Source organism: Manis pentadactyla, chromosome 1 (genome assembly GCF_030020395.1).
Source record: "Manis pentadactyla isolate mManPen7 chromosome 1, mManPen7.hap1, whole genome shotgun sequence".
NCBI lineage: Eukaryota > Metazoa > Chordata > Mammalia > Pholidota > Manidae > Manis > Manis pentadactyla.
The window spans coordinates 51,027,647-51,099,079 of record NC_080019.1 but is presented as its reverse complement, the minus strand read 5'-3'; positions in this window follow the sequence as shown (position 1 = coordinate 51,099,079).

The following is a 71,433-nucleotide window of genomic DNA, read 5'->3' as shown; positions in this document are numbered from 1 at the left end:
ATTCAGTTCCAGGATTACAGTGAGGCAATTGTGGTATCCAAGGTGATTTTGGAGTTTCAGGCCACAGGTCCGCGCTAGGGTTAGTGTTATGTAATCGTAAAAGGGTATGGGGTTTACGTGGATATGGCTCAATTTTGAATCCTCACTCTGATTTGAGGGCGATGGCCAGATTGATCTTGATCATCATGGTGTGACATAGGTGACGTCAATGCTGATGCTGAGTGTCCAGGTTAAGGGACCTTGGTTAGTTGTAGGGTTTTCTGTAAGGTAAAGTCTGTGCAGAAGATATGGTTATGGACATAATTAGGGTGAAATTTTGATGTCAGGGCGAGTGTGAGGTCGAGTCACAGGGTTGAGGGAGTCATAGTTGATATCAATGGTGAAGGTGAAATATCTGGTCCATGGATCGGGTCTAGGGTTAGGTTGAGATGTTTGATACGGAGTATGGGTGAGATAGGGTTACAGTTAGATTCGGATCCGTCTATGATGTGAGTGCGAGTGGAAGATTGAGTTTAAGTTTTAAGGTGAGGTGTGGATGACATTAATGCTTAAGGTGAAGTGTGAGATCCTGACGAAAGGGCTAGGGCTGGCGTTAGTTGTAAGTTAAGGTGTATGGGGCTGATTGAGTGAAAGTTTGAGTTCTGATCTGACTCTGATGTGAGGGCAATGGGCAGAATGAGCTTCAGTTTTATGGGGAGGAAAGACAGACGTCAGTGCTGATGGTGGCAGTTCAGTTAAAGGGGCCTGGGCTAGGGTTAGGGATTCCTCTAAGGGAATGTCTATGCATATGATACGTTTATGGAGAGAATTTTTGTTCAATTCTGATGTGAGTGCGATGGTGCGATTGAGGCTCAGGGTAAAGATGTGTCTCCTAGTTGGCATCAATGTTGAAGGCAAAGAATCTAGTCCAGGGCTCGGTCCTAGGGTTAGGGTTAGGTGGTCAGTAAGATTTACAGTAACATAGAGTTATATTTAGAGTTAGCATCTGACTCTGATGTTAGGGCGATGGCCAGATTGAGCTTCATGTTTACGGTAAGGCATGACAGACATTGAAGCTGATGGTGTCGGCTCAGGTAAAGTGGCCAGGGCTAGAGTTAGGGTATTGTGCTCTGTGAGGTGTACAGGAACGATAGTGGTATGGACAGACTTAGGGCTTGTCTCTGATGTGAGGGCAAGTGCGAGATTGAGGTTCAGGATTACGGTGAATGGTGGGTCATGCCAATGTTTACGGTTAATGGACAGGTCCAAGAGTCATGGCTAGGGTTTGGATTAGTGGGTCGTTCTGTTCTACAGAAAGGATAATTTTAGGATTAAGTGTAGGGTCCAGCTCTGATGTGAGGGCGAGTGTGAAATTGCGATTCAGTGTTGAGGAGGTCCCTGGGTGATGTCAATGGTGTCGTTGTGAGTATAGGCCCAGGACTCAGTGCTAGGGTTAAAATTTTGTGTTCTCTCTGGTTTCCGGATACATTAGCATTATGGAAAGATTTACGTTCTGGGTCTGATATGACGGGGAGTGCAAGATGGTGGATCAGGGTTATGGTGAGGCATGGGTGACGTCAGTGGTCAAGGTGAGGTGTCAGGACCTCGGGCCAGGGCTAGGGTTAGAGTTAGGTTTTGGGGAAGCTGTAGAGGAATGGTATTGTTTCGTTTAGACATAGGTTCCTTCTCTTACGTTAGGGAGACTATGCGATTATTGTTCCAGGATTACAGTGAGGCAAGGGTGATATCCAAGGTGATGGTGGAGTTTCAGGAAACAGGTCCGCACTAGGGTTAGGGTTATGTAATCGTTAAAGGGTATGGGGTTTACGTGGATACGGCTCGATTTTGGATCCTACTCTGATGTGAGGGCGAAGGCCAGATTGATCTTGATCATCATGGTGTGGCATTGGTGACATCAATGCTGACGCTGAGGATCCCGCTTAAGGGATCTTGTTTAGGGGTAGGGAATTCAGTAAGGTAAAGTCTATGCAGAAGATATGGTTATGGACATAATTACGGTTTAATTTTGATGTCAGGGCGAGTGTGAGGTCGAGTCACAGGGTTGAGGGAGTCATAGGTGATATCAATGATGAAGGCAAAATCTCTGGTCCATGGAACGGGTCGAGGGTTAGTTTGAGGTGTTTGTTAAGGAGTACGGGTGATATAGGGTTACCGTTAGATTCGGATCCATCTCTGATGTGAGCGGGAGTCTAAGATTGAGTTTCATTTTAAGGTGATGTTTGGTTGACACTAATGCTAAAGCTGAAGTGTCGGATACTGACGCCAGGGCTAGGGCTGGAATTAGTTGTAAGTTAAGGTGTATGGGGCTGATTGAGTGACAGGGTTCTGATCCGACTCTGATGTGAGGGCAATGGCCAGAATGAGCTTTAGTTTCATGGGGAGGAATGACAGACGCCAATGCTGATGGTGTCGGGTCAGTTAAAGGGGCCTGGGCTAGGGTTAGGGTTTCCTGTGAGGGAAAGCCTATGCATATGATACGGTTATGGAGAGAACTTGGGTTTAATTCTGATTTGAGTGCGAGGGTAAGTTTCAGGCTCTGTGTAAAGATGTGCCTCCCAGTCGGGAGCAATGTTGAAGGCAGAGTATCTAGTCCAGGGCTCGTGTCTAGGGTTAGGTTTAGGTGTTCAGTAAGATTTACTGGAACATAGAGTTGCATTTAGAGTTCGCATCTGACACTGATGTGAGGGAGATGGCCAGACTGAGCTTCATGTTTACTTTGCGGCACGACAGACGTTGAAGCTGATGGCAACTTTTAGGTAAAGTGGCCAGGGTTAGAGATAGGGTATTGTGTTCTGTGAGGTGTACAGGAAGGATAGGGTGAAGGACAGTCTTAGGGCTGGTCTCTGATGTGAGGGCAAGTTCGAGATTGAGGTTCAGGATTACGGTGAAGCATGCCTGATGCCAGTGGTTACGTTGAAAGGACAGGTAAAGAGTCATGTCTAGGGTTGAGATTCGTGGGTCATTCTGTTCTTCAGAAAGGATAAGTTAAGGATTAGGGTTAGGGTCCAGCTCTGATGTGAGTGCGACTCTGAAATTGCGTTTCAGTGTTGAGGAGGGCCCTTGGAGATGTTGATGCTGACGTTTTGTGGATAGGCCCAGGATTCAGTGCTAGGGTTAAAATTTTTTGTTCTCTCTGGTTTCCAGAGACATTACCATTATGGAAAGAGTTAGGTTCTTGGTCTGATGTGACGGGGAGTGCAAGATGTTGGAACAGGGTTATGGTGAGGCATGGGTGAAGTCAATGTTCCAGGTGAGCTGTCAGGACCACTGGCCAGGGTTAGGCTTAGGGTTAGGTTTTTCGTTAGTTGTAGAGAGAGGGTACTGTTACATTTAGACATAGGGTCCTTCTCTTACTTTAGGGCGAATGTGCGATTCAGTTCCAGGATTACAGTGAGGCAATTGTGGTATCCATGGTGATTTTGGAGTTTCAGGCCACAGGTCCGCGCTAGGGTTAGTGTTATGTAATCGTAAAAGGGTATGGGGTTTACGTGGATATGGCTAAATTTTGAATCCTACTCTGATGTGAGGGCGATGGCCAGATTGATCTTGATCATCATGGTGTGACATAGGTGACGTCAATGCTGATGCTGAGTGTCCAGGATAAGGGAACTTGGTTAGTTGTAGGGTTTTCTGTAAGGTAAAGTCTGTGCAGAAGATATGGTTATGGACATAATTAGGGTGAAATTTTGATGTCAGGGCGAGTGTGAGGTCGAGTCACAGGGTTGAGGGAGTCATAGTTGATATCAATGGTGAAGGTGAAATATCTGGTCCATGGATCGGGTCTAGGGTTAGGTTGAGATGTTTGATACGGAGTATGGGTGAGATAGGGTTACAGTTAGATTCGGATCCGTCTATGATGTGAGTGCGAGTGGAAGATTGAGTTTAAGTTTTAAGGTGAGGTGTGGATGACATTAATGCTTAAGGTGAAGTGTGAGATCCTGACGAAAGGGCTAGGGCTGGCGTTAGTTGTAAGTTAAGGTGTATGGGGCTGATTGAGTGAAAGTTAGAGTTCTGATCTGACTCTGATGTGAGGGCAATGGGCAGAATGAGCTTCAGTTTTATGGGGAGGAATGACAGACGTCAATGCTGATGGTGGCAGTTCAGTTAAAGGGGCCTGGGCTAGGGTTAGGGATTCCTCTAAGGGAATGTCTATGCATATGATACGTTTATGGAGAGAATTTCTGTTCAATTCTGATGTGAGTGCGATGGTGCGATTGAGGCTCAGGGTAAAGATGTGTCTCCTAGTTGGCATCAATGTTGAAGGCAAAGAATCTAGTCCAGGGCTCGGTCCTAGGGTTAGGGTTAGGTGGTCAGTAAGATTTACAGTAACATAGAGTTATATTTAGAGTTAGCATCTGACTCTGATGTTAGGGCGATGGCCAGATTGAGCTTCATGTTTACGGTACGGCATGACAGACATTGAAGCTGATGGTGTCGGCTCAGGTAAAGTGGCCAGGGCTAGAGTTAGGGTATTGTGCTCTGTGAGGTGTACAGGAACGATAGGGGTATGGACAGACTTAGGGCTTGTCTCTGATGTGAGGGCAAGTGCGAGATTGAGGTTCAGGATTACGGTGAATGGTGGGTCATGCCAATGTTTACGGTTCATGGACAGGTCCAAGAGTCATGGCTAGGGTTTGGATTAGTGGGTCGTTCTGTTCTACAGAAAGGATAATTTTAGGATTAAGGGTAGGGTCCAGCTCTGATGTGAGTGCGAGTGTGAAATTGCGATTCAGTGTTGAGGAGGTCCCTGGGTGATGTCAATGGTGTCGTTGTGAGTATAGGCCCAGGACTCAGTGCTAGGGTTAAAATTTTGTGTTCTCTCTGGTTTCCGGATACATTAGCATTATGGAAAGATTTACATTCTGGGTCTGATATGACGGGGAGTGCAAGATGGTGGATCAGGGTTATGGTGAGGCATGGGTGACGTTAGTGGAAAGGTGAGGTGTCAGGACCTCGGGCCAGGGCTAGGGTTAGGGTTAGGTTTTGGGGAAGCTGTAGAGGAATGGTATTGTTTCATTTATACATAGGTTCTTTCTCTTACGTTAGGGAGACTATGCGATTATGGTTCCAGGATTACAGTGATGCAAGGGTGATATCCAAGGTGATGGTGGAGTTTCAGGAAACAGGTCCGTTCTAGGGTTAGGTTTATGTAATCGTTAAAGGGTATGGGGTTTATGTGGATACGGCTCGATTTTGGATCCTACTCTGATGTGAGGGCGAAGGCCAAATTGATCTTGATCATCATGGTGTGGCATTGGTGACATCAACGCTAACGCTGAGGATCCAACTTAATGGATCTTGATTAGGGGAAGGGTATTCAGTAAGGTAAAGTCTATGCAGAAGATATGGTTATGGACATAATTAGTGTGTAATTTTGATGTCAGGGCGAGTGTGAGGTCGAGTCACAGGGTTGAGGGAGTCATAGGTGATATCAATGATGAAGGCAAAATCTCTGGTCCATGGATCGGGTCTAGGGTTAGTTTGAGGTGTTTGTTAAGGAGTACGGGTGATATAGGGTTACCGTTAGATTCGGATCCATCTCTGATGTGAGGGCGAGTCTAAGATTGAGTTTCATTTTAAGGTGATGTTTGGTTGACACTAATGCTAAAGCTGAAGTGTCGGATACTGACGCCAGGGCTAGGGCTGGAATTAGTTGTAAGTTAAGGTGTATGGGGCTGATTGAGTGACAGGGTTCTGATCCGAATCTGATGTGAGGGCAATGGCCAGAATGAGCTTTAGTTTTATGGGGAGGAATGACAGACGCCAATGCTGATGGTGTGGGGTCAGTTAAAGGGGCCTGGGCTAGGGTTAGGGTTTCCTGTGAGGGAAAGCCTATGCATATGATACGGTTACGGAGAGAACTCGGGTTTAATTCTGATTTGAGTGCGAGGGTAAGTTTCAGGCTCTGTGTAAAGATGTGCCTCCTAGTCGGCAGCAATGTTGAAGGCAGAGTATCTAGTCCAGGGCTCGTGTCTAGGGTTAGGTTTAGGTGTTCAGTAAGATTTACTGGAACATAGAGTTGCATTTAGAGTTCGCATCTGACACTGATGTGAGGGAGATGGCCAGACTGAGCTTCATGTTTACTTTGCGGCACGACAGACGTTGAAGCTGATGGCAACTTTTAGGTAAAGTGGCCAGGGTTAGAGATAGGGTATTGTGTTCTGTGAGGTGTACAGGAAGGATAGGGTGAAGGACAGTCTTAGGGCTGGTCTCTGATGTGAGGGCAAGTTCGAGATTGAGGTTCAGGATTACGGTGAAGCATGCCTGATGCCAGTGGTAACGTTAAAGGACAGGTAAAGAGTCATGGCTAGGGTTGAGATTCGTGGGTCATTCTGTTCTTCAGAAAGGATAAGTTAAGGATTAGGGTTAGGGTCCAGCTCTGATGTGAGTGCGACTCTGAAATTGCGTTTCAGTGTTGAGGAGGGCCCTTGGAGATGTTGATGCTGACGTTTTGTGGATAGGCCCAGGATTCAGTGCTAGGGTTAAAATTTTTTGTTCTCTCTGGTTTCCAGAGACATTAGCATTACGGAAAGTGTTAGGTTCTTGGTCTGATGTGACGGGGAGTGCAAGATGTTGGAACAGGGTTATGGTGAGGCATGGGTGACGTCAATGTTCCAGGTGAGCTGTCAGGACCACTGGCCAGGGCTCGGCTTAGGGTTAGGTTTTTCGTTAGTTGTAGAGAAAGGGTACTGTTACATTTAGACATAGGGTCCTTCTCTTACTTTAGGGCGAATGTGCGATTCAGTTCCAGGATTACAGTGAGGCAATTGTGGTATCCATGGTGATTTTGGAGTTTCAGGCCACAGGTCCGCGCTAGGGTTAGTGTTATGTAATCGTAAAAGGGTATGGGGTTTACGTGGATATGGCTCAATTTTGAATCCTCACTCTGATGTGAGGGCGATGGCCAGATTGATCTTGATCATCATGGTGTGACATAGGTGACGTCAAAGCTGAAGCTGAGTGTCCAGGTTAAGGGACCTTGGTTAGTTGTAGGGTTTTCTGTAATGTAATGTCTGTGCAGAAGACATGGTTATGGACATAATGTAGGTGAAATTTTGATGTCAGGGCGAGTGTGAGGTCGAGTCACAGGGTTGAGGGAGTCATAGTTGATATCAATGGTGAAGGTGAAATATCTGGTCCATGGATCGGTTCTAGGGTTAGGTTGAGATGTTTGATACGGAGTATGGGTGAGATAGGGTTACAGTTAGATTCGGATCCGTCTATGATGTGAGTGCGAGTGGAAGATTGAGTTTAAGTTTTAAGGTGAGGTGTGGATGACATTAATGCTTAAGGTGAAGTGTGAGATCCTGACGAAAGGGCTAGGGCTGGCATTAGTTGTCAGTTAAGGTGTATGGGGCTGATTGAGTGAAAGTTAGAGTTCTGATCTGACTCTGATGTGAGGGCAATGGGCAGAATGAGCTTCAGTTTTATGGGGAGGAATGACAGACGTCAATGCTGATGGTGGCAGTTCAGTTAAAGGGGCCTGGGCTAGGGTTAGGGATTCCTCTAAGGGAATGTCTATGCATATGATACGTTTATGGAGAGAATTTCTGTTCAATTCTGATGTGAGTGCGATGGTGCGATTGAGGCTCAGGGTAAAGATGTGTCTCCTAGTTGGCATCAATGTTGAAGGCAAAGAATCTAGTCCAGGGCTCGGTCCTAGGGTTAGGGTTAGGTGGTCAGTAAGATTTACAGTAACATAGAGTTATATTTAGAGTTAGCATCTGACTCTGATGTTAGGGCGATGGCCAGTTTGAGCTTCATGTTTACGGTACAGCATGACAGACATTGAAGCTGATGGTGTCGGCTCAGGTAAAGTGGCCAGGGCTAGTGTTAGGGTATTGTGCTCTGTGAGGTGTACAGGAACGATAGGGGTATGGACAGACTTAGGGCTTGTCTCTGATGTGAGGGCAAGTGCGAGATTGAGGTTCAGGATTACGGTGAATGGTGGGTCATGCCAATGTTTACGGTTAATGGACAGGTCCAAGAGTCATGGCTAGGGTTTGGATTAGTGGGTCGTTCTGTTCTACAGAATGGATAATTTTAGGATTAAGGGTAGGGTCCAGCTCTGATGGGTGTGCGAGTGTGAAATTGCGATTCAGTGTTGAGGAGGTCCCTGGGTGATGTCAATGGTGTCGTTGTGAGTATAGGCCCAGGACTCAGTGCTAGGGTTAACATTTTGTGTTCTCTCTGGTTTCCGGATACATTAGCATTATGGAAAGATTTACGTTCTGGGTCTGATATGACGGGGAGTGCAAGATGGTGGATCAGGGTTATGATGAGGCATGGGTGACGTCAGTGGCCAAGGTGAGGTGTCAGGACCTCGGGCCAGGGCTAAGGTTTGGGTTAGGTTTTGGGGAAGCTGTAGAGGAATGGTATTGTTTCATTTATACATAGATTCTTTCTCTTACGTTAGGGAGAGTATGCGATTATGGTTCCAGGATTACAGTGAGGCAAGGGTGATATCCAAGATGATGGTGGAGTTTCAGGAAACATGTCCGCACTAGTGTTAGGGTTATGTAATCGTTAAAGGGTATGGGGTTTACGTGGATACGGCTCGATTTTGGATCCTACTCTGATGTGAGGGCGAAGGCCAGATTGATCTTGATCATCATGGTGTGGCATTGGTGACATCAACGCTGACGCTGAGGATCCAGCTTAATGGATCTTGTTTAGGGGAAGGGTATTCAGTAAGGTAAAGTCTATGCAGAAGATATGGTTATGGACATAATTACGGTTTAATTTTGATGTCAGGGCGAGTGTGAGGTCGAGTCACAGGGTTGAGGGTGTCATAGGTGATATCAATGATGAAGGCGAAATCTCTGGTCCATGGATCGGGTCTAGGGTTAGTTTGAGGTGTTTGTTAAGGAGTACGGGTGATATAGGGTTACCGTTAGATTCGGATCCATCTCTGATGTGAGGGCGAGTCTAAGATTGAGTTTCATTTTAAGGTGATGTTTGGTTGACACTAATGCTAAAGCTGAAGTGTCGGATACTGACGCCAGGGCTAGGGCTGGAATTAGTTGTAAGTTAAGGTGTATGGGGCTGATTGAGTGACAGGGTTCTGATCCGACTCTGATGTGAGGGCAATGGCCAGAATGAGCTTTAGTTTTATGGGGAGGAATGACAGACGCCAATGCTGATGGTGTGGGGTCAGTTAAAGGGGCCTGGGCTAGGGTTAGGGTTTCCTGTGAGGGAAAGCCTATGCATATGATACGATTATGGAGAGAACTTGGGTTTAATTCTGATTTGAGTGCGTTTGTAAGTTTCAGGCTCAGTGTAAAGATGTGCCTCCTAGTCGTCAGCAATGTTGAAGGCAGAGTATCTAGTCCAGGGCTCGTGTCTAGGGTTAGGTTTAGGTGTTCAGTAAGATTTACTGGAACATAGAGTTGCATTTAGAGTTCGCATCTGACACTGATGTGAGGGAGATGGCCAGACTGAGCTTCATGTTTACTTTGCGGCACGACAGACGTTGAAGCTGATGGCAACTTTTAGGTAAAGTGGCCAGGGTTAGAGTTAGGGTATTGTGTTCTGTGAGGTGTACAGGAAGGATAGGGTGAAGGACAGTCTTAGGGCTGGTCTCTGATGTGAGGGCAAGTTCGAGATTGAGGTTCAGGATTACGGTGAAGCATGCCTGATGCCAGTGGTTACGTTGAAAGGACAGGTAAAGAGTCATGGCTAGGGTTGAGATTCGTGGGTCATTCTGTTCTTCAGAAAGGAAAAGTTAAGGATTAGGGTTAGGGTCCAGCTCTGATGTGAGTGCGACTCTGAAATTGCGTTTCAGAGTTGAGGAGGGCCCTTGGAGATGTTGATGCTGACGTTTTGTGGATAGGCCCAGGATTCAGTGCTAGGGTTAAAATTTTTTGTTCTCTCTGGTTTCCAGAGACATTAGCATTACGGAAAGAGTTAGGTTCTTGGTCTGATGTGACGGGGAGTGCAAGATGTTGGAACGGGGATATGGTGAGGCATGGGTGACGTCAATGTTCCAGGTGAGCTGTCAGGACCACTGGCCAGGGCTCGGCTTAGGGTTAGGTTTTTCGTTAGTTGTAGAGAGAGGGTACTGTTACATTTAGACATAGGGTCCTTCTCTTACTTTAGGGCGAATGTGCGATTCAGTTCCAGGATTACAGTGAGGCAATTGTGGTATCCATGGTGATTTTGGAGTTTCAGGCCACAGGTCCGCGCTAGGGTTAGTGTTATGTAATCGTAAAAGGGTATGGGGTTTACGTGGATATGGCTCAATTTTGAATCCTACTCTGATGTGAGGGCGATGGCCAGATTGATCTTGATCATCATGGTGTGACATAGGTGACGTCAATGCTGATGCTGAGTGTCCAGGTTAAGGGACCTTGGTTAGTTGTAGGGTTTTCTGTAATGTAAAGTCTGTGCAGAAGATATGGTTATGGACATAATTAGGGTGAAATTTTGATGTCAGGGCGAGTGTGAGGTCGAGTCACAGGGTTGAGGGATTCATAGTTGATATCAATGGTGAAGGTGAAATATCTGGTCCATGGATCGGGTCTAGGGTTAGGTTGAGATGTTTGATACGGAGTATGGGTGAGATAGGGTTACAGTTAGATTCGGATCCGTCTATGATGTGAGTGCGAGTGGAAGATTGAGTTTAAGTTTTAAGGTGAGGTGTGGATGACATTAATGCTTAAGGTGAAGTGTGAGATCCTGACGAAAGGGCTAGGGCTGGCGTTAGTTGTAAGTTAAGGTGTATGGGGCTGATTGAGTGAAAGTTAGAGTTCTGATCTGACTCTGATGTGAGGGCAATGGGCAGAATGAGCTTCAGTTTTATGGGGAGGAATGACAGACGTCAATGCTGATGGTGGCAGTTCAGTTAAAGGGGCCTGGGCTAGGGTTAGGGATTCCTCTAAGGGAATGTCTATGCATATGATACGTTTCTGGAGAGAATTTTTGTTCAATCTTGATGTGAGTGTGATGGTGCGATTGAGGCTCATGGTAAAGATGTATCTCCTAGTTGGCATCAATATTGAAGGCAAAGAATCTAGTCCAGGGCTCGGTCCTAGGGTTAGGGTTAGGTGGTTAGTAAGATTTACAGTAACATAGAGTTATATTTAGAGTTAGCATCTGACTCTGATGTGAGGGCGAAGGCCAGATTGAGCTTCATGTTTACGGTACGGCATGACAGACATTGAAGCTGATGGTGTCGGCTCAGGTAAAGTGGCCAGGGCTAGAGTTAGAGTATTGTGTTCTGTGAGGTGTACAGGAAGGAGAGTGGTATGGACAGACTTAGGTCTTGTCTCTGATGTGAGGGCAAGTGGGAGATTGAGGTTCAGGATTACGGTGAATGGTGGGTCATGCCAATGTTTACGGTTAATGGACAGGTCCAAGAGTCATGGCTAGGGTTTGGATTAGCAGGTCGTTCTTTTGTTCAGAAAGGATAATTTTAGTATTAAGAGTATGGTCCAGCTCTGATGTGAGTGCGAGTGTGAAATTGCGATTCAGTGTTGAGGAGGTCCCTGGGTGATGTCAATGATGTCGTTGTGTGGATAGGCCCAGGACTCAGTGCTTGCGTTAAAATTTTGTGTTCTCTCTGGTTTCCGGACACATAAGCATTATGGAAAGATTTAGGTTCTGGGTCTGATGTGACGGGGAGTGCAAGATGGTGGTTCAGGATTATGGTGAAGCATGGGTGACGTCAGTGGTCAAGGTGAGGTGTCAGGACCTCGGGCCAGAGCTAGGGTTAGGGTTAGGTTTTTGGGAAGCTGTAGAGGAATGGTATTGTTACGTTTAGACTTAAGTTCCTTCTCTTACGTTAGGGAGACTATGCGATTATGGTTCCAGGACTACAGTGAGGCAAGGGTGATATCCAAGGTGATGGTGGAGTTTCCGGAAACAGGTCCGCGCTAGGGTTAGGGTTATGTAATCGTTAAAGGGTATGGGGTTTATGTGGATAAGGCTCGATTTTGGATCCTACTCTGATGTGAGGGCGAAGGCCCGGTTGATCTTGATCATCATAGTGTGGCATAGGTGACATCAATGCTGACGCAGAGGATCCAGCTTACGGGAACGTGATTAGGGTTAGGGATTTCAGTAAGGAAAAGTCTACGCAGAAGATTTGGTTTTGGACATAATTAGGGTACAATTTTTATGTCAGGGCGAGTGTGAGGTCGAGTCACAGGGTTGAGGGAGTCATAGTTGATATCAATGGTGAAGGCGAAATATCTGGTCCATGGATCGGGTCTAGGGTTAGGTTGAGATGTTTGATACGGAGTATGGGTGAGATAGGGTTACAGTTAGATTCGGATCCGTCTATGATGTGAGTGCGAGTGGAAGATTGAGTTTAAGTTTTAAGGTGAGGTGTGGATGACATTAATGCTTAAGGTGAAGTGTGAGATCCTGACGAAAGGGCTAGGGCTGGCGTTAGTTGTAAGTTAAGGTGTATGGGGCTGATTGAGTGACAGAGTTCTGATCTGACTCTGATGTGAGGGCAATGGCCAGTTTGAGCTTCAGTTTTATGGGGAGGTATGACAGACGTCAATGCTGTTGGTGGCAGTTCAGTTAAAGGGGCCTGTGCTAGGGTTAGGGTTTCCTGTGAGGGAATGTCTATGCATGTGATACGTTTACGGAGAGAATTTTTGGTCAATTCTGATGTGAGTGCGAGGGTGAGATTGAGGCTCAGGGTAAAGATGTGTCTCCTAGTTGGCATCAATGTTGAAGGCAAAGAATCTAGTCCACTGCTCGGGCCTAGGGTTAGGGTTAGGTGGTCAGTAAGATTTATATTAACATAGAGTTATATTTAGAGTTAGCATCTGACTCTGATGTGAGGGCGAAGGCCAGATTGAGCTTCATGTTTACGGTACGGCATGACAGACAATGAAGCTGATGGTGTCGGCTCAGGTAAAGTGGCCAGGGCTAGAGTTAGGGTATTGTGTTCTGTGAGGTGTACAGGAAGGAGAGTGGTATGGACAGACTTAGGTCTTGTCTCTGATGTGAGGGCAAGTGGGAGATTGAGGTTCAGGATTACGGTGTATGGTGGGTCATGCCAATGTTTACGGTTAATGGACAGGTCCAAGAGTCATGGCTAGGGTTTGGATTAGCAGGTCGTTCTTTTGTTCAGAAAGGATAATTTTAGTATTAAGGGTATGGTCCAGCTCTGATGAGAGTGCGAGTGTGAAATTGCGATTCAGTGTTGAGGAGGTCCCTGGGTGATATCAATGGTGTCGTTGTGTGGATAGGCCCAGGACTCAGTGCTTGGGTTAAAATTTTGTGTTCTCTCTGGTTTCCGGACACATTAGCATTATGGAAAGATTTAGGTTCTGGGTCTGATGTGACGGGGAGTGCAAGATGGTGGTTCAGGATTATGGTGAAGCATGGGTGACGTCAGTGGTCAAGGTGAGGTGTTAGGACCTCGGGCCAGGGCTAGGTTTAGGGTTAGGTTTTTGGGAAGCTGTAGAGGAATGGTATTGTTACGTTTAGACTTAGGTTCCTTCTCTTACGTTAGGGAGACTATGCGATTATGGTTCCAGGACTACAGTGAGGCAAGGGTGATATCCAAGGTGATGGTGGAGTTTCAGGAAACAGGTCCGCGCTAGGGTTAGGGTTATGTAATCGTTAAAGGGTATGGGGTTTATGTGGATAAGGCTCGATTTTGGATCCTATTCTGATGTGAGGGCGAAGGCCAGGTTGATCTTGATCATCATGGTGTGGCATAGGTGACATCAATGCTGACGCAGAGGATCCAGCTTACGGGAACGTGATTTGGGGTAGGGATTTCAGTAAGGAAATGTCTACGCAGAAGATTTGGTTTTGGACATAATTAGGGTACAATTTTTATGTCAGGGCGAGTGTGAGGTCGAGTCACAGGGTTGCGGGAGTCATAGGTGATATAAATGGTGAAGGCGAAATATCTGGTCCATGGATCGTGTCTAGGGTTAGGTTTAGGTGTCTGATACGGAGTACGGGTGACGTAGGGTTACAGTTAGTTTCGTATCCATCACTGATGTGAGAGCGAGTGCAAGATTGAGTTTCATTTTAAGGTGAAGTGTGGGTGACACTAATGCTAAAGGTGAAGTGTCGGATCCAGACCCCAGGGCTAGGGCTGGAATTAGATGTAAGTTAAGGTGTATGGGGCTGATTGAGTGACAGTTAGAGTTCTGATCCAACTCTGATGTGAGGGCAATGGCCAGAATGAGCTTTAGTTTTATGGGGAGGAATGACAGATGCCAATGCTGATGGTGGCAGGTCAGTTAAAGGGCCCTGGGCTAGGGTTAGGGTTTCCTGTGAGGGAAAGCCTATGCACATGATACGGTTACGGAGAGAATTTGGGTTCAATTCTGATGTGAGTGCGAGGGTAAGATTGAGGCTCATGGTAAAGATGTGCCTCCTAGTCGGCAGCAATGATGAAGGCCGAGTATCTAGTCAAGGGCTCGTGTCCAGGGTTAGGCTTAGGTGTTCAGTAAGATTTACAGGAACATAGAGTTACATTTAGAGTTCGCATCTGACACTGATGTGAGGGCGATGGCCAGACTGAGCTTCAGGTTTACTTTGTTGCATGACAGACGTTGAAACTGATGGCAACGTTTAGGTAAAGTGGCCAGGGTTAGAGATAGGGTATTGTGTTCTGTGAGGTGTACAGGAAGGATAGGGTGAAGGACAGACTTAGGGCTGGTCTCTGATGTGAGGGCAAGTTCGAGATTGAGGTTCAGGATTATGGTGAAGCGTGCCTGATGCCAGTGGTTACGTTGAAAAGACAGGTAAAGAGTCATGGCTAGGGTTGAGATTAGTGGGTCATTGTGTTCTTCAGAAAGGATAAGTTAAGGATTAGGTTTAGGGTCCACCTCTGATGTGAGTGCGACTCTGAAATTGTGTTTCAGTGTTGAGGAGGGCCCTTGGTGATGTCGATGCTGACGTTTTGTGGATAGGTCCAGGATTCAGTGCTAGGGTTAAAATTTTGTGTTCTCTCTGGTTTCCAGAGACATTAGCATTACGGAAAAAGTTAGGTTCTGGGTCTGATGTGACGGGGAGTGCAAGATGTTGGATCAGGGTTATGGTGAGGCATGGGTGACGTCAGTGTTCCAGGTGAGGTGTCAGGACCTCGGGCCTGGTCTAGATTTAGGGTTAGGCATTTGGGAAGGTGTAGAGGAATGGTATTGTTACGTTTAGACTTAGGTTCCTTCTCTTACGTTAGGGAGACTATGCGATTATGGTTCCAGGACTACAGTGAGGCAAGGGTGATATCCAAGGTGATGGTGGAGTTTCAGGAAACAGGTCCGCGCTAGGGTTAGGGTTTTGTAATCGTTAAAGGGTATGGGGTTTATGTGGATAAGGCTCGATTTTGGATCCTACTCTGATGTGAGGGCGAAGGCCAGGTTGATCTTGATCATCATGGTGTGGCATAGGTGACATCAATGCTGACGCTGAGGATCCTGCTTAAGGGACCTTGTTTAGGGGTAGGGTTTTCAGTAAGGAAAAGTCTACGCAGAAGATTTGGTTTTGGACATAATTAGGGTGCAATTTTGATGTCACGGCGAGTGTGAGTTCGAGGCACACGGTTGAGGGAGTCATAGGTGATATCAATGGTGAAGGCGAAATATCTGGTCCATGGATCGGGTCTAGGGTTAGGTTGAGGTGTTTATACGGAGTACGGGTGAGATAGGGTTACAGTTAGATTCGGATCCATCTCTGATGTGAGGGCGAGTGGAAGATTGAGTTTCATTTTTAAGGTGAGGTGTGGATGACATTAATGCTTAAGGTGAAGTGGCAGATCCTGACGAAAGGGCTAGGGCTGGCGTTAGTTGTAAGTTAAGGTGTATGGGGCTGATTGAGTGACAGTTAGAGATCTGATCTGACTCTGATGTGAGGTCAATGGCCAGAATAAGCTTCAGCTTTATGGGGAGGAATGACAGACGTCAATGCTGATGGGGGAAGTTCAGTTAAAGGTGCCTGGGCTCGGGTTAGGGTTTCCTGTGAGGGAAAGCCTATGCACATGATACGGTTACGGAGAGAATTTGGGTTCAATTCTGATGTGAGTGCGAGGGTAAGATTGAGGCTAAGTGTAAAGATGTGCCTACTAGTCGGTAGCAATGTTGAAGGCCGAGTATCTAGTCCAGGGCTCGTGTCCAGGGTTAGGCTTAGGTGTTCAGTAAGATTTACAGGAACATAGAGTTATATTTAGAGTTCGCATCTGACACTGATATGAGGGCGACGGCCAGACTGAGCTTCAGGTTTACTTTGCGGCATGACAGACGTTGAAGCTGATGGCAACGTTTAGGTAAAATGGCCACGGTTAGAGATAGGGTATTGTGTTCTGTGAGGTGTAGAGGAAGGATAGGGTGAAGGACAGACTTAGGGCTGGTCTCTGATGTGAGGGCAAGTTCGAGATTGAGGTTCAGGATTACGGTGAAGCGTGCCTGATGCCAGTGGTTACGTTGAAAGGACAGGTAAAGAGTCATGGCTAGGGTTGAGATTAGTGGGTCTTTCTGTTCTTCAGAAAGGATAAGTTAAGGATTAGGGTTAGGATCCAGCTCTGATGTGAGTGCGACTCTGAAATTGCGTTTCAGTGTTGAGGAGGGTCCTTGGTGATGTCGATGCAGACGTTTTGTGGATAGGCCCAGGATTCAGTGCTAGGGTTAAAATTTTGTGTTCTCTCAGGTTTCCAGAGACATTAGCATTACCGAAAGAGTTAGGTTCTGGGTCTGATGAGATGGGGAGTGCAAGATATTGGATCAGGCTTATGGTGAGGCATGGGTGAAGTCAGTGTTCCAGGTGAGCTGTCAGGACGCCTGGCCAGGCCTAGGCTTAGGGTTAGGTTTTTCATTAGGTGTATAGAGAGGGTATTGCTACATTTAGACATAGGGTTCTTCTCTTATGTTAGGGCGAATGTGCGATTCAGTTCCACGATTACAGTGAGGCAATTGTGGTATCCATGGTGATTTTTGAGTTTCAGGCCACAGGTCCGCGCTAGGGTTAGGGTTATGTAATCGTAAAAGGGTATGGGGTTTACGTGGATATGGCTCAATTTTGGATCCTACTCTGATGTGAGGGCGATGGCCAGACTGATCTTGATCATCATGGTGTGACATAGGTAACATCAATGCTGATGCTGAGGGTCCAGGTTAAGTGAAATTGGTTAGGGGTAGGCTTTTCTGTAGGGAAAAGTCTATGCAGAAGATATGGTTAATGACATAATTAGGGTCAAATTTTGATGTCAGGGCGAGTGTGAGGTCGAGTCACAGGGTTGAGGGAGTCATAGGTGATATCGATGGTGAAGGCGAAATATCTGGTCCATGGATCGAGTCTAGGTTTAGGTTGAGGTGTTTACACGGAGTATGGGTGAGATAGTGTTACAGTTAGATTCGGATCCATCTCTGATGTGAGGGCGAGTGGGAGATTGAGTTTCATTTTAAGGTGAGGTGTGGATGACATTAATGCTTAAGGTGAAGTGTCAGATACTGACGAAAGGGCTAGGGCTGGCGTTAGTTGTAAGTTAAGGTGTATGGGGCTGATTGAGTGACAGTTAGTGTTCTGATCTGACTCTGATATGAGGGCAATGGCCAGAATGAGCTTCAGTTCTATGGTGAGGAATGACAGACGTCAATGCTGATGGGGGCAGTTCAGTTAAAGGGGCCTGGGCTAGGGTTAGGGGTTCCTCTAAGGGAATGTCTATGCATATGATAAGTTTACGGAGAGAATTTTTATTCAATTCTGATGTGAGTGCGAGGGTGAGATTGAGGCTCAGGGTAAAGATGTGTCTCCTAGTTGGCATCAATGTTGAAGGCAAAGAATCTAGTCCAGGGCTCGGGCCTAGGGTTAGGGTTAGGTGGTCAGTTTAATTTACAGTAAACTAGAGTTATATTTAGAGTTAGCATCTGACTCTGATGTGAGGGCGATGGCCAGATTGAGCTTCATGTTTTTCGGTACGGCATGACAGACATTGAAGCTGATGGTGTCGGCTCAGGTAAAGTGGCCAGTGCTAGATTTTGGGTATTTTGTTCTGTGAGGTGTACAGGAAGGACAGGGGTATGGACAGACTTAGGGCTTCTCTCTGATGTGAGGGCAAGTGCGAGATTGAGGTTCAGGATTACGGTGAATAGTGGGTCATGCCAATGTTTACGGTTAATGGAAAGGTCCCAGAGACATGGCTAGGGTTTGGATTAGTGGGTCGTTCTGTTCTACAGAAAGGATAATTTTAGGATTAAGGGTAGGGTCCAGCTCTGATGTGAGTGCGAGTGTGAAATTGCGATTCAGTGTTGAGGAGGTCCCTGGGTGATGTCAATGGTGTCGTTGTGTGGATAGGCCCAGGACTCAGTGCTTGGGTTAAAATTTTGTGTTCTCTCTGGTTTCCGGACACATTAGCATTATGGAAAGATTTAGGTTCTGGGTCTGATGTGACGGGGAGTGCAAGATGGTGTATGAGGTTTGTGGTGTTGCATGGGTGACGTCAGTGGTCAAGGTGAAGTGTCAGGACCTCGGGCCAGGTCTAGATTTAGGGTTAGGTTTTTGGGAAGCTGTAGAGGAATGGTATTGTTACGTTTAGACTTAGGTTCCTTCTCTTTCGTTAGGGAGACAATGCGATTATGGTTCCAGGACTACAGTGAGGCAAGGGTGATATCCAAGGTGATGGTGGAGTTTCAGGAAACAGGTCCGCGCTAGGATGAGGGTTATGTAATCGTTAAAGGGTATGGGGTTTATGTGGATAAGGCTCGATTTTGGATCCTACTCTGATGTGAGGGCGAAGGCCAAGTTGATCTTGATCATCATAGTGTGGCATAGTTGACATCAATGCTGACGCAGAGGATCCAGCTCACGGGAACTTGATTAGGGGTAGGGATTTCAGTAAGGAAAAGTCTACGCAGAAGATTTGGTTTTGGACATAATTAGGGTGCAATTTTGATGTCACGGCGAGTGTGAGTTCGAGGCTCAGGGTTGAGGGAGTCATAGGTGATATCAATGGTGAAGGCGATATAACTGGTCCATGGATCGGGTATAGGGTTATGTTCAGGTGTTTGATATGGAGTACGGGTTACGTAGGGTTACAGTTAGATTCGGATCCATCTCTGATGTGAGGGCGCGTGCAAGATTGAGTTTCATTTTAAGGTGAAGTGTGGGTGACACTAATGCTAAAGGTGAAGTGTCAGATCCAGAACCCAGGGCTAGGGCAGGAATTAGATGTAAGTTAAGGTGTATGGGGCTGATTGAGTGACAGTTAGAGTTCTGATCCAACTCTGATGTGAGTGCAATGGCCAGAATGAGCTTTAGTTTTATGGGGAGGAATGACAGACGCCAATGCTGATGGTGGCAGGTCAGTTAAAGGGGCCTGGGCTAGGGTTAGGGTTTCCTGTGTGGGAAAGCCTATGCACATGATACGGTTACGGAGAGAATTTGTGTTCAATTCTGATGTGAGTGCGAGGGTAAGATTGAGGCTCAGGGTAAAGATGTGCCTCCTAGTCGGCAGCAATGTTGAAGGCCGAGTATCTAGTCCAGGGCTCGTGTCCAGGGTTAGGCTTAGGGGTTCAGTAAGATTTACAGGAACATAGAGTTACATTTAGAGTTCGCATCTGACACTGATGTGAGGGCGATGGCCAGACTGAACTTCAGGTTTACTTTGCGGCATGACAGACGTTGAAGCTGATGGCAACGTTTAGGTAAAGTGGCCAGGGTTAGAGATAGGGTATTGTGTTCTGTGAGGTGTACAGGAAGGATAGGGTGAAGGACAGACTTAGGGCTGTTCTCTGATGTGAGGGCAAGTTCGAGATTGAGGTTCAGGATTACGGTGAAGCGTGCCTGATGCCAGTGGTTACGTTGAAAGGACAGGTAAAGAGTCATGGCTACGGTTGAGATTAGTGGGTCATTCTGTTCTTCAGAAAGGATAAGTTAAGGATTAGGGTTAGGGTCCAGCTCTGATGTGAGTGCGACTCTGAAATTGCGTTTCAGTGTTGAGGAGGGCCCTTGGTGATGTCGATGCAGACGTTTTGTGGATAGGCCCAGAATTCAGTGCTAGGGTAAAAATTTTGTGTTCTCTCTGGTTTCCAGAGACATTAGCATTATGGAAATAGTTAGGTTCTGGGTCTGATGAGACGGGGAGTGCAAAATGTTGGATCAGGGTTATGGTGAGGCATGGGTGTCGTCAGTGTTCCAGGTGAGCTGTCAGGACGACTTGCCAGGGCTAGGCTTAGGGTTAGGTTTTTCGTTAAGTGTAGAGAGAGGGTATTGTTGCATTTAGACATAGGGTTCTTCTCTTACGTTAGGGCGAATGTGCGATTCAGTTCCACGATTACAGAGAGGCAACTGTGGTATCCATGGTGATTTTGGAGTTTCAGGCCACAGGTCCGCGCTAAGGTTAGGGTTATGTAATCGTAAAAGGGTATGGGGTTTACGTGGATATGGCTCAATTTTGGATCCTACTCTGATGTGAGGGCGATGGCCAGATTGATCTTGATCATCATGGTGTGACATAGGTGACATCAATGCTGACTCTGAGGGTCCAGGTTAAGGGACCTTGGTTAGGGATAGGCTTTTCTGTAAGGAAAAGTCTATGCAGAAGATATGGTTATGGACATAATTACTGTCAAATTTTGATGTCAGGGCGAGTGTGAGGTCGAGTCACAGTTTTGAGGGAGTCATAGGTGATATCGATGATGAAGGCGAAATATCTGGTCCATGGATCGGGTTTAGGTTTAGGTTGAGGTGTTTACACGGAGTATGGGTGAGATAGGGTTACAGTTAGATTCGGATCCATCTCTGATGTGAGGGCGAGTGGAAGATTGAGTTTCATTTTTAAGGTGAGGTGTGGATGACATTAATGCTTAAGTTGAAGTGTCAGATCCTGACGAAAGGACTAGGGCTAGCGTTAGTTGTAAGTTAAGGTGTATGGGGCTGATTGAGTGACAGTTAGAGTTCTGATCTGACTCTGATGTGTGGGCAATGGGCAGAATGAGCTTCAGTTCTATGGGGAGGAATGACAGACGTCAATGCTGATGGGGGCAGTTCAGTTAAAGGGGCCTGGGCTAGGGTTAGGGTTTCCTCTAAGGGAATGTCTATGCATGTGATAAGGTTACGGAGAGAATTTTTGTTCAATACTGATGTGAGTGCGAGGGTGAGATTGAGGCTCAGGGTAAAGATGTGTCTCCTAGTTTTCATCAATGTTGAAGGCAAAGAATCTAATCGAGGGCTCGGGCCTAGGGTTACGGTTAGCTGGTCAGTAAGATTTACAGTAACATAGAGTTATATTTAGAGTTACCATCTGACTCTGATGTGAGGGCGATGGCCAGATTGAGCTTCATGTTTACGGTAAGGCATGACAGACATTGAAGCTGATGGTGTCGGCTCAGGTAAAGTGGCCAGGTCTAGAGTTAGGGTATTGTGTTCTGTGAGGTGTATATGAAGGACAGGGGTATGGACAGACTTAGGCTTGTCTCTGATGTGAGGGCAAGTGCGAGATTGAAGTTCAAGATTAAGGTGAATGGTTGGTCATGCCAATGTTTACGGTTAATGGACAGGTCCAATAGACATGGCTAAGGTTTGGTTTAGTGGGTCGTTCTATTCTACAGAAAGGATAATTTGAGGATTAAGGGTAGGGTCCAGCTCTGATGTGAGTGCGATTGTGAAATTGCGATTCAGTGTTGAGGAGGTCCCTGGGTGATGTCAATGGTGTCGTTGTGTGGATAGGCCCAGGACTCAGTGCTTGGGTTAAAATTTTGTGTTCTCTCTGGTTTCCGGACACATTAGCATTATGGAAAGATTTAGGTTCTGGGTCTGATGTGACGGGGAGTGCAAGATGGTGGATCAGGGTTATGGTGAGGCATGGGTGACGTCAGTGGTCAAGGTGAGGTATCAGGAACTCGGGCCAGGGATAGGGTTAGGGTTAGGTTTTTGGGAAGCTGTAGAGGAAGGGTATTGTTACGTTTAGACTTAGATTCCTTCTCTTACGTTAGGGAGACTATGCGATTATGGTTCCAGAACTACAGTGAGGCAAGGGTGATATCCAAGGTGATGGTGGAGTTTCAGGAAACAGGTCCGCGCTAGGATGAGGGTTATGTAATCGTTAAAGGGTATGGGGTTTATGTGGATAAGGCTCGATTTTGGATTTTACTCTGATGTGAGGGCGAAGGCCAGATTGATCTTGATCATCATGGTGTGGCATAGGTGACATCAATGCTGACGCTGAGGATCCAGCTTAAGGGACCTTGTTTAGGGGTAGGGTTTACATTAAGGAAAAGTCTACGCAGAAGATTTGGTTTTGGACATAATTAGGGTGCAATTTTGATGTCACGGCGAGTGTGAGTTCGAGGCACGGTGTTGAGGGAGTCATAGGTGATATCAATGGTGAAGGCGAAATATCTGGTCCATGGATCGGGTCTAGGGTTAGGTAGAGGTGTTTGATACGGGGTACGGGTGACATAGGGTTACAGTTAGATTCGGATCCTTCTCTGATGTGAGGGCTAGTGCAAGATTGAGTTTCATTTTAAGGTGAAGTGTGGGTGACACTAATGTTAAAGGTGAAGTGTCGGATCCAGACCCCAGGGCTAGGGCTGGAATTAGATATAAGTTAAGGTGTATGGGGCTGTTTGAGTGACAGTTAGAGTTCTGATCCGACTCTAAATTGAGGGCAAAGGCCAGAATGTGCTTTAGTTTTATGGGGAGGAATGACAGACGCCAATTCTGATGATGGCAGGTCAGTTAAAGGGGCCTGGGCTAGGATTAGGGTTTCCTGTAAGGGAAAATCTATGTACATTATACGGATACGGAGAGAAATTGTGTTCAATTCTGATGTGAGTGCGAGGGAGAGATTGAGGCTGAGGGTAAAGTTGTGCCTCCTAATCGGCAGCAATGTTGAAGCCGTAGTGTCTAGTCCAGGGCTCGTGTCTAGGGATAGGCTAAGGTGTTTAGGAAGATTTACAGGAAGATAGAGTTACATTCAGAGTTCACATCTGACACTGATGTGAGTGCGATGGCCAGACAGAGCTTTAGGTTTACTTTGCGGTATGAGAGACGTTGAAGCTGATGGCAACGTTTAGGTAAAGTGGCCAGGGTTAGAGGTAGGGTATTGTGTTCTGTGAGGTGTACAGGAAGGATAGGGTGAAGGACAGACTTAGGGCTGGTCTCTGATGTGAGGGCAAGTTCGAGATTGAGGTTCAGGATTACGGTGAAGCGTGCCTGATGCCAGTGGTTACGTTGAAAGGACAGGTAAAGAGTCATGGCTACGGTTGAGATTAGTGGGTCATTCTGTTCTTCAGAAAGGATAAGTTAAGCATTAGGGTTAGGGTCCAGCTCTGATGTGAGTGCGACTCTGAAATTGCGTTTCAGTGTTGAGGAGGGCCCTTGGTGATGTCGATGCCGACGTTTTGTGGATAGGCCCAGAATTCAGTGCTAGGGTTAAAATTTTGTGTTCTCTCTGGTTTCCAGAGACATTAGCATTATGGAAAGAGTTAGGTTCTGGGTCTGATGAGACGGGGAGTGCAAAATGTTGGATCAGGGTTATGGTGAGGCATGGGTGTCGTCAGTGTTCCAGGTGAGCTGTCAGGACGACTGGCCAGTGCTAGGCTTAGGGTTAGGTTTTTCGTTAGTTGTAGAGAGAGGGTACTGTTACATTTAGACATAGGGTCCTTCTCTTACGTTAGGGCGAATGTGCGATTCAGTTCCAGGATTACAGTGAGGCAATTGTGGTATCCATGGTGATTTTGGAGTTTCAGGCCACAGGTCCGCGCCAGGGTTAGTGTTATGTAATCGTAAATGGGTATGGGGTTTACCTCGATATGGCTCAATTTTGAATCCTACTCTGATGTGAGGGCGATGGCCAGATTGATCTTGATCATCATGTTGTGACATTGGTGACGTCAATGCTGACGCTGAGGGTCCAGGTTAAGGGAACTTGTTTAGGGGTAGGCTTTTCTGTAAGGAAAAGTATAGGCAGAAGATATTGTTATGGACATAATTAGGGTGAAATTTTGATGTCAGGGCGTGTGTGAGTTCGAGTCACAGGGTTGAGGGAGTCATAGGTGATATCAGTGGTGAAGGCGAAAAATCTGGTCCATGGATCGGGTCTATGGTTAGATTGAGGTGTTTATACGGAGTACGGGTGAGATAGTGTTACAGTTAGATTCGGATAAATCTCTGATGTGAGGGCGAATGGAAGATTGAGTTTCAGTTTTAAGGTGAGGTGTGGATGATATTAATGCTTAAGGTGAAGGGTCAGAACCTGACGAAAGGGCTAGGGCTGGCGTTAGTTGTAAGTTAAGGTGTATGGGACTGATTGAGTGACAGTCAGAGTTCTGATCTGACTCTGATGTGAGGGGAATGGCCAGAATGAGCTTCAGTTTTATGGGGAGGAATGACAGACGTCAATGCTGATGGTGGCAGTTCAGTTAAAGGGGGCTGGGCTAGGGTTAGGGTGTCCTGTGAGAGAATGTCTATGCATATGATACGTTTACGGAGAGAATTTTTGTTCAATTCTGATGTGAGTGCGAGGGTGAGATTGAGGCTCAGGGTAAACATGTGTCTCCTAGTTGGCATCAATGTTGAAGGCAAAGAATCTAGTCCAGGGCTCGGTCCTAGGGTTAGGGTTAGGTGGTCAGTAAGATTTACATTAACATAGAGTTATATTTAGAGTTAGCATCTGACTCTGATGTGACGGCGATGGCCAGATTGAGCTTCATGTTTACGGTATGGCATGACAGACATTGAAGCTGTTGGTGTCGGCTCAGGTAAAGTGGCCAGGGCTAGAGTTAGGGTATTGTGTTCTGTGAGGTGTACAGGAAGGACAGGGGTATGGACAGACTTAGGGCTTGTCTCTGATGTGAGGGCAAGTGCGAGATTGAGGTTCAGGATTACGGAGAATGGTGGGTCATGCCAATGTTTACTGTTAAAGGACAGGTCCAAGAGTCATGGCTAGGGTTTGGATTAGTGGGTCGTTCTGTTCTACAGAAAGGATAATTTAAGGATTAAGGGTATAATCCAGCTCTGATGTGAGTGCGAGTGTGAAATTGCGATTCAGTGTTGAGGAGGTCCCTGGGTGATATCAATGGTGTCGTTGTGTGGATAGGCCCAGGACTCAGTGCTTGGGTAAAAATTTTGTGTTCTCTCTGGTTTCCGGACACATTAGCATTATGGAAAGATTTAGGTTCTGGGTCTGATGTGTCGGGTAGTGCAAGATTGTGGATCAGGGTTATGGTGAGGCATGGGTGACGTCAGTGGTCAAGGTGAGGTGTCAGGACCTCGGGCCAGGGCTAGGTTTAGGGTTAGGTTTTTGGGAAGCTGTAGAGGAATGGTATTGTTACGTTTAGACTTAGGTTCCTTCTCTTACGTTAGGGAGACTATGCGATTATGGTTCCAGGACTACAGTGAGGCAAGGGTGATATCCAAGGTGATGGTGGAGTTTCAGGAAACAGGTCCGCGCTAGGGTTAGGGTTATGTAATCGTTAAAGGGTATGGGGTTTATGTGGATAAGGCTCGATTTTGGATCCTATTCTGATGTGAGGGCGAAGGCCAGGTTGATCTTGATCATCATGGTGTGGCATAGGTGACATCAATGCTGACGCAGAGGATCCAGCTTACGGGAACTTGAATAGGGGTAGGGTTTTCAGTAAGGAAATGTCTACGCAGAAGATTTGGTTTTGGACATAATTAGTGTGCAATTTTTATGTCAGGGCGAGTGTGAGTTCGAGGCTCAGGGTTGAGGGAGTCATAGGTGATATCAATGGTGAAGGCGATATATCTGGTCCATGGATCGGGTCTAGGGTTATGTTCAGGTGTTTGATATGGAGTACGGGTTACATAGGGTTACAGTTAGATTCAGATCCATCTCTGATGTGAGGGCGAGTGCAAGATTGAGTTTCATTTTAAGGTGAAGTGTGGGTGACACTAATGCTAAAGGTGAAGTGTCAGATCCAGAACCCAGGGCTAGGGCAGGAATTAGATGTAAGTTAAGGTGTATGGGGCTGATTGAGTGACAGTTAGAGTTCTGATCCAACTCTGATGTGAGTGCAATGGCCAGAATGAGCTTTAGTTTTATGGGGAGGAATGACAGACGCCAATGCTGATGGTGGCAGGTCAGTTAAAGGGGCCTGGGCTAGGGTTAGGGTTTCCTGTGAGGGAAAGCCTATGCACATGATACGGTTACGGAGAGAATTTGGGTTCAATTCTGATGTGAGTGCGAGGGTAAGATTGAGGCTCAGGGTAAAGATGTGCCTCCTAGTCGGCAGCAATGTTGAAGGCCGAGTATCTAGTCCAGGGCTCGTGTCCAGGGTTAGGCTTAGGGGTTCAGTAAGATTTACAGGAACATAGAGTTACATTTAGAGTTCGCATCTGACACTGATGTGAGGGCAATGGCCAGACTGAACTTCAGGTTTACTTTGCGGCATGACAGACGTTGAAGCTGATGGCAACGTTTAGGTAAAGTGGCCAGGGTTAGAGATAGGGTATTGTGTTCTGTGAGGTGTACAGGAAGGATAGGGTGAAGGACAGACTTAGGGCTGGTCTCTGATGTGAGGGCAAGTTCGAGATTGAGGTTCAGGATTACGGTGAAGCATGCCTGATGCCAGTGGTTACGTTGAAAGGACAGGTAAAGAGTCATGGCTACGGTTGAGATTAGTGGGTCATTCTGTTCTTCAGAAAGGATAAGTTAAGGATTAGGGTTAGGGTCCAGCTCTGATGTGAGTGCGACTCTGAAATTGCGTTTCAGTGTTGAGGAGGGCCCTTGGTGATGTCGATGACGACGTTTTGTGGATAGGCCCAGAATTCAGTGCTAGGGTTAAAATTTTGTGTTCTCTCTGGTTTCCAGAGACATTAGCATTATGGAAAGAGTTAGGTTCTGGGTCTGATGAGACGGGGAGTGCAAAATGTTGGATCAGGGTTATGGTGAGGCATGGGTGTCGTCAGTGTTCCAGGTGAGCTGTCAGGACGACTTGCCAGGGCTAGGCTTAGGGTTAGGTTTTTCGTTAGGTGTAGAGAGAGGTTATTGTTACATTTAGACATAGGGTTCTTCTCTTACGTTAGGGCGAATGTGCGATTCAGTTCCACGATTACAGTGAGGCAATTGTGGTATCCATGGTGATTTTTGAGTTTCAGGCCACAGGTCCGCGCTAGGGTTAGGGTTATGTAATCGTAAAAGGGTATGGCGTTTACGAGGATATGGCTCAATTTGGATCCTACTCTGATGTGAGGGCGATGGCCAGATTGATCTTGATCATCATGTTGTGACATTGGTGACGTCAATGCTGACGCTGAGGGTCCAGGTTAAGGGAACTTGTTTAGGGGTAGGCTTTTCTGTAAGGAAAAGTATAGGCAGAAGATATTGTTATGGACATAATTAGGGTGAAATTTTGATGTCAGTGCGTGTGTGAGTTCGAGTCACAGGGTTGAGGGAGTCATAGGTGATATCAGTTGTGAAGGTGAAATATCTGGTCCATGGATCGGGTCTATGGTTAGATTGAGGTGTTTATACGGAGTACGGGTGAGATAGTGTTACAGTTAGATTCGGATAAATCTCTGATGTGAGGGCGAATGGAAGATTGAGTTTCAGTTTTAAGGTGAGGTGTGGATGATATTAATGCTTAAGGTGAAGGGTCAGAACCTGACGAAAGGGCTAGGGCTGGCGTTAGTTGTAAGTTAAGGTGTATGGGACTGATTGAGTGACAGTCAGAGTTCTGATCTGACTCTGATGTGAGGGGAATGGCCAGAATGAGCTTCAGTTTTATGGGGAGGAATGACAGACGTCAATGCTGATGGTGGCAGTTCAGTTAAAGGGGGCTGGGCTAGGGTTAGGGTGTCCTGTGAGAGAATGTCTATGCATATGATACGTTTACGGAGAGAATTTTTGTTCAATTCTGATGTGAGTGCGAGGGTGAGATTGAGGCTCAGGGTAAACATGTGTCTCCTAGTTGGCATCAATGTTGAAGGCAAAGAATCTAGTCCAGGGCTCGGTCCTAGGGTTAGGGTTAGGTGGTCAGTAAGATTTACATTAACATAGAGTTATATTTAGAGTTAGCATCTGACTCTGATGTGACGGCGATGGCCAGATTGAGCTTCATGTTTACGGTATGGCATGACAGACATTGAAGCTGTTGGTGTCGGCTCAGGTAAAGTGGCCAGGGCTAGAGTTAGGGTATTGTGTTCTGTGAGGTGTACAGGAAGGACAGGGGTATGGACAGACTTAGGGCTTGTCTCTGATGTGAGGGCAAGTGCGAGATTGAGGTTCAGGATTACGGAGAATGGTGGGTCATGCCAATGTTTACTGTTAAAGGACAGGTCCAAGAGTCATGGCTAGGGTTTGGATTAGTGGGTCGTTCTGTTCTACAGAAAGGATAATTTAAGGATTAAGGGTATAATCCAGCTCTGATGTGAGTGCGAGTGTGAAATTGCGATTCAGTGTTGAGGAGGTCCCTGGGTGATATCAATGGTGTCGTTGTGTGGATAGGCCCAGGACTCAGTGCTTGGGTAAAAATTTTGTGTTCTCTCTGGTTTCCGGACACATTAGCATTATGGAAAGATTTAGGTTCTGGGTCTGATGTGTCGGGTAGTGCAAGATTGTGGATCAGGGTTATGGTGAGGCATGGGTGACGTCAGTGGTCAAGGTGAGGTGTCAGGACCTCGGGCCAGGGCTAGGTTTAGGGTTAGGTTTTTGGGAAGCTGTAGAGGAATGGTATTGTTACGTTTAGACTTAGGTTCCTTCTCTTACGTTAGGGAGACTATGCGATTATGGTTCCAGGACTACAGTGAGGCAAGGGTGATATCCAAGGTGATGGTGGAGTTTCAGGAAACAGGTCCGCGCTAGGGTTAGGGTTATGTAATCGTTAAAGGGTATGGGGTTTATGTGGATAAGGCTCGATTTTGGATCCTATTCTGATGTGAGGGCGAAGGCCAGGTTGATCTTGATCATCATGGTGTGGCATAGGTGACATCAATGCTGACGCAGAGGATCCAGCTTACGGGAACTTGAATAGGGGTAGGGTTTTCAGTAAGGAAATGTCTACGCAGAAGATTTGGTTTTGGACATAATTAGTGTGCAATTTTTATGTCAGGGCGAGTGTGAGTTCGAGGCTCAGGGTTGAGGGAGTCATAGGTGATATCAATGGTGAAGGCGATATATCTGGTCCATGGATCGGGTCTAGGGTTATGTTCAGGTGTTTGATATGGAGTACGGGTTACATAGGGTTACAGTTAGATTCAGATCCATCTCTGATGTGAGGGCGAGTGCAAGATTGAGTTTCATTTTAAGGTGAAGTGTGGGTGACACTAATGCTAAAGGTGAAGTGTCAGATCCAGAACCCAGGGCTAGGGCAGGAATTAGATGTAAGTTAAGGTGTATGGGGCTGATTGAGTGACAGTTAGAGTTCTGATCCAACTCTGATGTGAGTGCAATGGCCAGAATGAGCTTTAGTTTTATGGGGAGGAATGACAGACGCCAATGCTGATGGTGGCAGGTCAGTTAAAGGGGCCTGGGCTAGGGTTAGGGTTTCCTGTGAGGGAAAGCCTATGCACATGATACGGTTACGGAGAGAATTTGGGTTCAATTCTGATGTGAGTGCGAGGGTAAGATTGAGGCTCAGGGTAAAGATGTGCCTCCTAGTCGGCAGCAATGTTGAAGGCCGAGTATCTAGTCCAGGGCTCGTGTCCAGGGTTAGGCTTAGGGGTTCAGTAAGATTTACAGGAACATAGAGTTACATTTAGAGTTCGCATCTGACACTGATGTGAGGGCAATGGCCAGACTGAACTTCAGGTTTACTTTGCGGCATGACAGACGTTGAAGCTGATGGCAACGTTTAGGTAAAGTGGCCAGGGTTAGAGATAGGGTATTGTGTTCTGTGAGGTGTACAGGAAGGATAGGGTGAAGGACAGACTTAGGGCTGGTCTCTGATGTGAGGGCAAGTTCGAGATTGAGGTTCAGGATTACGGTGAAGCATGCCTGATGCCAGTGGTTACGTTGAAAGGACAGGTAAAGAGTCATGGCTACGGTTGAGATTAGTGGGTCATTCTGTTCTTCAGAAAGGATAAGTTAAGGATTAGGGTTAGGGTCCAGCTCTGATGTGAGTGCGACTCTGAAATTGCGTTTCAGTGTTGAGGAGGGCCCTTGGTGATGTCGATGACGACGTTTTGTGGATAGGCCCAGAATTCAGTGCTAGGGTTAAAATTTTGTGTTCTCTCTGGTTTCCAGAGACATTAGCATTATGGAAAGAGTTAGGTTCTGGGTCTGATGAGACGGGGAGTGCAAAATGTTGGATCAGGGTTATGGTGAGGCATGGGTGTCGTCAGTGTTCCAGGTGAGCTGTCAGGACGACTTGCCAGGGCTAGGCTTAGGGTTAGGTTTTTCGTTAGGTGTAGAGAGAGGTTATTGTTACATTTAGACATAGGGTTCTTCTCTTACGTTAGGGCGAATGTGCGATTCAGTTCCACGATTACAGTGAGGCAATTGTGGTATCCATGGTGATTTTTGAGTTTCAGGCCACAGGTCCGCGCTAGGGTTAGGGTTATGTAATCGTAAAAGGGTATGGCGTTTACGAGGATATGGCTCAATTTGGATCCTACTCTGATGTGAGGGCGATGGCCAGATTGATCTTGATCATCATGTTGTGACATTGGTGACGTCAATGCTGACGCTGAGGGTCCAGGTTAAGGGAACTTGTTTAGGGGTAGGCTTTTCTGTAAGGAAAAGTATAGGCAGAAGATATTGTTATGGACATAATTAGGGTGAAATTTTGATGTCAGTGCGTGTGTGAGTTCGAGTCACAGGGTTGAGGGAGTCATAGGTGATATCAGTTGTGAAGGTGAAATATCTGGTCCATGGATCGGGTCTATGGTTAGATTGAGGTGTTTATACGGAGTACGGGTGAGATAGTGTTACAGTTAGATTCGGATAAATCTCTGATGTGAGGGCGAATGGAAGATTGAGTTTCAGTTTTACGGTGAGGTGTGGATGATATTAATGCTTAAGGTGAAGGGTCAGAACCTGACGGAAGGGCTAGGGCTGGCGTTAGTTGTAAGTTAAGGTGTATGGGACTGATTGAGTGACAGTTAGAGTTCTGATCTGACTCTGATGTGAGGGGAATGGCCAGAATGAGTTTCAGTTTTATGGGGAGGAATGACAGACGTCAATGCTGATGGTGGCAGTTCAGTTAAAGGGGGCTGGGCTAGGGTTAGGGTGTCCTGTGAGGGAATGTCTATGCATATGATACGTTTACGGAGAGAATTTTTGTTCAATTCTGATGTGAGTGCGAGGGTGAGATTGAGGCTCAGGGTAAACATGTGTCTCCTAGTTGGCATCAATGTTGAAGGCAAAGAATCTAGTCCAGGGCTCGGTCCTAGGGTTAGGGTTAGGTGGTCAGTAAGATTTACATTAACATAGAGTTATATTTAGAGTTAGCATCTGACTCTGATGTGACGGCGATGGCCAGATTGAGCTTCATGTTTACGGTATGGCATGACAGACATTGAAGCTGTTGGTGTCGGCTCAGGTAAAGTGGCCAGGGCTAGAGTTAGGGTATTGTGTTCTGTGAGGTGTACAGGAAGGACAGGGGTATGGACAGACTTAGGGCTTGTCTCTGATGTGAGGGCAAGTGCGAGATTGAGGTTCAGGATTACGGAGAATGGTGGGTCATGCCAATGTTTACTGTTAAAGGACAGGTCCAAGAGTCATGGCTAGGGTTTGGATTAGTGGGTCGTTCTGTTCTACAGAAAGGATAATTTAAGGATTAAGGGTATAATCCAGCTCTGATGTGAGTGCGAGTGTGAAATTGCGATTCAGTGTTGAGGAGGTCCCTGGGTGATATCAATGGTGTCGTTGTGTGGATAGGCCCAGGACTCAGTGCTTGGGTAAAAATTTTGTGTTCTCTCTGGTTTCCGGACACATTAGCATTATGGAAAGATTTAGGTTCTGGGTCTGATGTGTCGGGTAGTGCAAGATTGTGGATCAGGGTTATGGTGAGGCATGGGTGACGTCAGTGGTCAAGGTGAGGTGTCAGGACCTCGGGCCAGGGCTAGGTTTAGGGTTAGGTTTTTGGGAAGCTGTAGAGGAATGGTATTGTTACGTTTAGACTTAGGTTCCTTCTCTTACGTTAGGGAGACTATGCGATTATGGTTCCAGGACTACAGTGAGGCAAGGGTGATATCCAAGGTGATGGTGGAGTTTCAGGAAACAGGTCCGCGCTAGGGTTAGGGTTATGTAATCGTTAAAGGGTATGGGGTTTATGTGGATAAGGCTCGATTTTGGATCCTATTCTGATGTGAGGGCGAAGGCCAGGTTGATCTTGATCATCATGGTGTGGCATAGGTGACATCAATGCTGACGCAGAGGATCCAGCTTACGGGAACTTGAATAGGGGTAGGGTTTTCAGTAAGGAAATGTCTACGCAGAAGATTTGGTTTTGGACATAATTAGTGTGCAATTTTTATGTCAGGGCGAGTGTGAGGTCGAGTCACAGGGTTGTGGGAGTCATAGGTGATATCAATGGTGAAGGCGAAATATCTGGTCCATGGATCGTGTCTAGGGTTAGGTTGAGGTGTTTGATACGGAGTACGGGTGACGTAGGGTTACAGTTAGTTTCATATCCATCACTGATGTGAGAGCGAGTGCAAGATTGAGTTTCATTTTAAGGTGAAGTGTGGGTGACACTAATGCTAAAGGTGAAGTGTCGGATCCAGACCCCAGGGCTAGGGCTGGAATTAGATGTAAGTTAAGGTGTATGGGGCTGATTGAGTGACAGAGTTCTGATCCAACTCTGATGTGAGGGCAATGGCCAGAATGAGCTTTAGTTTTATGGGGAGGGATGACAGACGCCAATGCTGATGGTGGCATGTTAGTTAAAGGGCCCTGGGCTAGGGTTAGGGTTTCCTGTGAGGGAAAGCCTATGCACATGATACGGTTACGGAGAGAATTTGGGTTCAATTCTGATGTGAGTGCGAGGGTAAGATTGAGGCTCAGGGTAAGGATGTGCCTCCTAGTCGGCAGCAATGTTGAAGGCCGAGTATCTAGTCCAGGGCTCGTGTCCGTAGTTAGGCTTAGGTGTTCAGTAAGATTTACAGGAACATAGAGTTACATTTAGAGTTCGCATCTGACACTGATGTGAGGGCGATGGCCAGACTGAGTTTCAGGTTTACTTTGCGGCATGACAGACGTTGAAGCTGGTGGCAACGTTTAGGTAAAGTGGCCAGGGTTAGAGGTAGGGTATTGTGTTCTGTGAGGTGTACAGGAAGGATAGGGTGAAGGACAGACTTAGGGCTGGTCTCTGATGTGAGGGCAAGTTCGAGATTGAGGTTCAGGATTACGGTGAAGCGTGCCTGATGCCAGTGGTTACGTTGAAAGGACAGGTAAAGAGTCAAGGCAAGGTTTGAGATTAGTGGGTCATTCTGTTCTTCAGAAAGGATAAGTTAAGGATTAGGGTTAGGGTCCAGCTCTGATGTGAGTGCGACTCTGAAATTGCGTTTCAGTGTTGAGGAGGGCCCTTGGTGATGTCGATGCTGACGTTTTGTGGATAGGCCCAGGATTCAGTGCTAGGGTTAAAATTTTGTGTTCTCTCTGGTTTCCAGAGACATTAGCATTACGGAAAGAGTTAGGTTCTGGGTCTGATGTGACGGGGAGTGCAAGATGTTGGATCAGGGTTATGGTGAAGCATGGGTGACGTCAGTGTTCCAGGTGAGCTGTCAAAACCACTGGCCAGGGCTAGGCTTAGGATTAGGTTTTTCGTTAGGTGTAGAGAGAGGGTATTGTTACATTTAGACATAGGGTCCTTCTCTTACGTTAGGGCGAATGTGCGATTCACTTCCACGATTACAGTGAGGCAATTGTGGTATCCATGGTGATTTTGGAGTTTCAGGCCACAGGTCCGCGCTAGCGTTAGGGTTATGTAATCGTAAAAGGGTATGGGGTTTACGTGGATATGGCTCAATTTTGGATCCTACTCTGATGTGAGGGCGATGGCCAGATTGATCTTGATCATCATGGTGTGACATAGGTGACATCAATGCTGACGCTGAGGGTCCAGGTTAAGGGACCTTGGTTAGGGGTAGGCTTTTCTCTAAGGAAAGGTCTATTCAGAAGATATGGATATGGACATAATTAGGGTGAAATTTTGATGTCAGGGCGAGTGTGAGGTCGAGTCACAGGGTTGAGGGAGTCATAGGTGATATCAATGGTGAAGGCGAAATATCTGGTTCATGGATCGGGTATAGGGTCAGTTTGAGGTGTTTATACGGAGTACGGGTGAGATAGGGTTACAGTTAGATTCGGATCCATCTCTGATGTGAGGGCGAGTGGAAGATTGAGTTTCAGTGTTAAGGTGAGGTTTGGATGACATTAATGCTTAAGGTGAAGTGTCAGATCCTGACGAAAGGGCTAGGGCTGGCGTTAGTTGTAAGTTAAGGTGTATGGGGCTGATTGAGTGAAAGTTAGAGTTCTGATCTGACTCTGATGTGAGGGCAATGGGCAGAATGAGCTTCAGTTTTATGGGGAGGAATGACAGACGTCAATGCTGATGGTGGCAGTTCAGTTAAAGGGGCCTGGGCTAGGGTTAGGTTTTCCTGTGAGGGAATGTCTATGCATATGATACGTTTACGGAGAGAATTTTTGTTCAATTCTGATGTGAGTGCGAGGGTGAGATTGAGGCTCAGGGTAAAGATGTGTATCCTAGTTGGCATCAATGATGAATTCAAAGAATCTAGTCCAGGGCTCGGGCCTAGGGTTAGGGTTAGGTGGTCAGTAAGATTTACATTAACGTAGAGTTATATTTAGAGTTAGCATCTGACTCTGATGTGAGGGCGATGGCCAGATTGAGCTTCATGTTTACGGTACGGCATGATAGATATTGAAGCTGATGGTGTCGGCTCAGGTAAAGTGGCCAGGGCTAGAGTTAGGGTATTGTGTTCTGTGAGGTGTACAGGAAGGACAGGGGTATGGACAGACTTAGGGCTTGTCTCTGATGTGAGGGCAAGTGCGAGATTGAGGTTCAGGATTACGGAGAATGGTGGGTCATGCCAATGTTTACTGTTAAAGGACAGGTCCAAGAGTCATGGCTAGGGTTTGGATTAGTGGGTCGTTCTGTTCTACAGAAAGGATAATTTAAGGATTAAGGGTATAATCCAGCTCTGATGTGAGTGCGAGTGTGAAATTGCGATTCAGTGTTGAGGAGGTCCCTGGGTGATATCAATGGTGTCGTTGTGTGGATAGGCCCAGGACTCAGTGCTTGGGTAAAAATTTTGTGTTCTCTCTGGTTTCCGGACACATTAGCATTATGGAAAGATTTAGGTTCTGGGTCTGATGTGTCGGGTAGTGCAAGATTGTGGATCAGGGTTATGGTGAGGCATGGGTGACGTCAGTGGTCAAGGTGAGGTGTCAGGACCTCGGGCCAGGGCTAGGTTTAGGGTTAGGTTTTTGGGAAGCTGTAGAGGAATGGTATTGTTACGTTTAGACTTAGGTTCCTTCTCTTACGTTAGGGAGACTATGCGATTATGGTTCCAGGACTACAGTGAGGCAAGGGTGATATCCAAGGTGATGGTGGAGTTTCAGGAAACAGGTCCGCGCTAGGGTTAGGGTTATGTAATCGTTAAAGGGTATGGGGTTTATGTGGATAAGGCTCGATTTTGGATCCTATTCTGATGTGAGGGCGAAGGCCAGGTTGATCTTGATCATCATGGTGTGGCATAGGTGACATCAATGCTGACGCAGAGGATCCAGCTTACGGGAACTTGAATAGGGGTAGGGTTTTCAGTAAGGAAATGTCTACGCAGAAGATTTGGTTTTGGACATAATTAGTGTGCAATTTTTATGTCAGGGCGAGTGTGAGGTCGAGTCACAGGGTTGTGGGAGTCATAGGTGATATCAATGGTGAAGGCGAAATATCTGGTCCATGGATCGTGTCTAGGGTTAGGTTGAGGTGTTTGATACGGAGTACGGGTGACGTAGGGTTACAGTTAGTTTCATATCCATCACTGATGTGAGAGCGAGTGCAAGATTGAGTTTCATTTTAAGGTGAAGTGTGGGTGACACTAATGCTAAAGGTGAAGTGTCGGATCCAGACCCCAGGGCTAGGGCTGGAATTAGATGTAAGTTAAGGTGTATGGGGCTGATTGAGTGACAGAGTTCTGATCCAACTCTGATGTGAGGGCAATGGCCAGAATGAGCTTTAGTTTTATGGGGAGGGATGACAGACGCCAATGCTGATGGTGGCATGTTAGTTAAAGGGCCCTGGGCTAGGGTTAGGGTTTCCTGTGAGGGAAAGCCTATGCACATGATACGGTTACGGAGAGAATTTGGGTTCAATTCTGATGTGAGTGCGAGGGTAAGATTGAGGCTCAGGGTAAGGATGTGCCTCCTAGTCGGCAGCAATGTTGAAGGCCGAGTATCTAGTCCAGGGCTCGTGTCCGTAGTTAGGCTTAGGTGTTCAGTAAGATTTACAGGAACATAGAGTTACATTTAGAGTTCGCATCTGACACTGATGTGAGGGCGATGGCCAGACTGAGTTTCAGGTTTACTTTGCGGCATGACAGACGTTGAAGCTGGTGGCAACGTTTAGGTAAAGTGGCCAGGGTTAGAGGTAGGGTATTGTGTTCTGTGAGGTGTACAGGAAGGATAGGGTGAAGGACAGACTTAGGGCTGGTCTCTGATGTGAGGGCAAGTTCGAGATTGAGGTTCAGGATTACGGTGAAGCGTGCCTGATGCCAGTGGTTACGTTGAAAGGACAGGTAAAGAGTCAAGGCAAGGTTTGAGATTAGTGGGTCATTCTGTTCTTCAGAAAGGATAAGTTAAGGATTAGGGTTAGGGTCCAGCTCTGATGTGAGTGCGACTCTGAAATTGCGTTTCAGTGTTGAGGAGGGCCCTTGGTGATGTCGATGCTGACGTTTTGTGGATAGGCCCAGGATTCAGTGCTAGGGTTAAAATTTTGTGTTCTCTCTGGTTTCCAGAGACATTAGCATTACGGAAAGAGTTAGGTTCTGGGTCTGATGTGACGGGGAGTGCAAGATGTTGGATCAGGGTTATGGTGAAGCATGGGTGACGTCAGTGTTCCAGGTGAGCTGTCAAAACCACTGGCCAGGGCTAGGCTTAGGATTAGGTTTTTCGTTAGGTGTAGAGAGAGGGTATTGTTACATTTAGACATAGGGTCCTTCTCTTACGTTAGGGCGAATGTGCGATTCACTTCCACGATTACAGTGAGGCAATTGTGGTATCCATGGTGATTTTGGAGTTTCAGGCCACAGGTCCGCGCTAGCGTTAGGGTTATGTAATCGTAAAAGGGTATGGGGTTTACGTGGATATGGCTCAATTTTGGATCCTACTCTGATGTGAGGGCGATGGCCAGATTGATCTTGATCATCATGGTGTGACATAGGTGACATCAATGCTGACGCTGAGGGTCCAGGTTAAGGGACCTTGGTTAGGGGTAGGCTTTTCTCTAAGGAAAGGTCTATTCAGAAGATATGGATATGGACATAATTAGGGTGAAATTTTGATGTCAGGGCGAGTGTGAGGTCGAGTCACAGGGTTGAGGGAGTCATAGGTGATATCAATGGTGAAGGCGAAATATCTGGTTCATGGATCGGGTATAGGGTCAGTTTGAGGTGTTTATACGGAGTACGGGTGAGATAGGGTTACAGTTAGATTCGGATCCATCTCTGATGTGAGGGCGAGTGGAAGATTGAGTTTCAGTGTTAAGGTGAGGTTTGGATGACATTAATGCTTAAGGTGAAGTGTCAGATCCTGACGAAAGGGCTAGGGCTGGCGTTAGTTGTAAGTTAAGGTGTATGGGGCTGATTGAGTGAAAGTTAGAGTTCTGATCTGACTCTGATGTGAGGGCAATGGGCAGAATGAGCTTCAGTTTTATGGGGAGGAATGACAGACGTCAATGCTGATGGTGGCAGTTCAGTTAAAGGGGCCTGGGCTAGGGTTAGGTTTTCCTGTGAGGGAATGTCTATGCATATGATACGTTTACGGAGAGAATTTTTGTTCAATTCTGATGTGAGTGCGAGGGTGAGATTGAGGCTCAGGGTAAAGATGTGTATCCTAGTTGGCATCAATGATGAATTCAAAGAATCTAGTCCAGGGCTCGGGCCTAGGGTTAGGGTTAGGTGGTCAGTAAGATTTACATTAACGTAGAGTTATATTTAGAGTTAGCATCTGACTCTGATGTGAGGGCGATGGCCAGATTGAGCTTCATGTTTACGGTACGGCATGATAGATATTGAAGCTGATGGTGTCGGCTCAGGTAAAGTGGCCAGGGCTAGAGTTAGGGTATTGTGTTCTGTGAGGTGTACAGGAAGGACAGGGGTATGGACAGACTTAGGGCTTGTCTCTGATGTGAGGGCAAGTGCGAGATTGAGGTTCAGGATTACGGAGAATGGTGGGTCATGCCAATGTTTACGGTTAAAGGACAGGTCCAAGAGTCATGGCTAGGGTTTGGATTAGTGGGTCGTTCTGTTCTACAGAAAGGATAATTTAAGGATTAAGGGTATAATCCAGCTCTGATGTGAGTGCGAGTGTGAAATTGCGATTCAGTGTTGAGGAGGTCCCTGGGTGATGTCAATGGTGTCGTTGTGTGGATAGGCCCAGGACTCAGTGCTTGGGTAAAAATTTTGTGTTCTCTCTGGTTTCCGGACACATTAGCATTATGGAAAGATTTAGGTTCTGGGTCTGATGTGTCGGGTAGTGCAAGATTGTGGATCAGGGTTATGGTGAGGCATGGGTGACGTCAGTGGTCAAGGTGAGGTGTCAGGACCTCGGGCCAGGGCTAGGTTTAGGGTTAGGTTTTTGGGAAGCTGTAGAGGAATGGTATTGTTACGTTTAGACTTAGGTTCCTTCTCTTACGTTAGGGAGACTATGCGATTATGGTTCCAGGACTACAGTGAGGCAAGGGTGATATCCAAGGTGATGGTGGAGTTTCAGGAAACAGGTCCGCGCTAGGGTTAGGGTTATGTAATCGTTAAAGGGTATGGGGTTTATGTGGATAAGGCTCGATTTTGGATCCTATTCTGATGTGAGGGCGAAGGCCAGGTTGATCTTGATCATCATGGTGTGGCATAGGTGACATCAATGCTGACGCAGAGGATCCAGCTTACGGGAACTTGAATAGGGGTAGGGTTTTCAGTAAGGAAATGTCTACGCAGAAGATTTGGTTTTGGACATAATTAGTGTGCAATTTTTATGTCAGGGCGAGTGTGAGGTCGAGTCACAGGGTTGTGGGAGTCATAGGTGATATCAATGGTGAAGGCGAAATATCTGGTCCATGGATCGTGTCTAGGGTTAGGTTGAGGTGTTTGATACGGAGTACGGGTGACGTAGGGTTACAGTTAGTTTCGTATCCATCACTGATGTGAGAGCGAGTGCAAGATTGAGTTTAATTTTAAGGTGAAGTGTGGGTGACACTAATGCTAAAGGTTAAGTGTCGGATCCAGACCCCAGGGCTAGGGCTGGAATTAGATGTAAGTTAAGGTGTATGGGGCTGATTGAGTGACAGAGTTCTGATCCAACTCTGATGTGAGGGCAATGGCCAGAATGAGCTTTAGTTTTATGGGGAGGGATGACAGACGCCAATGCTGATGGTGGCAGGTCAGTTAAAGGGCCCTGGTCTAGGGTTAGGGTTTCCTGTGAGGGAAAGCCTATGCACATGATACGGTTACGGAGAGAATTTGGGTTCAATTCTGATGTGAGTGCGAGGGTAAGATTGAGGCTCAGGGTAAGGATGTGCCTCCTAGTCGGCAGCAATGTTGAAGGCCGAGTATCTAGTCCAGGGCTCGTGTCCGTAGTTAGGCTTAGGTGTTCAGTAAGATTTACAGGAACATAGAGTTACATTTAGAGTTCGCATCTGACACTGATGTGAGGGCGATGGCCAGACTGAGTTTCAGGTTTACTTTGCGGCATGACAGACGTTGAAGCTGGTGGCAACGTTTAGGTAAAGTGGCCAGGGTTAGAGGTAGGGTATTGTGTTCTGTGAGGTGTACAGGAAGGATAGGGTGAAGGACAGACTTAGGGCTGGTCTCTGATGTGAGGGCAAGTTCGAGATTGAAGTTCAGGATTACGGTGAAGCGTGCCTGATGCCAGTGGTTACGTTGAAAGGACAGGTAAAGGGTCATGGCAAGGGTTGAGATTAGTGGGTCATTCTGTTCTTCAGAAAGGATAAGTTAAGGATTAGGGTTAGGGTCCACCTCTGATGTGAGTGCGACTCTGAAATTGCGTTTCAGTGTTGAGGAGGGCCCTTGGTGATGTCGATGCTGACGTTTTGTGGATAGGCCCAGGATTCAGTGCTAGGGTTAAAATTTTGTGTTCTCTCTGGTTTCCAGAGACATTAGCATTACGGAAAGAGTTAGGTTCTGGGTCTGATGTGACGGGGAGTGCAAGATGTTGTATCAGTGTTATGGTGAAGCATGGGTGACGTCAGTGTTCCAGGTGAGCTGTCAAGACCACTGGCCAGGGCTAGGCTTAGGATTAGGTTTTTCGTTAGGTGCAGAGAGAGGGTATTGTTACATTTAGACATAGGGTCCTTCTCTTACGTTAGGGCGAATGTGCGATTCAGTTCCACGATTACAGTGAGGCAATTGTGGTATCCATGGTGATTTTGGAGTTTCAGGCCACAGGTCCGCGCTAGCGTTAGGGTTATGTAATCGTAAAAGGGTATGGGGTTTACGTGGATATGGCTCAATTTTGGATCCTACTCTGCTGTGAGGGCGATGGCCAGATTGATCTTGATCATCAAGGTGTGACATAGGTGACATCAATGCTGACGCTGAGGGTCCAGGTTAAGGGACCTTGGTTAGGGGTAGGCTTTTCTGTAAGGAAAAGTCTATTCAGAAGTTATGGATATGGACATAATTAGGGTGAAATTTTGATGTCAGGGCGAGTGTGAGGTCGAGTCACAGGGTTGAGGGAGTCATAGGTGATATCAATGGTGAAGGCGAAATATCTGGTTCATGGATCGGGTATAGGGTCAGTTTGAGGTGTTTATACGGAGTACGGGTGAGATAGGGTTACAGTTAGATTCGGATCCATCTCTGATGTGAGGGCGAGTGGAAGATTGAGTTTCACTGTTAAGGTGAGGTTTGGATGACATTAATGCTTAAGGTGAAGTGTCAGATCCTGACGAAAGGGCTAGGGCTGGCGTTAGTTGTAAGTTAAGGTGTATGGGGCTGATTGAGTGAAAGTTAGAGTTCTGATCTGACTCTGATGTGAGGGCAATGGCCAGAATGAGCTTCAGTTTTATGGGGAGGAATGACAGACGTCAATGCTGATGGTGGCAGTTCAGTTAAAGGGGCCTGGGCTAGGGTTAGGTTTTCCTGTGAGGGAATGTCTATGCATATGATACGTTTACGGAGAGAATTTTTGTTCAATTCTGATGTGAGTGCGAGGGTGAGATTGAGGCTCAGGGTAAAGATGTGTATCCTAGTTGGCATCAATGATGAATTCAAAGAATCTAGTCCAGGGCTCGGGCCTAGGGTTAGGTTTAGGTGGACAGTAAGATTTACATTAACGTAGAGTTATATTTAGAGTTAGCATCTGACTCTAATGTGAGGACGATGGCCAGATTGAGCTTCATGTTTACGGTACGGCATGATAGATATTGAAGCTGATGGTGTCGTCTCAGGTAAAGTGGCCAGGGCTAGAGTTAGGGTATTGTGTTCTGTGAGGTGTACAGGAAGGACAGGGGTATGGACAGACTTAGGGCTTGTCTCTGATGTGAGGGCAAGTGCGAGATTGAGGTTCAGGATTACGGAGAATGGTGGGTCATGCCAATGTTTACGGTTAAAGGACAGGTCCAAGAGTCATGGCTAGGGTTTGGATTAGTGGGTCGTTCTGTTCTACAGAAAGGATAATTTAAGGACTAAGGGTATAATCCAGCTCTGATGTGAGTGCGAGTGTGAAATTGCGATTCTGTGTTGAGGAGGTCCCTGGGTGATGTCAATGGTGTCGTTGTGTGGATAGGCCCAGGACTCAGTGCTTGGGTAAAAATTTTGTGTTCTCTCTGGTTTCAGGACACATTAGCATTATGGAAAGATTTAGGTTCTGGGTCTGATGTGTCGGGTAGTGCAAGATTGTGGATCAGGGTTATGGTGAGGCATGGGTGACGTCAGTGGTCAAGGTGAGGTGTCAGGACCTCGGGCCAGGGCTAGGTTTAGGGTTAGGTTTTTGGGAAGCTGTAGAGGAATGGTATTGTTACGTTTAGACTTAGGTTCCTTCTCTTACGTTAGGGAGACTATGCGATTATGGTTCCAGGACTACAGTGAGGCAAGGGTGATATCCAAGGTGATGGTGGAGTTTCAGGAAAAAGGTCCACGCTAGGGTTAGGGTTATGTAATCGTTAAAGGGTATGGGGTTTATGTGGATAAGGCTCGATTTTGGATCCTATTCTGGTGTGAGGGCGAAGGCCAGGTTGATCTTGATCATCATGGTGTGGCATAGGTGACATCAATGCTGACACAGAGGATCCAGCTTACGGGAACTTGAATAGGGGTAGGGTTTTCAGTAAGGAAATGTCTACGCAGAAGATTTGGTTTTGGACATAATTAGTGTGCAATTTTTATGTCAGGGCGAGTGTGAGGTCGAGTCACAGGGTTGCGGGAGTCATAGGTGATATCAATGGTGAAGGCAAAATATCTGGTCCATGGATCGTGTCTAGGGTTAGGTTGAGGTGTTTGATACGGAGTACGGGTGACGTAGGGTTACAGTTAGTTTCGTATCCATCACTGATGTGAGAGCGAGTGCAAGATTGAGTTTCATTTTAAGGTGAAGTGTGGGTGACACTAATGCTAAAGGTGAAGTGTCGGATCCAGACCCCAGGGCTAGGGCTGGAATTAGATGTAAGTTAAGGTGTATGGGGCTGATTGAGTGACAGAGTTCTGATCCAACTCTGATGTGAGGGCAATGGCCAGAATGAGCTTTAGTTTTATGGGGAGGGATGACAGACGCCAATGCTGATGGTGGCAGGTCAGTTAAAGGGCCCTGGGCTAGGGTTAGGGTTTCCTGTGAGGGAAAGCCTATGCACATGATACGGTTACGGAGAGAATTTGGGTTCAATTCTGATGTGAGTGCGAGGGTAAGATTGAGGCTCAGGGTAAGGATGTGCCTCCTAGTCGGCAGCAATGTTGAAGGCCGAGTATCTAGTCCAGGGCTCGTGTCCGTAGTTAGGCTTAGGTGTTCAGTAAGATTTACAGGAACATAGAGTTACATTTAGAGTTCGCATCTGACACTGATGTGAGGGCGATGGCCAGACTGAGCTTCAGGTTTACTTTGCGGCATGACAGACGTTGAAGCTGATGGCAACGTTTAGGTAAAGTGGCCAGGGTTAGAGGTAGGGTATTGTGTTCTGTGAGGTGTACAGGAAGGATAGGGTGAAGGACAGACTTAGGGCTGGTCTCTGATGTGAGGGCAAGTTCGAGATTGAGGTTCAGGATTACGGTGAAGCGTGCCTGATGCCAGTGGTTACGTTGAAAGGACAGGTAAAGAGTCATGGCTACGGTTGAGATTAGTGGGTCATTCTGTTCTTCAGAAAGGATAAGTTAAGCATTAGGGTTAGGGTCCAGCTCTGATGTGAGTGCGACTCTGAAATTGCGTTTCAGTGTTGAGGAGGGCCCTTGGTGATGTCGATGCCGACGTTTTGTGGATAGGCCCAGAATTCAGTGCTAGGGTTAAAATTTTGTGTTCTCTCTGGTTTCCAGAGACATTAGCATTACGGAAAGAGTTAGGTTCTGGGTCTGATGTGACGGGGAGTGCAAGATGTTGGATCAGGGTTATGGTGAAGCATGGGTGACGTCAGTGTTCCAGGTGAGCTGTCAAGACCACTGGCCAGGGCTAGGCTTAGGATTAGGTTTTTCGTTAGGTGTAGAGAGAGGGTATTGTTACATTTAGACATAGGGTCCTTCTCTTACGTTAGGGCGAATGTGCGATTCAGTTCCACGATTACAGTGAGGCAATTGTGGTATCCATGGTGATTTTGGAGTTTCAGGCCACAGGTCCGCGCTAGCGTTAGGGTTATGTAATCGTAAAAGGGTATGGGGTTTACGTGGATATGGCTCAATTTTGGATCCTACTCTGATGTGAGGGCGATGGCCAGATTGATCTTGATCATCATGGTGTGACATAGGTGACATCAATGCTGACGCTGAGGGTCCAGGTTAAGGGACCTTGGTTAGGGGTAGGCTTTTCTGTAAGGAAATGTCTATTCAGAAGATATGGATATGGACATAATTAGGGTGAAATTTTGATGTCAGGGCGAGTGTGAGGTCGAGTCACAGGGTTGAGGGAGTCATAGGTGATATCAATGGTGAAGGCAAAATATCTGGTTCATGGATCGGGTATAGGGTCAGTTTGAGGTGTTTATACGGAGTACGGGTGAGATAGGGTTACAGTTAGATTCGGATCCATCTCTGATGTGAGGGCGAGTGGAAGATTGAGTTTCAGTGTTAAGGTGAGGTTTGGATGACATTAATGCTTAAGGTGAAGTGTCAGATCCTGACGAAAGGGCTAGGGCTGGCGTTAGTTGTAAGTTAAGGTGTATGGGGCTGATTGAGTGAAAGTTAGAGTTCTGATCTGACTCTGATGTGAGGGCAATGGCCAGAATGAGCTTCAGTTTTATGGGGAGGAATGACAGACGTCAATGCTGATGGTGGCAGTTCAGTTAAAGTTGCCTCTGCTAGGGTTAGGTTTTCCTGTGAGGGAATGTCTATGCATATGATACGTTTACGGAGAGAATTTTTGTTCAATTCTGATGTGAGTGCGAGGGTGAGATTGAGGCTCAGGGTAAAGATGTGTATCCTAGTTGGCATCAATGATGAATTCAAAGAATCTAGTCCAGGGCTCGGGCCTAGGGTTAGGGTTAGGTGGTCAGTAAGATTTACATTAACGTAGAGTTATATTTAGAGTTAGCATCTGACTCTGATGTGAGGGCGATTGCCAGATTGAGCTTCATGTTTACGGTACGGCATGATAGATATTGAAGCTGATGGTGTCGGCTCAGGTAAAGTGGCCAGGGCTAGAGTTAGGGTATTGTGTTCTGTGAGGTGTACAGGAAGGACAGGGGTATGGACAGACTTAGGGCTTGTCTCTGATGTGAGGGCAAGTTCGAGATTGAGGTTCAGGATTACGGAGAATGGTGGGTCATGCCAATGTTTACGGTTAAAGGACAGGTCCAAGAGTCATGGCTAGGGTTTGGATTAGTGGGTCATTCTGTTCTACAGAAAGGATAATTTAAGGATTAAGGGTATAATCCAGCTCTGATGTGAGTGCGAGTGTGAAATTGCGATTCAGTGTTGAGGAGGTCCCTGGGTGATGTCAATGGTGTCGTTGTGTGGATAGGCCCAGGACTCAGTGCTTGGGTTAAAATTTTGTGTTCTCTCTGGTTTCCGGATACATTAGCATTATCTAAAGATTTAGGTTCTGGGTCTGATGTGACGGGGAGTGCAAGATGGTGGTTCAGGATTATGGTGAAGCATGGGTGACGTCAGTGGTCAAGGTGTGGTGTCAGGACCTCGGGCCAGAGCTAGGGTTAGGGTTAGGTTTTTGGGAAGCTGTAGAGGAATGGTATTGTTACGTTTAGACTTAAGTTCCTTCTCTTACGTTAGGGAGACTATGCGATTATGGTTCCAGGACTACAGTGAGGCAAGGGTGATATCCAAGGCGATGGTGGAGTTTCAGGAAACAGGTCCGCGCTAGGGTTAGGGTTATGTAATCGTTAAAGGGTATGGGGTTTATGTGGATAAGGCTCGATTTTGGATCCTACTCTGATGTGAGGGCGAAGGCCAGGTTGATCTTGATCATCATAGTGTGGCATAGGTGACATCAATGCTGACGCAGAGGATCCAGCTTACGGGAACTTGATTAGGGGTAGGGATCTCAGTAAGGAAAAGTCTACGCAGAAGATTTGTTTTTGGACATAATTAGGGTGCAATTTTTATGTCAGGGCGAGTGTGAGGTTGAGTCACAGGGTTGCGGGAGTCATAGGTGATATCAATGGTGAAGGCGAAATATCTGGTCCATGGATCGTGTCTAGGGTTAGGTTGAGGTGTTTGATACGGAGTACGGGTGACGTAGGGTTACAGTTAGTTTCGTATCCATCACTGATGTGAGAGCGAGTGCAAGATTGAGTTTCATTTTAAGGTGAAGTGTGGGTGACACTAATGCTAAAGGTGAAGTGTCGGATCCAGACCCCAGGGCTAGGGCTGGAATTAGATGTAAGTTAAGGTGTATGGGGCTGATTGAGTGACAGTTAGAGTTCTGATCCAACTCTGATGTGAGGGCAATGGCCAGAAGGAGCTTTAGTTTTATGGGGAGGAATGACAGACGCCAATGCTGATGGTGGCAGGTCAGTTAAAGGGGCCTGGGCTAGGGTTAGGGTTTCCTGTGAGGGAAAGCCTATGCACATGATACGGTTACGGAGAGAATTTGGGCTCAATTCTGATGTGAGTTCGAGGGTAAGATTGAGGCTCAGGGTAAAGATGTGCCTCCTAGTCGGCAGCAATGATGAAGGCCGAGTATCTAGTCCAGGGCTCGTGTCCAGGGTTAGGCTTAGGTGTTCAGTAAGATTTACAGGAACATAGAGTTCCATTTAGAGTTCGCATCTGACACTGATGTGAGGGCGATGGCCAGACTGAGCTTCAGGTTTACTTTGCGGCATGGCAGACGTTGAAACTGATGGCAACGTTTAGGTAAAGTGGCCAGGGTAAGAGATAGGGTATTGTGTTCTGTGAGGTGTACAGGAAGGATAGGGTGAAGGACAGACTTAGGGCTGGTCTCTGATGTGAGGGCAAGTTCGAGATTGAGGTTCAGGATTATGGTGAAGCGTGCCTGATGCCATTGGTTACGTCGAAAATACAGGTAAAGAGTCATGGCTAGGGTTGAGATTAGTGGGTCATTGTGTTCTTCAGGAAGGATAAGTTAAGGATTAGGGTTAGGGTCCACCTCTGTTGTGAGTGCGACTCTGAAATTGTGTTTCAGTGTTGAGGAGGGCCCTTGGTGGTGTCGATGCTGACGTTTTGTGGATAGGCCCAGGATTCAGTGCTAGGGTTAAAATTTTGTGTTCTCTCTGGTTTCCAGAGACATTAGCATTACGGAAAGAGTTAGGTTCTGGGTCTGATGTGACGGGGAGTGCAAGATGTTGGATCAGGGTTATGGTGAGGCATGGGTGACGTCAGTGTTCCAGGTGAGCTGTCAGGACCACTGGCCAGGGCTAGGCTTAGGGTTAGGTTTTTCGTTAGGTGTAGAGAGAGGGTATTGTTACATTTAGACATAGGGTCCTTCTCTTACGTTAGGGCGAATGTGCGATTCAGTTAGACGGTTTCAGTGACGCAATTGTGGTATATATGGTGATTTTGGACTTTCAGGCCACAGGTCCGCGCTAGGGTTAGGGTTATGTAATCGTAAAAGGTATGGGTTTTACGTGGATATGGCTCAATTTTGGATCCTACTCTGATGTGAGGGCGATGGCCAGATTGATCTTGATCATCATGGTGTGACATAGGTGACATCAATGCTGACGCTGAGGGTCCAGGTTAAGGGAACTTGGTTAGGGGTAGGCTTTTCTGTAAGGAAAAGCTATGCAGAAGATATGGTTATGGACATAATTAGGGTGAAATTTTGATGTCAGGGCGAGTGTGAGGTCGAGTCACAGGGTTGAGGGTGTCATATGTGATATCAATGGTGAAGGCGAAATATCTGGTCCATGGATCGAGTCTAGGGTTAGGTTGAGGTGTTTATACGGAGTACGGGTGAGATAGGGTTACAGTTAGATTCGGATCCATCTCTGATGTGAGGGCGAGTGGAAGATTTAGTTTCATTTTTAAGGTGAGGTGTGGATGACATTAATGCTTAAGGTGAAGTGTCAGATCCTGACGAAAGGGCAAGGGCTGGCGTTAGTTGTAAGTTAAGGTGTATGGGGCTGATTGAGTGACAGTTAGAGTTCTGATCTGACTCCAATGTGAGGGCAATGGCCAGAATGAGCTTCAGTTTTATGGGGAGGTATGACAGACGTCAATGCTGTTGGTGGCAGTTCAGTTAAAGGGGCCTGTGCTAGGGTTAGGGTTTCCTGTGAGGGAATGTCTATGCATGTGATACGTTTACGGAGAGAATTTTTGTTCAATTCTGATGTGAGTGCGAGGGTGAGATTGAGGCTCAGGGTAAAGATGTGTCTCCTAGTTGGCATCAATGTTGAAGGCAAAGAATCTAGTCCACTGCTCGGGCCTAGGGTTAGGGTTAGGTGGTCAGTAAGATTTATATTAACATAGAGTTATATTTAGAGTTAGCATCTGACTCTGATGTGAGGGCGAAGGCCAGATTGAGCTTCATGTTTACGGTACGGCATGACAGACATTGAAGCTGATGGTGTCGGCTCAGGTAAAGTGGCCAGGGCTAGAGTTAGGGTATTGTGTTCTGTGAGGTGTACAGGAAGGAGAGTGGTATGGACAGACTTAGGTCTTTTCTCTGATGTGAGGGCAAGTGACAGATTGAGGTTCAGGATTACGGTGAATGGTGGGTCATGCCAATGTTTATGGTTAATGGACAGGTCCAAGAGTCATGGCTAGGGTTTGGATTAGCAGGTCGTTCTTTTGTTCAGAAAGGATAATTTTAGTATTAAGGGTATGGTCCAGCTCTGATGTGAGTGCGAGTGTGTAATTGCGATTCAGTGTTGAGGAGGTCCCTGGGTGATGTCAATGGTGTCGTTGTGTGGATAGGCCCAGGACTCAGTGCTTGGGTTAAAATTTTGTGTTCTCTCTGGTTTCCGGATACATTAGCATTATCTAAAGATTTAGGTTCTGGGTCTGATGTGACGGGGAGTGCAAGATGGTGGTTCAGGATTATGGTGAAGCATGGGTGACGTCAGTGGTCAAGGTGTGGTGTCAGGACCTCGGGCCAGAGCTAGGGTTAGGGTTAGGTTTTTGGGAAGCTGTAGAGGAATGGTATTGTTACGTTTAGACTTAAGTTCCTTCTCTTACGTTAGGGAGACTATGCGATTATGGTTCCAGGACTACAGTGAGGCAAGGGTGATATCCAAGGCGATGGTGGAGTTTCAGGAAACAGGTCCGCGCTAGGGTTAGGGTTATGTAATCGTTAAAGGGTATGGGGTTTATGTGGATAAGGCTCGATTTTGGATCCTACTCTGATGTGAGGGCGAAGGCCAGGTTGATCTTGATCATCATAGTGTGGCATAGGTGACATCAATGCTGACGCAGAGGATCCAGCTTACGGGAACTTGATTAGGGGTAGGGATCTCAGTAAGGAAAAGTCTACGCAGAAGATTTGGTTTTGGACATAATTAGGGTGCAATTTTTATGTCAGGGCGAGTGTGAGGTTGAGTCACAGGGTTGCGGGAGTCATAGGTGATATCAATGGTGAAGGCGAAATATCTGGTCCATGGATCGTGTCTAGGGTTAGGTTGAGGTGTTTGATACGGAGTACGGGTGACGTAGGGTTACAGTTAGTTTCGTATCCATCACTGATGTGAGAGCGAGTGCAAGATTGAGTTTCATTTTAAGGTGAAGTGTGGGTGACACTAATGCTAAAGGTGAAGTGTCGGATCCAGACCCCAGGGCTAGGGCTGGAATTAGATGTAAGTTAAGGTGTATGGGGCTGATTGAGTGACAGTTAGAGTTCTGATCCAACTCTGATGTGAGGGCAATGGCCAGAAGGAGCTTTAGTTTTATGGGGAGGAATGACAGACGCCAATGCTGATGGTGGCAGGTCAGTTAAAGGGGCCTGGGCTAGGGTTAGGGTTTCCTGTGAGGGAAAGCCTATGCACATGATACGGTTACGGAGAGAATTTGGGCTCAATTCTGATGTGAGTTCGAGGGTAAGATTGAGGCTCAGGGTAAAGATGTGCCTCCTAGTCGGCAGCAATGATGAAGGCCGAGTATCTAGTCCAGGGCTCGTGTCCAGGGTTAGGCTTAGGTGTTCAGTAAGATTTACAGGAACATAGAGTTCCATTTAGAGTTCGCATCTGACACTGATGTGAGGGCGATGGCCAGACTGAGCTTCAGGTTTACTTTGCGGCATGGCAGACGTTGAAACTGATGGCAACGTTTAGGTAAAGTGGCCAGGGTAAGAGATAGGGTATTGTGTTCTGTGAGGTGTACAGGAAGGATAGGGTGAAGGACAGACTTAGGGCTGGTCTCTGATGTGAGGGCAAGTTCGAGATTGAGGTTCAGGATTATGGTGAAGCGTGCCTGATGCCATTGGTTACGTCGAAAATACAGGTAAAGAGTCATGGCTAGGGTTGAGATTAGTGGGTCATTGTGTTCTTCAGGAAGGATAAGTTAAGGATTAGGGTTAGGGTCCACCTCTGTTGTGAGTGCGACTCTGAAATTGTGTTTCAGTGTTGAGGAGGGCCCTTGGTGGTGTCGATGCTGACGTTTTGTGGATAGGCCCAGGATTCAGTGCTAGGGTTAAAATTTTGTGTTCTCTCTGGTTTCCAGAGACATTAGCATTACGGAAAGAGTTAGGTTCTGGGTCTGATGTGACGGGGAGTGCAAGATGTTGGATCAGGGTTATGGTGAGGCATGGGTGACGTCAGTGTTCCAGGTGAGCTGTCAGGACCACTGGCCAGGGCTAGGCTTAGGGTTAGGTTTTTCGTTAGGTGTAGAGAGAGGGTATTGTTACATTTAGACATAGGGTCCTTCTCTTACTTTAGGGCGAATGTGCGATTCAGTTAGACGGTTACAGTGACGCAATTGTGGTATATATGGTGATTTTGGACTTTCAGGCCACAGGTCCGCGCTAGGGTTAGGGTTATGTAATCGTAAAAGGTATGGGTTTTACGTGGATATGGCTCAATTTTGGATCCTACTCTGATGTGAGGGCGATGGCCAGATTGATCTTGATCATCATGGTGTGACATAGGTGACATCAATGCTGACGCTGAGGGTCCAGGTTAAGGGAACTTGGTTAGGGGTAGGCTTTTCTGTAAGGAAAAGCTATGCAGAAGATATGGTTATGGACATAATTAGGGTGAAATTTTGATGTCAGGGCGAGTGTGAGGTCGAGTCACAGGGTTGAGGGTGTCATATGTGATATCAATGGTGAAGGCGAAATATCTGGTCCATGGATCGAGTCTAGGGTTAGGTTGAGGTGTTTATACGGAGTACGGGTGAGATAGGGTTACAGTTAGATTCGGATCCATCTCTGATGTGAGGGCGAGTGGAAGATTTAGTTTCATTTTTAAGGTGAGGTGTGGATGACATTAATGCTTAAGGTGAAGTGTCAGATCCTGACGAAAGGGCAAGGGCTGGCGTTAGTTGTAAGTTAAGGTGTATGGGGCTGATTGAGTGACAGTTAGAGTTCTGATCTGACTCCAATGTGAGGGCAATGGCCAGAATGAGCTTCAGTTTTATGGGGAGGTATGACAGACGTCAATGCTGTTGGTGGCAGTTCAGTTAAAGGGGCCTGTGCTAGGGTTAGGGTTTCCTGTGAGGGAATGTCTATGCATGTGATACGTTTACGGAGAGAATTTTTGTTCAATTCTGATGTGAGTGCGAGGGTGAGATTGAGGCTCAGGGTAAAGATGTGTCTCCTAGTTGGCATCAATGTTGAAGGCAAAGAATCTAGTCCACTGCTCGGGCCTAGGGTTAGGGTTAGGTGGTCAGTAAGATTTATATTAACATAGAGTTATATTTAGAGTTAGCATCTGACTCTGATGTGAGGGCGAAGGCCAGATTGAGCTTCATGTTTACGGTACGGCATGACAGACATTGAAGCTGATGGTGTCGGCTCAGGTAAAGTGGCCAGGGCTAGAGTTAGGGTATTGTGTTCTGTGAGGTGTACAGGAAGGAGAGTGGTATGGACAGACTTAGGTCTTTTCTCTGATGTGAGGGCAAGTGACAGATTGAGGTTCAGGATTACGGTGAATGGTGGGTCATGCCAATGTTTATGGTTAATGGACAGGTCCAAGAGTCATGGCTAGGGTTTGGATTAGCAGGTCGTTCTTTTGTTCAGAAAGGATAATTTTAGTATTAAGGGTATGGTCCAGCTCTGATGTGAGTGCGAGTGTGTAATTGCGATTCAGTGTTGAGGAGGTCCCTGGGTGATGTCAATGGTGTCGTTGTGTGGATAGGCCCAGGACTCAGTGCTTGGGTTAAAATTTTGTGTTCTCTCTGGTTTCCGGATACATTAGCATTATCTAAAGATTTAGGTTCTGGGTCTGATGTGACGGGGAGTGCAAGATGGTGGTTCAGGATTATGGTGAAGCATGGGTGACGTCAGTGGTCAAGGTGTGGTGTCAGGACCTCGGGCCAGAGCTAGGGTTAGGGTTAGGTTTTTGGGAAGCTGTAGAGGAATGGTATTGTTACGTTTAGACTTAAGTTCCTTCTCTTACGTTAGGGAGACTATGCGATTATGGTTCCAGGACTACAGTGAGGCAAGGGTGATATCCAAGGCGATGGTGGAGTTTCAGGAAACAGGTCCGCGCTAGGGTTAGGGTTATGTAATCGTTAAAGGGTATGGGGTTTATGTGGATAAGGCTCGATTTTGGATCCTACTCTGATGTGAGGGCGAAGGCCAGGTTGATCTTGATCATCATAGTGTGGCATAGGTGACATCAATGCTGACGCAGAGGATCCAGCTTACGGGAACTTGATTAGGGGTAGGGATCTCAGTAAGGAAAAGTCTACGCAGAAGATTTGGTTTTGGACATAATTAGGGTGCAATTTTTATGTCAGGGCGAGTGTGAGGTTGAGTCACAGGGTTGCGGGAGTCATAGGTGATATCAATGGTGAAGGCGAAATATCTGGTCCATGGATCGTGTCTAGGGTTAGGTTGAGGTGTTTGATACGGAGTACGGGTGACGTAGGGTTACAGTTAGTTTCGTATCCATCACTGATGTGAGAGCGAGTGCAAGATTGAGTTTCATTTTAAGGTGAAGTGTGGGTGACACTAATGCTAAAGGTGAAGTGTCGGATCCAGACCCCAGGGCTAGGGCTGGAATTAGATGTAAGTTAAGGTGTATGGGGCTGATTGAGTGACAGTTAGAGTTCTGATCCAACTCTGATGTGAGGGCAATGGCCAGAAGGAGCTTTAGTTTTATGGGGAGGAATGACAGACGCCAATGCTGATGGTGGCAGGTCAGTTAAAGGGGCCTGGGCTAGGGTTAGGGTTTCCTGTGAGGGAAAGCCTATGCACATGATACGGTTACGGAGAGAATTTGGGCTCAATTCTGATGTGAGTTCGAGGGTAAGATTGAGGCTCAGGGTAAAGATGTGCCTCCTAGTCGGCAGCAATGATGAAGGCCGAGTATCTAGTCCAGGGCTCGTGTCCAGGGTTAGGCTTAGGTGTTCAGTAAGATTTACAGGAACATAGAGTTCCATTTAGAGTTCGCATCTGACACTGATGTGAGGGCGATGGCCAGACTGAGCTTCAGGTTTACTTTGCGGCATGGCAGACGTTGAAACTGATGGCAACGTTTAGGTAAAGTGGCCAGGGTAAGAGATAGGGTATTGTGTTCTGTGAGGTGTACAGGAAGGATAGGGTGAAGGACAGACTTAGGGCTGGTCTCTGATGTGAGGGCAAGTTCGAGATTGAGGTTCAGGATTATGGTGAAGCGTGCCTGATGCCATTGGTTACGTCGAAAATACAGGTAAAGAGTCATGGCTAGGGTTGAGATTAGTGGGTCATTGTGTTCTTCAGGAAGGATAAGTTAAGGATTAGGGTTAGGGTCCACCTCTGTTGTGAGTGCGACTCTGAAATTGTGTTTCAGTGTTGAGGAGGGCCCTTGGTGGTGTCGATGCTGACGTTTTGTGGATAGGCCCAGGATTCAGTGCTAGGGTTAAAATTTTGTGTTCTCTCTGGTTTCCAGAGACATTAGCATTACGGAAAGAGTTAGGTTCTGGGTCTGATGTGACGGGGAGTGCAAGATGTTGGATCAGGGTTATGGTGAGGCATGGGTGACGTCAGTGTTCCAGGTGAGCTGTCAGGACCACTGGCCAGGGCTAGGCTTAGGGTTAGGTTTTTCGTTAGGTGTAGAGAGAGGGTATTGTTACATTTAGACATAGGGTCCTTCTCTTACGTTAGGGCGAATGTGCGATTCAGTTAGACGGTTACAGTGACGCAATTGTGGTATATATGGTGATTTTGGACTTTCAGGCCACAGGTCCGCGCTAGGGTTAGGGTTATGTAATCGTAAAAGGTATGGGTTTTACGTGGATATGGCTCAATTTTGGATCCTACTCTGATGTGAGGGCGATGGCCAGATTGATCTTGATCATCATGGTGTGACATAGGTGACATCAATGCTGACGCTGAGGGTCCAGGTTAAGGGAACTTGGTTAGGGGTAGGCTTTTCTGTAAGGAAAAGCTATGCAGAAGATATGGTTATGGACATAATTAGGGTGAAATTTTGATGTCAGGGCGAGTGTGAGGTCGAGTCACAGGGTTGAGGGTGTCATATGTGATATCAATGGTGAAGGCGAAATATCTGGTCCATGGATCGAGTCTAGGGTTAGGTTGAGGTGTTTATACGGAGTACGGGTGAGATAGGGTTACAGTTAGATTCGGATCCATCTCTGATGTGAGGGCGAGTGGAAGATTTAGTTTCATTTTTAAGGTGAGGTGTGGATGACATTAATGCTTAAGGTGAAGTGTCAGATCCTGACGAAAGGGCAAGGGCTGGCGTTAGTTGTAAGTTAAGGTGTATGGGGCTGATTGAGTGACAGTTAGAGTTCTGATCTGACTCCAATGTGAGGGCAATGGCCAGAATGAGCTTCAGTTTTATGGGGAGGTATGACAGACGTCAATGCTGTTGGTGGCAGTTCAGTTAAAGGGGCCTGTGCTAGGGTTAGGGTTTCCTGTGAGGGAATGTCTATGCATGTGATACGTTTACGGAGAGAATTTTTGTTCAATTCTGATGTGAGTGCGAGGGTGAGATTGAGGCTCAGGGTAAAGATGTGTCTCCTAGTTGGCATCAATGTTGAAGGCAAAGAATCTAGTCCACTGCTCGGGCCTAGGGTTAGGGTTAGGTGGTCAGTAAGATTTATATTAACATAGAGTTATATTTAGAGTTAGCATCTGACTCTGATGTGAGGGCGAAGGCCAGATTGAGCTTCATGTTTACGGTACGGCATGACAGACATTGAAGCTGATGGTGTCGGCTCAGGTAAAGTGGCCAGGGCTAGAGTTAGGGTATTGTGTTCTGTGAGGTGTACAGGAAGGAGAGTGGTATGGACAGACTTAGGTCTTTTCTCTGATGTGAGGGCAAGTGACAGATTGAGGTTCAGGATTACGGTGAATGGTGGGTCATGCCAATGTTTATGGTTAATGGACAGGTCCAAGAGTCATGGCTAGGGTTTGGATTAGCAGGTCGTTCTTTTGTTCAGAAAGGATAATTTTAGTATTAAGGGTATGGTCCAGCTCTGATGTGAGTGCGAGTGTGAAATTGCGATTCAGTGTTGAGGAGGTCCCTGGGTGATGTCAATGGTGTCGTTGTGTGGATAGGCCCAGGACTCAGTGCTTGGGTTAAAATTTTGTGTTCTCTCTGGTTTCCGGATACATTAGCATTATCTAAAGATTTAGGTTCTGGGTCTGATGTGACGGGGAGTGCAAGATGGTGGTTCAGGATTATGGTGAAGCATGGGTGACGTCAGTGGTCAAGGTGTGGTGTCAGGACCTCGGGCCAGAGCTAGGGTTAGGGTTAGGTTTTTGGGAAGCTGTAGAGGAATGGTATTGTTACGTTTAGACTTAAGTTCCTTCTCTTACGTTAGGGAGACTATGCGATTATGGTTCCAGGACTACAGTGAGGCAAGGGTGATATCCAAGGCGATGGTGGAGTTTCAGGAAACAGGTCCGCGCTAGGGTTAGGGTTATGTAATCGTTAAAGGGTATGGGGTTTATGTGGATAAGGCTCGATTTTGGATCCTACTCTGATGTGAGGGCGAAGGCCAGGTTGATCTTGATCATCATAGTGTGGCATAGGTGACATCAATGCTGACGCAGAGGATCCAGCTTACGGGAACTTGATTAGGGGTAGGGATCTCAGTAAGGAAAAGTCTACGCAGAAGATCTGGTTTTGGACATAATTAGGGTGCAATTTTTATGTCAGGGCGAGTGTGAGGTTGAGTCACAGGGTTGCGGGAGTCATAGGTGATATCAATGGTGAAGGCGAAATATCTGGTCCATGGATCGTGTCTAGGGTTAGGTTGAGGTGTTTGATACGGAGTACGGGTGACGTAGGGTTACAGTTAGTTTCGTATCCATCACTGATGTGAGAGCGAGTGCAAGATTGAGTTTCATTTTAAGGTGAAGTGTGGGTGACACTAATGCTAAAGGTGAAGTGTCGGATCCAGACCCCAGGGCTAGGGCTGGAATTAGATGTAAGTTAAGGTGTATGGGGCTGATTGAGTGACAGTTAGAGTTCTGATCCAACTCTGATGTGAGGGCAATGGCCACAAGGAGCTTTAGTTTTATGGGGAGGAATGACAGACGCCAATGCTGATGGTGGCAGGTCAGTTAAAGGGGCCTGGGCTAGGGTTAGGGTTTCCTGTGAGGGAAAGCCTATGCACATGATACGGTTACGGAGAGAATTTGGGCTCAATTCTGATGTGAGTGCGAGGGTAAGATTGAGGCTCAGGGTAAAGATGTGCCTCCTAGTCGGCAGCAATGATGAAGGCCGAGTATCTAGTCCAGGGCTCGTGTCCAGGGTTAGGCTTAGGTGTTCAGTAAGATTTACAGGAACATAGAGTTCCATTTAGAGTTCGCATCTGACACTGATGTGAGGGCGATGGCCAGACTGAGCTTCAGGTTTACTTTGCGGCATGACAGACGTTGAAACTGATGGCAACGTTTAGGTAAAGTGGCCAGGGTTAGAGATAGGGTATTGTGTTCTGTGAGGTGTACAGGAAGGATAGGGTGAAGGACAGACTTAGGGCTGGTCTCTGATGTGAGGGCAAGTTCGAGATTGAGGTTCAGGATTATGGTGAAGCGTGCCTGATGCCATTGGTTACGTTGAAAAGACAGGTAAAGAGTCATGGCTAGGGTTGAGATTAGTGGGTCATTGTGTTCTTCAGAAAGGATAAGTTAAGGATTAGGGTTAGGGTCCACCTCTGTTGTGAGTGCGACTCTGAAATTGTGTTTCAGTGTTGAGGAGGGCCCTTGGTGATGTCGATGATGACGTTTTGTGGATAGGCCCAGGATTCAGTGCTAGGGTTAAAATTTTGTGTTCTCTCTGGTTTCCAGAGACATTAGCATTACGGAAAGAGTTAGGTTCTGGGTCTGATGTGACGGGGAGTGCAAGATGTTGGATCAGGGTTATGGTGAGGCATGGGTGACGTCAGTGTTCCAGGTGAGCTGTCAGGACCACTGGCCAGGGCAAGGCTTAGGGTTAGGTTTTTCGTTAGGTGTAGAGAGAGGGTATTGTTACATTTAGACATAGGGTCCTTCTCTTACGTTAGGGCGAATGTGCGATTCAGTTAGACGGTTACAGTGAGGCAATTGTGGTATATATGGTGATTTTGGAGTTTCTGGCCACAGGTCCGCGCTAGGGTTAGGGTTATGTAATCGTAAAAGGTATGGGTTTTACGTGGATATGGCTCAAGTTTGGATCCTACTCTGATGTGAGGGCGATGGCCAGATTGATCTTGATCATCATGGTGTGACATAGGTGACATCAATGCTGACGCTGAGGGTCCAGGTTAAGGGAACTTGGTTACGGGTAGGCTTTTCTGTAAGGAAAAGCTATGCAGAAGACATGGTTATGGACATAATTAGGGTGAAATTTTGATGTCAGGGCGAGTGTGAGGTCGAGTCACAGGGTTGAGGGAGTCATAGGTGATATCAATGGTGAAGGCGAAATATCTGGTCCATGGATCGAGTCTAGGGTTAGGTTGAGGTGTTTATACGGAGTACGGGTGAGATAGGGTTACAGTTAGATTCGGATCCATCTCTGATGTGATGGCGAGTATAAGATTGAGTTTCATTTTTAAGGTGAGGTGTGGATGACATTAATGCTTAAGGTGAAGTGTCAGATTCTGACGAAAGGGCAAGGGCTGGCGTTAGTTGTAAGTTAAGGTGTATGGGGCTGATTGAGTGACAGTTAGAGTTCTGATCTGACTCTGATGTGAGGGCAATGGCCAGAATGAGCTTCAGTTTTATGGGGAGGTATGACAGACGTCAATGCTGTTGGTGGCAGTTCAGTTAAAGGGGCCTGTGCTAGGGTTAGGGTTTCCTGTGAGGGAATGTCTATGCATGTGATACGTTTACGGAGAGAATTTTTGTTCAATTCTGATGTGAGTGCGAGTGTGAGATTGAGGCTCAGGGTAAAGATGTGTCTCCTAGTTGGCATCAATGTTGAAGGCAAAGAATCTAGTCCACTGCTCGGGCCTAGGGTTAGGGTTAGGTGGTCAGTAAGATTTATATTAACATAGAGTTATATTTAGAGTTAGCATCTGACTCTGATGTGAGGGCGAAGGCCAGATTGAGCTTCATGTTTACGGTACGGCATGACAGACATTGAAGCTGATGGTGTCGGCTCAGGTAAAGTGGCCAGGGCTAGAGTTAGGGTATTGTGTTCTGTGAGGTGTACAGGAAGGAGAGTGGTATGGACAGACTTAGGTCTTGTCTCTGATGTGAGGGCAAGTGGGAGATTGAGGTTCAGGATTACGGTGAATGGTGGGTCATGCCAATGTTTACGGTTAATGGACAGGTCCAAGAGTCATGGCTAGGGTTTGGATTAGCGGGTCGTTCTTTTGTTCAGAAAGGATAATTTTAGTATTAAGGGTATGGTCCAGCTCTGATGTGAGTGCGAGTGTGTAATTGCGATTCAGTGTTGAGGAGGTCCCTGGGTGATGTCAATGTTGTCGTTGTGTGGATAGGCCCAGGACTGAGTGCTTGGGTTAAAATTTTGTGTTCTCTCTGGTTTCCGGATACATTAGCATTATCTAAAGATTTAGGTTCTGGGTCTGATGTGACGGGGAGTGCAAGATGGTGGTTCAGGATTATGGTGAAGCATGGGTGACGTCAGTGGTCAAGGTGAGGTGTCAGGACCTCGGGCCAGAGCTAGGGTTAGGGTTAGGTTTTTGGGAAGCTGTAGAGGAATGGTATTGTTACCTTTAGACTTAAGTTCCTTCTCTTACGTTAGGGAGACTATGCGATTATGGTTCCAGGACTACAGTGAGGCAATGGTGATATCCAAGTTGATGGTGGGGTTTCAGGAAACAGGTCCGCGCTAGGGTTAGGGTTATGTAATCGTTAAAGGGTATGGGGTTTATGTGGATAAGGCTCGATTTTGGATCCTACTCTGATGTGAGGGCGAAGGCCAGGTTGATCTTGATCATCATAGTGTGGCATAGGTGACATCAATGCTGACGCAGAGGATCCAGCTTACGGGAACTTGATTAGGGGTAGGGATCTCAGTAAGGAAAAGTCTACGCAGAAGATTTGGTTTTGGACATAATTAGGGTGCAATTTTTATGTCAGGGCGAGTGTGAGGTCGAGTCACAGGGTTGCGGGAGTCATAGGTGATATCAATGGTGAAGGCGAAATATCTGGTCCATGGATCGAGTCTAGGGTTAGGTTGAGGTGTTTATACGGAGTACGGGTGAGATAGGGTAACAGTTAAATTCGGATCCATCTCTGATGTGAGGGCGAGTATAAGATTGAGTTTCATTTTTAAGGTGAGGTGTGGATGACATTAATGCTTAAGGTGAAGTGTCAGATCCTGACGAAAGGGCTAGGGCTGCCGTTAGTTGTAAGTTAAGGTGTATGGGGCTGATTGAGTGACAGTTAGAGTTCTGATCTGACTCTGATGTGAGGGCAATGGCCAGAATGAGCTTCAGTTTTATGGGGAGGTATGACAGACGTCAATGCTGTTGGTGGGAGTTCAGTTAAAGGGGCCTGGGCTTGGGTTAGGGTTTCCTGTGAGGGAATGTGTATGCATGTGATACGTTTACGGAGAGAATTTTTGTTCAATTCTGATGTGAGTGCGAGGGTGAGATTGAGGCTCAGGGTAAAGATGAGTCTCCTAGTTGGCATCAATGTTGAAGGCAAAGAATCTAGTCCAATGCTCCGGCCTAGGGTTAGGGTTAGGTGGTCAGTAAGATTTACATTAACGTAGAGTTATATTTAGAGATAGCATCTGACTCTGATGTGAGGGCGATGGCCAGATTGAGCTTCATGTTTACGGTACGGCATGACAGACATTGAAGCTGATGGTGTCGGCTCAGGTAAAGTGGCCAGGGCTAGAGTTAGTGTATTGTGTTCTGTGAGGTGTACAGGAAGGAAAGTGGTATGGACAGACTTAGGTCTTTTCTCTGATATGAGGGCAAGTGGGAGATTGAGGTTCAGGATTACGGTGAATGGTGGGTCATGCCAATGTTTACGGTTAATGGACAGGTCCAAGAGTCATGGCTAGGGTTTGGATTAGCGGGTCGTTCTTTTGTCCAGAAAGGATAATTTTAGTATTAAGGGTATGGTCCAGCTCTGATGTGAGTGCGAGTGTGAAATTGCGATTCAGTTTTGAGGAGGTCCCTGGGTGATGTCAATGGTGTCGTTGTGTGGATAGGCCCAGGACTCAGTGCTTGGGTTAAAATTTTGTGTTCTCTCTGGTTTCCGGATACATTAGCATTATCTAAAGATTTAGGTTCTGGGTCTGATGTGACGGGGAGTGCAAGATGGTGGTTCAGGATTATGGTGAAGCATGGGTGACGTCAGTGGTCAAGTTGAGGTGTCAGGACCTCGGGCCAGAGCTAGGGTTAGGGTTAGGTTTTTGGGAAGCTGTAGAGGAATGGTATTGTTACGTTTAGACTTAGGTTCCTTCTCTTACGTTAGGGAGACTATGCGATTATGGTTCCAGGACTACAGTGAGGCAACGGTGATATCCAAGGTGATGGTGGAGTTTCAGGAAACAGGTCCGCGCAAGGGTTAGGGTTATGTGATCGTTAAAGAGTATGGGGTTTATGTGGATAAGGCTCGATTTTGGATCCTACTCTGATGTGAGGGCGAAGGCCAGGTTGATCTTGATCATCATAGTGTGGCATAGGTGACATCAATGCTGACGCAGAGGATCCAGCTTACGGGAACTTGATTAGGGGTAGGGATTTCAGTAAGGAAAAGTCTACGCAGAAGATTTGGTTTTGGACATAATTAGGGTGCAATTTTTATGTCAGGGCGAGTGTGAGGTCGAGTCACAGGGTTGCGGGTGTCATAGGTGATATCAATGGTGAAGGCGAAATATCTGGTCCATGGATCGTGTCTAGGGTTAGGTTGAGGTGTTTGATACGGAGTACGGGTGACGTAGGGTTACAGTTAGTTTCGTATCCATCACTGATGTGAGAGCGAGTGCAAGATTGAGTTTCATTTTAAGGTGAAGTGTGGGTGACACTAATGCTAAAGGTGAAGTGTCGGATCCAGACCCCAGGGCTAGGGCTGGAATTAGATGTAAGTTAAGGTGTATGGGGCTGATTGAGTGACAGTTAGAGTTCTGATCCAACTCTGATGTGAGGGCAATGGCCAGAATGAGCTTTAGTTTTATGGGGAGGAATGACAGACGCCATTGCTGATGGTGGCAGGTCAGTTAAAGGGGCCTGGGCTAGGGTTAGGGTTTCCTGTGAGGGAAAGCCTATGCACATGATACGGTTACGGAGAGAATTTGGGCTCAATTCTGATGTGAGTGCGAGGGTAAGATTGAGGCTCAGGGTAAAGATGTGCCTCCTAGTCGGCAGCAATGATGAAGGCCGAGTATCTAGTCCAGGGCTCGTGTCCAGGGTTAGGCTTAGGTGTTCAGTAAGATTTACAGGAACATAGAGTTCCATTTAGAGTTCGCATCTGACACTGATGTGAGGGCGATGGCCAGACTGAGCTTCAGGTTTACTTTGCGGCATGACAGACGTTGAAACTGATGGCAACGTTTAGGTAAAGTGGCCAGGGTTAGAGATAGGGTATTGTGTTCTGTGAGGTGTACAGGAAGGATAGGGTGAAGGACAGACTTAGGGCTGGTCTCTGATGTGAAGGCAAGTTCGAGATTGAGGTTCAGGATTATGGTGAAGCGTGCCTGATGCCAGTGGTTACGTTGAAAAGACAGGTAAAGAGTCATGGCTAGGGTTGAGATTAGTGGGTCATTGTGTTCTTCAGAAGGATAAGTTAAGGATTAGAGTTAGGGTCCACCTCTGATGTGAGTGCGACTCTGAAATTGTGTTTCAGTGTTGAGGAGGGCCCTTGGTGATGTCGATGCTGACGTTTTGTGGATAGGTCCAGGATTCAGTGCTAGGGTTAAAATTTTGTGTTCTCTCTTGTTTCCAGAGACATTAGCATTACGGATTGAGTTAGGTACTGGGTCTGATGTGACGGGGAGTGCAAGATGTTGGATCAGGGTTATGGTGCGGCATGGGTGACGTCAGTGTTCCAGGTGAGCTGTCAAGACCACTGGCCAGGGCTAGGCTTAGGGTTAGTTTTTTCGTTAGGTGTAGAGAGAGGGTATTGTTACATTTAGACATAGGGTCCTTCTCTTACATTAGGGCGAATGTGCGATTCATTTAGACGATTACAGTGAGGCAATTGTGGTATCCATGGTGATTTTGGAGTTTCTGGATACAGGTCTGCGCTAGGGTTAGGGTAATGTAATCGTGGAAGGGTATGGGGTTTACGTGGATATGGCTCAATTTTGGATCCTACTCTGATGTGAGGGCGATGGCCAGATTGATCTTGATCATCATGGTGTGACATAGGTGACATCAATGCTGACGCTGAGGGTCCAGGTTAAGGGACCTTGGTTAGTGGTAGGCTTTTCTGTAAGGAAAAGCTATGCAGAAGATATGGTTATGGACATAATCATTGTGAAATTTTGATGTCAGGGCGAGTGTGAGGTCGAGTCACAGTGTTGAGGGAGTCATAGGTGATATCAATGGTGAAGGCGAAATATCTGGTCCATGGATTGAGTCTAGGGTTAGGTTGAGGTGTTTATACGGAGTACGGGTGAGATAGGGTTACAGTTAGATTCGGATCCATCTCTGATGTGAGGGCGAGTATAAGATTGAGTTTCATTTTTAAGGTGAGGTGTGGATGACATTAATGCTTAAGGTGAAGTGTCAGATTCTGACGAAAGGGCAAGGGCTGGCGTTAGTTGTAAGTTAAGGTGTATGGGGCTGATTGAGTGACAGTTAGAGTTCTGATCTGACTCTGATGTGAGGGCAATGGCCAGAATGAGCTTTAGTTCTATGGGGAGGAATGACAGACGTCAATGCTGATGGTGGCAGTTCAGTTAAAGGGGCCTGGGCTTGGGTTAGGTTTTCCTGTGAGGGAATGTGTATGCATGTGATACGTTTACGGAGAGAATTTTTGTTCAATTCTGATGTGAGTGCGAGGGTGAGATTGAGGCTCAGGGTAAAGATGTGTATCCTAGTTGGCATCAATGTTGAATTCAAAGAATCTAGTCCAGGGCTCAGGCCTAGGGTTAGGGTTAGATGGTCAGTAAGATTTACATTAACGTAGAGTTATATTTAGAGTTAGCATCTGACTCTGATGTGAGGGCGATGGCCAGATTGAGCTTCATGTTTACGGTACGGCATGACAGACATTGAAGCTGATGGTGTCGGCTCAGGTATAGTGGCCATGGCTAGAGTTAGGGTATTGTGTTCTGAAATGTGTACAGTAAGGATAGGGGTATGGACAGACTTAGGGCTTGTCTCTGATGTGAGGGCAAGTGCGAGATTGAGGTTCAGAATTACGGTGAATGGTGGGTCATGCCAATGTTTACGGTTAATGGACAGGTCCAAGAGTCATGGCTAGGGTCTGGATTAGTGGGTCGTTCTGTTCTACAGAAATGATAATTTTAGGATTAAGTGTATGGTCCAGCTCTGATGTGAGTGCGAGTGTGAAATTGCGATTCAGTGTTGAGGAGGTCCCTGGGTGATGTCAATGGTGTCGTTGTGTGGATAGGCCCAGGACTCAGTGCTTGGGTTAAAATTTTGTGTTCTCTCTGGTTTCCGGATACATTAGCATTATGGAAAGATTTAGGTTCTGGTTCTGTTGTGACGGGGAGTGCAAGATGGTGGATCAGGGTTATGGTGAGGCATGGGTGACTTCAGTGGTCAAGGTGAGGTGTCAGGACCTCGGGCCAGGGCTAGGGTTAGGGTTAGGTTTTTGGGAAGCTGTAGAGGAATGGTATTGTTACGTTTAGACTTAGGTTCCTTCTCTTACGTTAGGGAGACTATGCGATTATGTTTCCAGGACTACAGTGAGGCAAGGGTGATATCCATGGTGATGGTGGAGTTTCAGGAAACAGGTCCGCGCTAGGGTTAGGGTTATGTAATCGTTAAAGGGTATGGGGTTTATGTGGATAAGGCTCGATTTTGGATCCTACTCTGATGTGAGGGCGAAGGCCAGGGTGATCTTGATCATCATAGTGTGGCATAGGTGACATCAATGCTGACGCAGAGGATCCAGCTTACGGGAACTTGATTAGGGGTACGGATCTCAGTAAGGAAAAGTCTACGCAGAAGATTTGGTTTTAGACATAATTAGTGTGCAATTTTTATGTCAGGGCGAGTGTGAGGTCGAGTCACAGGGTTGCGGGAGTCATAGGTGATATCAATGGTGAAGGCGAAATATCTGGTCCATGGATCGTGTCTAGGGTTAGGTTGAGGTGTTTGATACGGAGTACGGGTGACGTAGGGTTACAGTTAGTTTCGTATCCATCACTGATGTGAGAGCGAGTGCAAGATTGAGTTTCATTTTAAGGTGAAGAGTGGGTGACACTAATGCTAAAGGTGAAGTGTCGGATCCAGACCCCAGGGCTAGGGCTGGAATTAGATGTAAGTTAAGGTGTATGGGGCTGATTGAGTGACAGTTAGAGTTCTGATCCAACTCTGATATGAGGGCAATGGCCAGAATGAGCTTTAGTTTTATGGGGAGGAATGACAGACGCCAATGCTGATGGTGGCAGGTCAGTTAAAGGGCCCTGGGCTAGGGTTAGGGTTTCCTGTGAGGGAAAGCCTATGCACATGATACGGTTACGGAGAGAATTAGGTTCAATTCTGATGTGAGTGCGAGGGTAAGATGGAGGCTCATTGTAAAGTTGTGCCTCCTTGTCAGCAGCAATGATGAAGGCCGAGTATCTAGTCCAGGGCTCGTGTCCAGAGTTAGGCTTAGGTGTTCAGTAAGATTTACAGGAACATAGAGTTACATTTAGAGTTCGCATCTGACACTGATGTGAGGGCGATGGCCAGACTGAGCTTCAGGTTTACTTTGCGGCATGACAGACGTTGAAACTGATGGCAACGTTTAGGTAAAGTGGCCAGGGTTATAGATAGGGTGTTGTGTTCTGTGAGGTGTAGAGGAAGGATAGGGTGAAGGACAGACTTAGGGCTGGTCTCTGATGTGAGGGCAATTTCGAGATTGAAGTTCATCATTATGGTGAAGCGTGCCTGATGCCAGTGGTTACGTTGAAAGGACAGGTAAAGGGTCATGGCTAGGGTTGAGATTAGTGGGTCATTGTGTTCTTCAGAAAGGATAAGTTAAGGATTAGGGTAAGGGTCCAGCTCTGATGTTAGTGCGACTCTGAAATTGCGTTTCAGTGTTGAGGAGGGCCCTTGGTGATGTCGATGCAGACGTTTTGTGGATAGGCCCAGGATTCAGTGCTAGGGTTAAAATTTTGTGTTCTCTCTGGTTTCCAGGGACATTAGCATTATGGAAAGAGTTAGGTTATGGGTCTGATGAGACGGGGAGTGCAAGATGTTGGATCAGGGTTATGGTGAGTCATGGGTGACGTCAGTGTCCCTGGTGAGCTGTCAGGACCACTGGCCAGGGCTAGGCTTAGGGTTAGGTTTTTCATTAGGTGTAGAGAGAGGGTAATTTTACATTAGGCATAGGGTCCTTCTCTTACGTTAGGGCGAATGTGCGATTCAGTTCCACGATTACAGTGAGGCAATTGTGGTATCCATTGTGATTTTGGAGTTTCAGGCCACAGGTGCGCGCTAGGGTTATCGTTATGTAATCGTAAAAGGGTATGGGGTTTACGTGGATATGGCTCAATTTTGGATCCTACTCTGATGTGAGGGCGAGGGCCAGATTGATCTTGATCATCATGGTGTGACATAGTTGACGTCAATGCTGACGCTGAGGGTCCAGGTTAAGGGACCTTGGTTAGTTGTAGGCTTTTCTGTAAGGAAAAGTCTATGCAGAAGATATTGTTATGGACATAATTAGGGTGAAATTTTGATGTCAGGGCGAGTGTGAGGTCGAGTCACAGGGTTGAGATAGTCATGTGTGATATCAATGGTGAAGGTGAAATATTTGGTTCATGGATTGGGTCTAGGGTTAGGTTGAGGTGTTTATACGGAGTACAGGTGAGATAGGGTTACAGTTAGATTCTGATCCATATCTGATGTGAGGGCGAGTGGAAGATTGAGTTTCATTTTTAAGGTTAGGTGTGGATGACTTTAATGCTTAAGGTGAAGTGTCAGATCCTGACGAAAGGGCTAGGGCTGCCGTTAGTTGTAAGTTAAGGTGTATGGGGCTGATTGAGTGACATTTAGAGTTCTGATCTGACTCTGATGTGAGGGCAATTTCAAGAATGAGCTTCAGTTTTATGGGGAGGAATGACAGACGTCAATGCTGATGGGGGCATTTCAGTTAAAGGGGCCTGGGCTAGGGTTAGGGTTTCCTGTGAGGGAATGTCTATGCATATGATACGTTTACGGAGAGAATTTTTGTTCAATTCTGATGTGAGTGCGAGGGTGAGATTGAGGCTCAGATTAAAGATATGTCTCCTAGTTGGCATCAATGTTGAACACAAAGAATCTAGTCCAGGGCTCGGGCCTAGGGTTAGGGTTAGGTGGTCAGTAAGTTCTACATTAACATAGAGTTATATTTAGAGTTAGCATCTGACTCTGATGTGAGGGCGATGGTCAGATTGAGCTTCATGTTAACGGTACGGCAGGACAGACATTGAAGCTTATGGTGTCGGCTCAGGTAAAGTGGCCAGGTCTAGAGTTAGGGTATTGTGTTCTGTGAGGTGTACAGGAACGACAGGGGTATGGACAGACTTAGGGCTGGTCTCTGATGTGAGGGCAAGTTCGAGATTGAGGTTCAGGATTATGGTGAAGCGTGCCTGATGCCATTGGTTACGTCGAAAATACAGGTAAAGAGTCATGGCTAGGGTTGAGATTAGTGGGTCATTGTGTTCTTCAGAAAGGATAAGTTAAGGATTAGGGTTAGGGTCCAGCTCTGATGTGAGTGCGACTCTGAAATTGCGTTTCAGTGTTGAGGAGGGCCCTTGGTGATGTCGATGACGACGTTTTGTGGATAGGCCCAGAATTCAGTGCTAGGGTTAAAATTTTGTGTTCTCTCTGGTTTCCAGAGACATTAGCATTATGGAAAGAGTTAGGTTCTGGGTCTGATGAGACGGGGAGTGCAAAATGTTGGATCAGGGTTATGGTGAGGCATGGGTGTCGTCAGTGTTCCAGGTGAGCTGTCAGGACGACTTGCCAGGGCTAGGCTTAGGGTTAGGTTTTTCGTTAGGTGTAGAGAGAGGTTATTGTTACATTTAGACATAGGGTTCTTCTCTTACGTTAGGGCGAATGTGCGATTCATTTCCACCATTACAGTGAGGCAATTGTGGTATCCATGGTGATTTTTGAGTTTCAGGCCACAGGTCCGCGCTAGGGTTAGGGTTATGTAATCGTAAAAGGGTATGGCGTTTACGAGGATATGGCTCAATTTGGATCCTACTCTGATGTGAGGGCGATGGCCAGATTGATCTTGATCATCATGTTGTGACATTGGTGACGTCAATGCTGACGCTGAGGGTCCAGGTTAAGGGAACTTGTTTAGGGGTAGGCTTTTCTGTAAGGAAAAGTATAGGCAGAAGATATTGTTATGGACATAATTAGGGTGAAATTTTGATGTCAGTGCGTGTGTGAGTTCGAGTCACAGGGTTGAGGGAGTCATAGGTGATATCAGTTGTGAAGGTGAAATATCTGGTCCATGGATCGGGTCTATGGTTAGATTGAGGTGTTTATACGGAGTACGGGTGAGATAGTGTTACAGTTAGATTCGGATAAATCTCTGATGTGAGGGCGAATGGAAGATTGAGTTTCAGTTTTACGGTGAGGTGTGGATGATATTAATGCTTAAGGTGAAGGGTCAGAACCTGACGGAAGGGCTAGGGCTGGCGTTAGTTGTAAGTTAAGGTGTATGGGACTGATTGAGTGACAGTCAGAGTTCTGATCTGACTCTGATGTGAGGGGAATGGCCAGAATGAGTTTCAGTTTTATGGGGAGGAATGACAGACGTCAATGCTGATGGTGGCAGTTCAGTTAAAGGGGGCTGGGCTAGGGTTAGGGTGTCCTGTGAGGGAATGTCTATGCATATGATACGTTTACGGAGAGAATTTTTGTTCAATTCTGATGTGAGTGCGAGGGTGAGATTGAGGCTCAGGGTAAACATGTGTCTCCTAGTTGGCATCAATGTTGAAGGCAAAGAATCTAGTCCAGGGCTCGGTCCTAGGGTTAGGGTTAGGTGGTCAGTAAGATTTACATTAACATAGAGTTATATTTAGAGTTAGCATCTGACTCTGATGTGACGGCGATGGCCAGATTGAGCTTCATGTTTACGGTATGGCATGACAGACATTGAAGCTGTTGGTGTCGGCTCAGGTAAAGTGGCCAGGGCTAGAGTTAGGGTATTGTGTTCTGTGAGGTGTACAGGAAGGACAGGGGTATGGACAGACTTAGGGCTTGTCTCTGATGTGAGGGCAAGTGCGAGATTGAGGTTCAGGATTACGGAGAATGGTGGGTCATGCCAATGTTTACTGTTAAAGGACAGGTCCAAGAGTCATGGCTAGGGTTTGGATTAGTGGGTCGTTCTGTTCTACAGAAAGGATAATTTAAGGATTAAGGGTATAATCCAGCTCTGATGTGAGTGCGAGTGTGAAATTGCGATTCAGTGTTGAGGAGGTCCCTGGGTGATATCAATGGTGTCGTTGTGTGGATAGGCCCAGGACTCAGTGCTTGGGTAAAAATTTTGTGTTCTCTCTGGTTTCCGGACACATTAGCATTATGGAAAGATTTAGGTTCTGGGTCTGATGTGTCGGGTAGTGCAAGATTGTGGATCAGGGTTATGGTGAGGCATGGGTGACGTCAGTGGTCAAGGTGAGGTGTCAGGACCTCGGGCCAGGGCTAGGTTTAGGGTTAGGTTTTTGGGAAGCTGTAGAGGAATGGTATTGTTACGTTTAGACTTAGGTTCCTTCTCTTACGTTAGGGAGACTATGCGATTATGGTTCCAGGACTACAGTGAGGCAAGGGTGATATCCAAGGTGATGGTGGAGTTTCAGGAAACAGGTCCGCGCTAGGGTTAGGGTTATGTAATCGTTAAAGGGTATGGGGTTTATGTGGATAAGGCTCGATTTTGGATCCTATTCTGATGTGAGGGCGAAGGCCAGGTTGATCTTGATCATCATGGTGTGGCATAGGTGACATCAATGCTGACGCAGAGGATCCAGCTTACGGGAACTTGAATAGGGGTAGGGTTTTCAGTAAGGAAATGTCTACGCAGAAGATTTGGTTTTGGACATAATTAGTGTGCAATTTTTATGTCAGGGCGAGTGTGAGGTCGAGTCACAGGGTTGTGGGAGTCATAGGTGATATCAATGGTGAAGGCGAAATATCTGGTCCATGGATCGTGTCTAGGGTTAGGTTGAGGTGTTTGATACGGAGTACGGGTGACGTACGGTTACAGTTAGTTTCATATCCATCACTGATGTGAGAGCGAGTGCAAGATTGAGTTTCATTTTAAGGTGAAGTGTGGGTGACACTAATGCTAAAGGTGAAGTGTCGGATCCAGACCCCAGGGCTAGGGCTGGAATTAGATGTAAGTTAAGGTGTATGGGGCTGATTGAGTGACAGAGTTCTGATCCAACTCTGATGTGAGGGCAATGGCCAGAATGAGCTTTAGTTTTATGGGGAGGGATGACAGACGCCAATGCTGATGGTGGCATGTTAGTTAAAGGGCCCTGGGCTAGGGTTAGGGTTTCCTGTGAGGGAAAGCCTATGCACATGATACGGTTACGGAGAGAATTTGGGTTCAATTCTGATGTGAGTGCGAGGGTAAGATTGAGGCTCAGGGTAAGGATGTGCCTCCTAGTCGGCATCAATGTTGAAGGCCGAGTATCTAGTCCAGGGCTCGTGTCCGTAGTTAGGCTTAGGTGTTCAGTAAGATTTACAGGAACATAGAGTTACATTTAGAGTTCGCATCTGACACTGATGTGAGGGCGATGGCCAGACTGAGTTTCAGGTTTACTTTGCGGCATGACAGACGTTGAAGCTGGTGGCAACGTTTAGGTAAAGTGGCCAGGGTTAGAGGTAGGGTATTGTGTTCTGTGAGGTGTACAGGAAGGATAGGGTGAAGGACAGACTTAGGGCTGGTCTCTGATGTGAGGGCAAGTTCGAGATTGAGGTTCAGGATTACGGTGAAGCGTGCCTGATGCCAGTGGTTACGTTGAAAGGACAGGTAAAGAGTCAAGGCAAGGTTTGAGATTAGTGGGTCATTCTGTTCTTCAGAAAGGATAAGTTAAGGATTAGGGTTAGGGTCCAGCTCTGATGTGAGTGCGACTCTGAAATTGCGTTTCAGTGTTGAGGAGGGCCCTTGGTGATGTCGATGCTGACGTTTTGTGGATAGGCCCAGGATTCAGTGCTAGGGTTAAAATTTTGTGTTCTCTCTGGTTTCCAGAGACATTAGCATTACGGAAAGAGTTAGGTTCTGGGTCTGATGTGACGGGGAGTGCAAGATGTTGGATCAGGGTTATGGTGAAGCATGGGTGACGTCAGTGTTCCAGGTGAGCTGTCAAAACCACTGGCCAGGGCTAGGCTTAGGATTAGGTTTTTCGTTAGGTGTAGAGAGAGGGTATTGTTACATTTAGACATAGGGTCCTTCTCTTACGTTAGGGCGAATGTGCGATTCAGTTCCACGATTACAGTGAGGCAATTGTGGTATCCATGGTGATTTTGGAGTTTCAGGCCACAGGTCCGCGCTAGCGTTAGGGTTATGTAATCGTAAAAGGGTATGGGGTTTACGTGGATATGGCTCAATTTTGGATCCTACTCTGATGTGAGGGCGATGGCCAGATTGATCTTGATCATCATGGTGTGACATAGGTGACATCAATGCTGACGCTGAGGGTCCAGGTTAAGGGACCTTGGTTAGGGGTAGGCTTTTCTCTAAGGAAAGGTCTATTCAGAAGATATGGATATGGACATAATTAGGGTGAAATTTTGATGTCAGGGCGAGTGTGAGGTCGAGTCACAGGGTTGAGGGAGTCATAGGTGATATCAATGGTGAAGGCGAAATATCTGGTTCATGGATCGGGTATAGGGTCAGTTTGAGGTGTTTATACGGAGTACGGGTGAGATAGGGTTACAGTTAGATTCGGATCCATCTCTGATGTGAGGGCGAGTGGAAGATTGAGTTTCAGTGTTAAGGTGAGGTTTGGATGACATTAATGCTTAAGGTGAAGTGTCAGATCCTGACGAAAGGGCTAGGGCTGGCGTTAGTTGTAAGTTAAGGTGTATGGGGCTGATTGAGTGAAAGTTAGAGTTCTGATC